The following is a 68,176-nucleotide window of genomic DNA, read 5'->3' as shown; positions in this document are numbered from 1 at the left end:
GCACCCTCAGGCCTGTTGTCTTAAACGTTGTACCGGGTGAGAGCCTTCAGCGCTCCCCATTTGTCCGGCCAAGTAGTTAATGCCATCTGCGGCAAATCTACAATAAGTCACGTCAAAAAAAAATGTACAGCGCCATCTATATTTTTAGAGGGACGTAGTCTGAAAAGTCCCTTATAGCTTCAATGCGCAGTTAGTGTTGTGACGTTCATTTGTATAGTGACGTATCAGTCGAGATTAGGCAGATCGATTCTGTTCTATGTAACAATAGTCACCTACTTACTACGTCTTTTTTAATCCATTTTTCTCAGGACAAACGTCATGTCCAATCAAAAGACCATATAGGAAGTCCGATTTGTTTTCGTCACTTATGTTCTTTGAGGAAGTGACGTCCATGGTACAGATTAAATGAAGCTGGACTTGAATAAAATATAACGACACTTATTCAATTGTTGTATTATATAAAAATAACTTTGAGGTTAGGGTCGTGCCCTAGACCCAGTGCCGTGGTAATATTTATCAAACGTGTTTTATAAGTACCATTCTATTTGTATGTTTTGTTTTTTTACAATACCACACCTGGACACTTCATACAAAAAAAAAACATCGTTTTACACAGACAGTACACATTGACCTTATAGTATACGCGCTTCTGTGTGTGTGACGTCTGACGCCTTACGATTGAAGACTAAAGTAAGACCGAGGGGAGTGAGGTAAACCTAGCTCAGCCGCTGGTAGGCAGCGGAGAGTTGCCGTTCAATTTGTAGTGTTATTCCTTATTCTATGCCAATACTTAAACCTTTAATGCACAAAAAAATATTATTTTTGAATGACGCAAAGTTTAGATACTTACTTAATAGAATACTTTTATTAATACTTATGTATTTATTATTATGTTTCTAGATTGGTGAGTAGGTAAGAACGTCCTAAGTACCTAACACCGAACGTTCAATTCAAAGTTTTTATATCTGTCCCTGATGTATGGAACGTGCAACTGTACTACAATGTAAAATGACACCCATTAATTGTTTCAATGGAATGGATTGCGCAACCTTCATAAATTATAACGTAATGCATGATGATACCTACATATAGTTAGTACCTATTTACCAAATGCAGAAGTGTCCACCGAAACCCTTCTTGGACAGCTGTGGACAGCTATTCTGCCTCCAATGTGACCGGGCATTTAAAACAAAATTTGGCTTTGCACATTCGAGTGCCCGAGAGAAGAGACTGAGGGCTTAGGCCGGGTTTCCACTGACGCGGAGATGGGCGGAGATATGCGGCTTTGACCAATCACAGCGTTCGAGAGAGCGAAAAACGAAGACGCTCTGTCACTCTTTCCCTCACGGTGATTGGTCGATTCCTGCACATCTCCGCACAGCTTCGCGTCAATGGAAACGCAGCCTTACACGACGTTGCCAGACTTCTTCCGACGACCACTTCTCTCTCCAACTTTATGGCAAAGTCGCGAAATCAGATGACGTGCGATGTGGGGCGACATCGCACGACGTCGGGGACATGTGTCGCTCGACAAATGTTCCCTAGCGGGGACTTGGCATTAGTTTATACTTAGTACCAACTTAGTCTGTACCTAACTGTCCTTGATTAATTGTTATGTGCCTAGAATAAAGTGGCTGAGTCAGTCTGAGTCAGCCAGCGCATGACAACAGTAATTCAATGTGTATTTGTAAGGTATCTAATACATATTATGCTGCACAGTGTTACATCATATCAAGGATTATGCATTGCAGTAAGTTTGATTTCACGTCGGTACAATTTTGTTACCTAATATTCCGGCCAAGTAGTTAATGCCATTTGCGGTAAATCTACAATAAGTCACGTCAAAAAAAGTTATTGTAAAGTATAATGTAAACGGATTTGGAAATAGGTAAATGGTTCGCCCTTACCCAGGGATACGGGTGAAGATCTCAACGGTTGCAGAGGCGGAGATGGGAGCCATCGGTACGGCAATGCAGAACGGAAGAAACGAGTCACAGGGACTGTAACCTGGAACCTGACAGAGGGCAACAGAAATTGTCAGTACTATTCAGAGACGGAGAACAAGAGTCCTAGTACGGCTTTGACATTTATTTATTTATTTGACATAGACTACTCTGGGCGCAATCTGTCTCGCGTCAGACAGCACTGCGGGGCGGAAAGCAAAAGGAAAACCACTGCCCTATTTTTCCCTAAAAAGTAGCATGGACGAGAGCAACAAGACACGGACAAGAGCCTGGCTCTTAAATTAGTGATGAAACACATTATCACCTACAAAATACAATTTTTATAAGAATGAACGAGGATCATGCAAATCAATTTACAATCAAATTCGTCAAATAAGATCCTTCGTTCGTAAATACTATGTCTAAGTGGTTTACAATTACACGGTTTTTAGTAATTATTATACTTACGAGCAATAATCCGACAAAAAGAAGAACGAAATAAAGAGACAAATGTTTATTCAGCTAAAAACATAATTAATTAACAATGTTTTAGATGGTTGAATCAGCCTCCCGGATCCCGGTATCGGATGCAAAACAGGACGTGTGTTGTGGCTGTAAAGCCCAAAGCGTGCTCAAGTACATTATGTATGTGCATATACATACCTAAACATCCATATTATTCACTTAAAGGTCACGTAGAACACGTGGCTTTACACAAATGGAATCCGTATACCACAGAGCACAGAATATAATAAGTTGTGCTTACTTAAGCAGAGGCGGCATGCGGCAGTCGTAATAACTGTCCGGCTAACTTCGCGAGTAGCGCTTAGACGACGTCAAGTGATCTGAAAAATAATTCTCTGCTGTGTAATGGTACATGACCTCTGACAAGAAGTATTTTTTGGTGTAATGTTCCAGTTTATATGCATACGTGGTTTCTCCAGCCAAATAGTTAATTCCATATGCGGAAAATGTACATTACTTAAGTCATGTTAAAAAAATGTAAGACGCCCTTGGGCTAGAAGGAGTGACGACATCCATAAGTCTGGCAAAGCTCAGCAGCGGACGAGCGTTAGCTGTTGATGATGATGATTGAGTTCTGTCTGTGCAATAAAGTATATTGGATTACAAGAAAAAAGTAATAAATCATCCATCCACGCTATCCGAGGCCAACGCGTTCTTACCGCTTTCCTATCCCAAAACGCTCACGGTACCTATCGTCTCTGAATGTGAGAGGCCTCTAGAAGAGATCGAACGCGATTTTCTTCTGTGGTCTGTGACATTACGGTCTCCTTGGGCACAGCTGGTCACTAAGTTAATATTTTGAATTAATTACAATAATATTTAGCACCTCGTGCGTCAGTCGTGTTCTATATATATTCTGTAAAACACTGTTATTTCCAGATTTTAATATTAATGTAGCAATGTAGCATTGCATTGTTATGAATGGGTGGACATGTTGTGAATGGAGGCAACAAATGTGAACATGTGTTTTGCATTTTTGATCTGTTCATTTTAGACTTTTATTTAATTAGTGACGCGAATTACGACGAAAAAAGAAGCAAAATGAACTTTTTTTGTCTTTTACTTTCATCCTCTTGTTATCATAACGCAAGCTCACGACTACATCCATCATCCATCCATCTATCAGAGGTACATTCATCGCAAGATGAACTACGTAACCACACCTCATCGAGTTTTCTCTTAGACCAACGTGTGAGGTGTGGGGTGTGTGTGGGTGTGAGGTGTGGACGTCTATAATGGTCGAACCAACTCTGTTAGTGAAAACTGCACTTAAGATGAAATAATAACTCATTGGTGCAAGTCCGGTACCCTTGTTTAACATTTTAGGGAATGTAACCATCCCATCACTAATATAAGAGCCACACTCTTGTCGGTGTAGCATTCTCAAAGCTATTGTTTTAGGGAGACATAGGGCAATGGTTTCCGTCTTGCCTTCCGCCTTTAGGGATTGTAATGAACCAAAAAATCATTGCTTGCGCCGCTTAAAGTAAAAGCCGCTTACGTCGCTTAAAGTAAAAAGCCGCTTACGCCGCTTAAAGTAAAAGCCGCTTACGCCGCTTAAAGTAAAAAGCCTCTTACGCCGCTTAAAGTAAAAGCCGCTTACGTTGGTTAAAGTAAAAGCCGCTTACGCCGCTTAAAGTAAAAAGCCGCTTACGCCGCTTAAAGTAAAAAGCCGCTTACGCTGCTTTTTAAAGAATCTTTGTATAAAATTTCATGTTCCTGGAGTTGTGTATTCGTGCGTGCGCTATGTTGGTCGATTAATCAGCCAGTCATCAAAGCATTATTTTTTAACTTGCTGATGGCACTAGTTAATAAATCAAAATAAACCGTAATATGTCAAGTTTAGAGTACACCTTATCTGTATCAATATAAACATATCACTTCAAATTCGCACTCCAACATGCTCCAAGTGGTCTTATCAGACATTTGCTGCTAAATCTTGAAACAAGTAGTTGATGAATTTGTTCTATTTCAGGACTAAAGTCATGTAACTCAAAAATAACTCTTAAAAGTTATGTAACTTTAGAAAATCGCATTTATAAAAATGAGAATGTTCCTAAAGTGGGAGACATGGGAGAATAATTAAAGCACATAATAACGGGTTCTTCCCGGGTTCCCTGACACCAGGGTTGATGAGGCTGGTATTCCCCCTCACAACGGACACGATAAGAAGAAGAAGACGGGTTCTTGATAATAACCGCGTAAACTTAAAACATGGGAGAATGTTCCCAAAGTGAGAACATTCCCGCGAACAGCAAATCACTGGACACCTCTAGGTCCAGTACCATCTAGGTCCGGCCTCCGTGGTCCAGTGGTTGAGCGCTGGGCTCACGATCCGGAGGCCCCAGGATCGAATCCCGGTGGGGACATGTCACAAAAATCACTTTGTGATTTCACAACCCACACGATAAGAAGACCACCTAGGTGACCTTAAACCCCATAGATAGGTCAATTTTTATCACTGTCACTGACCTTTGTCAATATCGTTTGCAACTTGGGAGATCACCTGAGCGTCCATTTATACTACGTCTATATCTACCATTTTGGAGATAAATTTTGTCTACAACCTTTTCCACCAAAAACCACTCTTCTTATTTTTCTTTTGTATCCTTTCTTTTGTTTTGTAATTTGTATTTCCTGTGTGGGTAATAAAGTATAATGTTACGTTATGTTAACCTTTACGTTCACATAACAGCCTAACATTTACGCTAAATAGGTTCATCATCATCAGCCCATTAACGACCCCACTGCTCGGGCACGGGCCTTCCCTATGGACGGATAGGGAGATCGGGCCTTAAACCACCACGCGGGCCCAGTGCGGATTAGTTGTTATTAACGACTGCTAATGCAGCCGGGACCAACGGCTTAACGTGCCTTCCGAAGCACGGAGGAGCTCGAGATGAAAACTTTTTTTTTTGTGGTCACCCATCCTATGACCGGCCATTGCGAAAGTTGCTTAACTTCAACAATCGCAGACCAAGCGCGTTAACTGCTGCGCCACCGAGCTCCTAAATAGGTTACTACCCGCAAATTGACCAATCTCCTAAATAGGTCGGTAAAGAAGAGCTACTGACAAATGTCAAGTGCGGACTCAAGTACTTACCCAATTATTTACAGAGTACTTCAAAACGTCCAGTATCCTTTTGTTATTCAAAATTGTCTTTCTCCTTTTTGTGAAAAAGTCAAGTGAGCTTTTGTTTATAAAAAAACTAACACTGCTCAAAATTACCTTGTAAAGATAGCTGTTAGTGTTAATATTTCTAAAGGAGAAATGAACTCAGTCGTTGACCATACATTAACATACATAATCTCACGCCTATTTCCCACCCGGGTAAGCAGAGATTATGGAGTTTCATAACCGTCTCCGTGGTCCAGTGGTTGAGCGTTGGACTCACGATCCGGAGGCCCCGGGTTCGAATCTCGAGGGGGACATATCACAAAAAGCACTTCGTGATCCCTACTTTGGTTAGGACATTACAGGCTGATCGCCTGATTGTCCGAAAGTAAGATGATCCGTGCTCGGAAGTCACGTTAAGCCGTTGGTCCCAGTTTCTACTTACTGACGTAAGTAAGTAGTCGTTACATGAGCTTGCTTTGTCTAAGGTTGCAAATTCTCTTGTGATGACTTGTGGTTCTGTCTACCCCGTTAGGAGTACGTAGCGTTTGTCTATCTATCTAAATACATACATACATAAGATCTCCCAAACACCGTACGTTGTCACGTAAGGCCGCCTTTGCCCACCTTAGAATAAGTGTGCTATAGTGTTTTATACGTCTATTTCCCGTTGGGGTATGCAAAGACTCTGTGACCCTGACACATCAGTTTCACTTCTTCCACTCTCATCAAACTCTTCATGCGTGCTCGTCGGTACAGAGTACTCTTAACCCGGCCTTTCTTAACTACAATAAATAAATAAACAAAGCAGTCCATAGACTGAGACGCAACAGTGTTGTTCAACCCTGGTATCAGAGTTGCGAACGGCAGATAACTAATGTGATTTAAATTTAGCTTTTTGCGCGTGAGTTTGCAAACTGCCTTGTTCCGTGGGCGTGGTAGACGTTGATATTTATAGTCTGTTTGTTATTGTGCGAATTGTTTGGAGACAAGAAATACAGTGGAATGCACAAAGCTGCTTGTCACACCGACTAAAGATATATCACAATGCATCACCATAGTGCATACCTAATCTACCTAATCTAAACCCCGATACCGACCCCGCCGGCGTCGATGATTACCTTTATTCAGCCCTTATTGCTATCAATCCACTAGGGTCGATTAATTCTTTCAAATATTTTCCTCTCAGACGACGCCCTGAGCCGAGGTTCGCGCCCAACTAGGCACCCTCAGGCCTGTTGTCTTAAATTTTGTACCGGGTGAGAGCCCTCAGCGCTTCCGGTCAAGTAGTTAATGCCATTTGCGGCAAACCTACAAAAACTCACGTATGAAACATGACCATTTCATGAAATGGTCGAACACATCTTGAAATTATCAATTCTAAGATCTGGCCACGACAGATATATAATTCCATACAAAAGGAAAATGCTGAGAGCGTGTAAGATTCGGAATTTGTATATATACTTTTAGCATACAAGTTGTTTAAGAACGACTTCTTTTTTGACTTGTGGGTTGTTTACCATATAACATGCTTGCTGATCACAGTAGGTACCGGGATACCGAGACAATTGGACAAGGGATAGAGATACAAAATCTAAAACGTATGCGGTGTACATAAAAGTCGTGAGGAAACCCACATTCCCGAGAAATGAGTTTCGGAAGTGATATAACATGTATTGCGCTGGTTTTCACTGCGCTTCTGTAACCTTAGGTGACTGTTTTATTTTTATTTCAAAAGATTTAACAATATATTATTGGTAAATACAAGAACAAAGACACGCAAATGTATTGTTATTTAACAGTCTAGACTTATTGTAAGCGTAATTAATGTTAAGAGTTTGACTTTGTTGAAGGAATTCTCTTTGAGGTCATAATATCTAAAGAACTGTAAAGAATGAATGATTGAATTTTCGAATGAATGAGTTGTACCAAATTAGTTCTTTGTCTTGAGGACCAATTGGCAATCCTCGAATAGATTATCTCTATGCCCGGTGAGAAAATATGATAGCTTTAGGTAATTATCTAATCTATCGAGGGACTTTCCAATCGGCGTTCCCCAAAAACACGACAGGTGGCGTTGTTAAGTTTTTTCTTCGATTAAACTTCTACTTTCATGGAATACAGTACAACTCATTCATTCGAAAATTCAATCATTCATTCTTTACAGTTCTTTAGATATTATGACCTCAAAGAGAATTCCTTCAACAAAGTCAAACTCTTAACATTACGCTTACAATAAGTCTAGACTGTTAAATAACAATACATTTGCGTGTCTTTGTTCTTATATTTACCAATAATATAAGTATTGTTAAATCTTTTGAAATAAAAATAAAACAGTCACCTAAGGTTACAGAAGCGCAGTGAAAACCAGCCCAATACATGTTATATCACTTCCGAAACTCATTTGTCGGGAATGTGGGTTTCCTCACGACTTTTATGTACACCGCATACGTTTTAGATTTTGTATCTCTATCCCTTGTCCAATTGTCTCGCATATTTTATTTGTTTTTGGGTATAAATGATGACCCTTTTTATTACACCCAGGTACAATTACGACTTCCATCCATTATTATTATGATCAAAATAAAGAGAAGCAATGTAGGTAGCAACATCATTCTATACCTAAGTACATAATGTGATCCAAATATCAAGCAACAATTAGTTTTATACATGCTTCTGCTATTACATTTCATTTTTGAATAATTATCTACTCCAGCAATGAGTAAATAGGTAAGTTTATCTCTTTAAAAGTGAACAACGCCTGTGTTTGGGGGACGTCGTTTGCAAAGTCCCTCATTGAGTGCCAATAATAACCCTGAAATGACACCGCGGGTGAGGTCAGTCATTGACTTTACACCGACATGAATAGAAGAAATAGTTAAGCGAACTTTCCCGCCTCCAATCTTAAGCAAACCACTGTGAAACTGTGGACTAGGCAAGAGGACAATCCAGTCAAATGAGTTACTTCTACATAACGCCAAAACGATACATTTATATGGAAGTAGCTGCATGAAAATTGAGATGGAAACCATAGTAGTGTTGGCAATTTCAAAAAAGGAACGTTACGTCACTTTTTAAGAGAAAAACGTTTTAGCGGGTGTTCCGTCTGCGACTACGAGGAAAGAAAAACAAGTGAAGACGATTATTGTCGAGAGAAGCGAAAACTGAAAGACTATTTGTTGTATTCTTTTGTATTAGTATTTCTTATTATAATTTGTAGTAATAATATTTGGTTTCCGTAATAAGAGTGATATTTAAGCTACTTAACATTTACTGATTAAATCTGGGTATGTTACTAATATTTACGTTTTATTGTAGAGTTTGCTAACAGTAGGTATTAAGATTGTACAAGTTTCATATAAAAAGTTAAGTTACAAGTTTCTCCTAGCACTTGTAGTTTCTGTTTGTCGATGAGTGAGTTCATTGTGTCATAATTATGGTACTATAAAGTAACTTGAGTCAGTCAGTCAGTAACTGACCCCTCACTTTTATTTTTATATGGAATTTGTGTATAAATGCAGGTGTATATAATTAATATAATATGTTACTGGCAACACAAGCATAAAATAATTAATAATATTTTTGCATGACAATATTGGACGGAATTGAATGGCCGACGCCTCTCGCGAAAGTGTATTTTAACGATTACAAAAACATAATTAAATAGTGACAAGGAACAAAATGGTGTTTTGCAATTGGAACTAGAATCCTCGACCTCTCACCATCTACTACACCTACAGTCCACAAACACCAAGAACCCAACAATATATGTGATCAAACGTCGTGAATATTTGTTACATAATCATTAATTAAAATTCGTAAATCAGTCAAAAAAGTCAAAATGAGAAGAGTCGCTTCTGTAAAAAACCATGTAGGTCCGTGTTGCTCTATGAAAAAACCGGACCTGTCAAATTTTCAGGTTATGAAAGCGGACTGCGTGAAAACGGAACAACCCTAGGGAGATAGTGATGCGTCAAAGGAAAATGAGATTCAGACTGGCTTCTATTTCTGTATAAGCATTTTTTAATTTATCTTGGACCCAGTATTCTCATCTAAACTACTGGTTTTTGTATATGTGGTAATAAACCACCGGCTTTTGAATAGGTAGAATATGGATTTTCTAAAAGGACTAGACGTGAGCTTGCATTTCGTATAGACCGTGATACAATTCCCCTTTTCCTTCCTCTTTTCTTTCAAAGAAAAGCTAAATCGACTTTAGTATTATTGCAAAGTTCTTGCAAAAGATATTCTTTCTTCGAAAGGAAAATACATTAATTTTGACAAATTATGTGTAATTCTCAAAAGCCGGCCAAGGTTTCGCTCTAAAACTGACTAGATTGACATGTTTTGACAGAAATTTGGCAAAGCGAAACGTACAAAATATTGTTACAATACAATATTCTCAATAGTCTTTAGGTTGAAATAGATAACATTAACAGCCTATCTACACACGTCCCACTGCTGGGCACAGGGCTCCCCTCAATCAACCGGAGGGGGTATGGAGCATACACCACCATTCTGCTCCAGTACGGGTTGGTGGAGCTGTTTCACGGCTAACAGCAGGGACCAACTGCCAACAGTCTTCGTAGTCTAGTAGTTAGAGTGTTGGGATCACGAACTGGAGGTCTGGCTTCGATTTCCGATTTTTCTGCAGTGGGACGTTTATATTCAAACGTACGGGAATCAAACCCGAAACCTGGGGGTAAGGAGCATACTCCACTATACTTAGGTATTGTACGACTAAAAAAAAATATTCGGGGTCGGGAATAATATGGTGAAGTGAAAAGTCGTACACCACTTTTCTGTGGAAATCTACATTGTGTACAGATATACTTATAACATGTTTTTTTTATAATAACACTAGTTGTTCTTATAAGTAGGTATTTTTTGTGAAGTTCATTGTACCATCAGAATGACGTGGCGTAAAACTTCATAGCAACAAGCGAGGAATAAACATGTAGGAGACACTTGCGAAAACAATACAGTCTGCAAAAGAAACATCTTAGTACGCTGGTACAACCATCCATGAAAAATAAAAAAAAATCTCTTTTTATTAGCGAGATAGAAAGTTAGGCGCTCGAGGAAAAAACTGCCTTTTTCTCCCATCAGGGGGGTTAAAAAAGACGCGTCGAAGCAAATCATTTAAAAACGCAATATTAAAAGTGAAATGAGTGAGTGAGTTATTCACACTTCTAGTGTGTCAGGATCGAAGCAAATGGAAAGCAAGTATACATATGTATTTATTCACTAAATATCGGAAAAAAGATCACTAAACTTAGATTTTTTTGACGTGATTTATTGTAGATTTGCCGCTGGTGGCATTAACTACTTGGCCGGACAAATGGGGAGCGCTGAAGGCCCTCACGCTCTAAACTTAGAAAAACTTATTAAAACCAGTCAAAAATGCCCTTTTCCTACTGGCTGCTTTTCTTTTTCGTAACTCATTCTTCATATACACTCCACGTTGCTCCACATTTTATAGCAATTTATCACGAATTTTAGCTGGACATGGAGAACTGTAAAAATTTAGGAACACTCAACAGTGCTGCCGACTTCAGTTGAGCTTCTAATTTTTATCCTCAACCTGTATACCTTCGGTATGTCCGTCACACGATATGTTTGCGCCAGCTCGTCTCACACGGCTGTCATGTAAACAGCTCAAATGGTTTCATAGCAACACATTGAAAGTATTCGTACGTATTACACGCTTCCTTGAGTACTCACTCGGTCGGTAACAGAACTCTGTTACTAAGGTGAGGATACTGGTGCTAATTCCTGTAAACACCATCTAATTTTATTTTTGAGTTATATCTGTCATTTTCTTATCCGCCAAAAAGGAAAGGGAAGGAAGGGGAAGTTCTGTGCAATAAAGTATATTCGATTTGATTTGAAAGGGACAGGCAATCGACAAGCATAAAATTTATGGAACACACGTCGAACCTAAAACAACCGTCTAAAAATGTTACATTGGCCAATAACCCGACAGAATTAAGTTGACAGCACACGTCAAATGGTTTTCATACCAGCGAGATACCTTTTTGATTCGCCCGGGTTATTCATTCATTTACTCATTCTTCCTAAAATTAAGAGCTGTAAATCATCCGTCCCTTTTCTTTTCGGCGGATAAGAAAATGACAGGTATAACTTTAAGTAAAATTAGGAGGTGTCTGCAGGAATCGGCGCCATTATAATATACGTAAACGAACTCACGCCCGTAAGCCCTAATGAGGTGGGCAGTGTTGTAGTCACTGTTGGTACGAAGTCCTAAGATACAATGCAATAAAAATATACTTTATTGCACCAAAATAAAAAGAAATAATTACAAAAAGACTCTTAACTAGGTACATGGCAAAGGGCGGCTTTATCGCTTAAAGCGATTTCTTCCAGACAACCATAAGTGAGGAAAAAAATAAGATAATAAATAATAATAAATAAAATAATCTTTATTTTCCTATCACAAAGGTAACACAAATTATGTAAACTTAACTAAGAAGTAATGATACACACTATAGTGCCTTTGTGAGAGACTGGTGGTGTCGATACTAGGTGTGACCCTGTGTGACAGATCACCAGGCCCCCAACCTCTTACGGAACTCCTAATTTATAACCTTAGAACTATAGAAAAGTGAAGCCAAAACAAAACATAAAATATAAAAATTGAGTGGTACACAAAAGAAGTATGTAAAGTAAACGTAAAGATTCTGTGTGCGTTTGAGTGCGTGTGTGTGTGAATGTGAGATGTGATGAACGTATGGCATACTTCGGACACTATACAATTTAATATTTTTTTTGAAGAATATGTTGGGTTTTGTTTCGAGGCTTTTCTAGCAGCTTCTTTTGCGCAGGTTGTGAGAACCCGCAGTAGTTTTTGGCGGACACGTTAGTCGTGTAAAAAATAATTCAGATTCAAAGAGTAATGAATCAAGATATTTTTGAATTTGAATTAAATTATCCAAAGTTCAGTTCATGTTTTCATTGCGCAAGCATACAATTAGTTGATCGATAACAGATCTGTTTGTCTGTCGGATTATCACCCACATTCCTGCGGGTCATCGGTTGATGTACAGACCAATAATGATTACTTACCGTTGATGATAAGATGGTGCCTTGTTTACCAAGAGATGCTGTCAACAAGTCGTTTGAGCAAACTGTTTTTAAATTGCAGTTCCTTGCATTAAATTTTAAGTGGCAACGCTCGTCCCGGCTTGACAGACCTGCGGGTTCAAGACCCGTCCAAGTCAGACATTTTCGATTTATTACTTCTTCTATCGTGTGGGTTGTGAGGTGGATTACCGACCCCATCAACCCTGGTGTCACGGTTATTATTGAGCCGCCATAGGCCCCTGACATGACTCATGTAACGACTACGTACTTACATCTGTAAGTAATAACCGGGACCAACGGCTTAACGTGTGTTCCGAAACACGGATTATCTTACTTTTGGACAATCAGGTGATCAGCCTCCTGTAATGTCCTAACCAAACTAGGGATCACGAAGTGATTTTTTTGTAGATTTGTCCCCACCGGGATTGGAACCCGGGACCTCCGGATCGTGAGCACAACGCTCAACCACTGGACCACCGAGGCCGTAATACTCTCTAACTGAGTTTTCCTAATCACATGTGAATGATTTATTTATTTATTTATTTTTACAGTTTTACATTCAGCCATTACAGTAAAAACCAATTCGACTGAAACAAACACATATAAGACATAATAATTATTATTATTTAACTAGAACAATAGCGAAATGCCACATCTGTGAATTTGGCCACCGAACAGCCGAACCTAGTGAATTGGTTTTGTATTTTCTCCACCATAAGACAATATTTATTCTCATGGGGAGACCAAATGATTGCACTCATTTCTAGCTTACTCCTCACTAACGCGTTATATAACGTTTTAACTATCGTTATACTATCGTTATAATATCGTTATCGTTATAACTCATCCCTCGATTGACGCAAGATAAATCCTAAATTTCGAAAAGCATGTTTACACGAGTCGATAATAAATTATAAATTATTATTATTTATTATATGATATTAAATTATAAATCATTTCTTATGTACTCTAGACCAAATCGTCACTTACCAGCAGGTGAGATTGTGGTCAAACGCGAGCCTATTATATTAAAAAAAAGCATACCTAATATAGAAAATGTCTGACTTGGACGGGTCTTGAACCCGCAGCTCTGTCAAGCCGGGACGACCGTTGCCACTTAAACTTTAATGCAAGGAACTGCAATTTAAAAACAGTTTTCTCAAACGTTATATTAATATTAGTGACATTCATTATGTAATGAATGTCATTAACGAACGCAAATTTCTCACCAGTGTAAGAAGAGAGTTATGGAATTCAATTTGTTTCTATCTTATGGGCTCCATACGAATTTATATCGAGGGTTTCGACTAATAGACGCAGTAGGTAAATACTATCTACGTGGATTTTTTTTTTTTTTTTTAATTTATTTACTTAATTAAACTTTGAGTATACAGTTTTGACGCATAGCATCGCTAAACCAGGAATGGTTTGTTTCGATGCTAAGTTTCCTGTCGTCAATCAATTTATACAACGTTCAAAAACATTATATACATCAAGAACAATTAAAGTACAGAACATAATAAAATAAAAATAATGTTGTCGATATAAGTCGCGCCGCGTGCGGGGCGGTTGTCATTCAGCGAGGACTGTCATGCTGATCTTGCTTCGTCCTCAATCATCGATCGTTTCAGTACACGCCAGTTCAAAGTAGATCGTACGAAAGCATTTTTAAGGACTTTTTCGATTTAATTTTCTCATTGTTATAAGAAATTGCCTCCCTATAACAGTGGTAAGAGTTTGTACGAAGCTGTACAAATAGAACAATTTGTAACCAAATACAGGGTGTTAGAGACATCGTAATGAATACTGAGGGAGATGGTTCAGAACATGATTCTCAGTTGATATCATGAGTCATGTCAGGGGCCTTTGGCGGCTCAATAGTAACCCTGACACCAGGGTTGATGAGGTTGGTAATTCACCTCACTATCCACACGATAAAAGAAGAAGTTGATATCATGTGTAATTTCCCGTCGCAAAATTCATAATCTATTTTGTATTTTCTAAAATAATTTTCTCTTCTATGCGTTTGCGGTGGAAAATTTGAATTGATATTGCTCAGAATATAGAACTGAGTCGTCTCCTTTAGTATTCGTTACGGTGTCACTTACACCCCGTACAAGTACTTATAGGTACTTATACAAGTACGTATGTGTATTAGCGACACCGTAACGAATACTGGGGGGGATGATTCAATTGAGTTGATGAACTCAAAATCAGTCATGAATCATCCCCCCCAGTATTATAACAGTAGTATTATCACATACGTACTTGTATAAGTACCTATAAGTACTTGTACGGGGTGTAAGTGACAAATATTAAAAAAATATCAAGTGGAATTTCCTGTCGGAAAATTTATGGCTTTTTTAATTTTTTTTTTACATTAAGTTCAGGTCCTTACTTCTGCTACGGAATTCCACTTGATATCAACTCAGAATAATGAGCTGTATCATCGCCCTCAGTATTCGTTACGGTGTCACTTACACCATGTACAAGTACGTACAGGTAGCCATACAAGTACGTATGGGTGTTAGTGGTACTCAGAATCATGGTCTTAATAAATCATCATCATCACCAGCCCATTAACGTCCCCACTGCTGGGGCACGGGCCTTCCCTATGGATGGATAGGGAGATCGGGCCTTAAACCATCACGCGGGCCCAGTGCGGATTGATGGTTGTTAACGACTGCTATTCTTAGCTTAGCGTGCCTTCCGAAGCACGGAGGAGCTCGAGATGAAAACTTTTTTTTTGTGGTCACCCATCCTATGACCGGCCTTTGCGAAAGTTGCTTAACTTGAACAATCGCAGACCGAGCGCGTTAACCGCTGCGCCACCGAGCTCCTCCGCCACCGAGCTAAATAAATCATTCCTTAGTTTTCGTTACGATGTCACTAACACTCCGTATAAACAACGTGCCTTAGGAAACGTGAGCGGAAATTGAAGCCGCGGGCTATAACATGCTAAGCAATACTAGTATTCAAGTTTCATTTGTTGAAATTGGTAATTATAAATCACGTTACTTACTTCACATTATTTATTTCGGATTCTGAGGTCCCGGGTTCGAATCTCGTTGGAGACATACAATAATCACTTTGTTATCCTTAGTTTGGTTAAGTTAAGACATTGCAGGTTGATCACCCGATTGTCCAACAGTAAGATGATCCGTGCTTCAGAGGGCACGTTAAAAGTCGGTTATTTAGTCCTATCATACTTACATAGTCTTCAAAAATAGTGGTATTGTATTCGATCATCGCCGAGCCGTTGTTATTGCTAGTTAGAACGCTTACCTCTCAGTTTGAGGTCGCAGGTTCGAATCCAGCACAGGCCTAAACCTATAATGTTAGGATAAATGATTATCACGTGCTCAGCGGTGAAGGGAAACATCGTGAGGAAACCCACATTCCCGAGAAATGCAATTTTCGGAGGTATGTGACATAACCTGTATTGGGCTGGTTTTAGACAGGCAGTCGCTTCTGTAAAAAACCGGACCTGTAAAATGTTTAGGTTAGGTAAGCGGACCCTGTGAAAAACGGGATAATGCTAGGTAGACAATGATATTGTCGATCATCGCCTTGGGATAAATAATCCAAAAACCTAATACATTGATCGAATAACCTTTACCATTGTATGACGGTAATACGCCACACGTGCGTAGTTTCCCACGCAATGAATATAAAATAAAGGTTGTACTACGCATGTTCGCGGGCATTTATATTAAAATTGTGTTCTATACTATTTATTCATTTGTATATAAAAAAAAACAAAAGGAACATACAAAGAAAACAGACAGTACCGATAAGCTTATCTCGCTCACTCGCTTTTACGGCCGAATAAAAACATAACTGGGTTAATAAAGGATAAATAAGGACAAATAACCAGAAAACAACTTACAACTTTATAAATTGTTTTAAGTTTACGCGGTTATTATCATAATTAAAACACATAATAACGGGTTCTTACCGCTTTTAAGTAGGAATATGAGACTCCCGATATTTCGACACTGTTGCAAGTACCATGATGAGTCATAGTCGCGGTAAGAACCCGTTATTATGTGTTTTAACTTACAACTTTGATATGAAGTTATAAGGTGGATAATAATATTGATAGTTCGTCATGTGTCGACGTAATCCTTTAATCGATTATACGTCATACCGCGCGACAGCGATAACTACTGCGATTTCTTTTTCACGTCACTTATTACTTTAGTAGATTTTCCGCATATGACATTAGCTACTTGGCCGGAGATTACTCGGCCGGCGACTATTTGGCCGGAGACTTCTTGGCCGGAGACTACTTGGCCAGAGACTACTTGACCGGCGACTACTTGGCTTGAAACTATTTGGCCGGAGACTTCTTGGCTGGAGACTACATGGCCAGAGACTGCTTGGCCAAAGACTACATAGCCAGAGACTACTTGGTCGGCGACTACTTGGCTTGAAACTATTTGGCCGGAGACTTCTTGGCTGGAGACTTCTTGGCCAGAGACTACTTGGCCAGAGACTACTTGGCCAGATACTACTTGGCCAGAGACTACTTGGCCAGAGACTACTTGGCCAGAGACTACTTGGCCAGAGACTGCTTGGCCAGAGACTACTTGGCCAGACACTACTTGGCCGGAGACTACTCGACCGGAGACTTCTTGCCTGGAGTCTAATTGACCGGTGACTATTTGGCCGGAAACTACTAAGACAGAGACTACTTGGTCAGAGACTACTTGACCGGAGACTACTTGGCTTGAAACTATTCGGCCGGAGACTTCTTGGCTGGAGACTACTTGGCCAGAGACTACTTGACCGGATCAACGACAGCGGCAAACGCATAGATTTGTATTGAAAACGCGTGAAGTGAACACGATGATGAGCGTGCATGCTACGATCTTGCAGTGACGTCGCCGCGGAGCTGCGTTGTCGCTGATATGTTGTTTACGGCGTCAATGCGAGTTTATACTGCGGATAACAAGTGTGGTTCAACCTTTAAGCTCTTTCATTGGTACACGTTTTGATGAACTCTATTACTTACCTGTTACATTATTATTAGCACGTGTTGGAGTTGTATAGGTACCTATTTGTTTAGTATTAAGTATAGTGATTGGAGTTATACTAGCGAGTGGGGAAGTGATAGGTAATTGGGTGAATATAAATGATAGTTAAGTATATAGTAAATCAGTGTAAGTAATAACATAAATAGCATGATTCTGAGTTGATGTCAAGTGGATTTTTCCGTCGCAAAAGTATGGAACTGAAAATAATTACTAACACCCATACGTACTCGTATGGCTACCTGTACGTACTTGTACGAGGTGTAAGTGACAACAGGCCTGAGGGTACCCAGTTGGGCGCGAACCTCGGCTCAGGGCGTCTTCTGAGAGGAAAAATATTTGAAAGAATTAATCGACCCTAGTGGGTCGATAGCGATAAGCGCTGAATGAGGGAAATCGTCGACCACGCTGGCGTGGTCGGTATCGGGGTCCTGATTGGAAGGTCAGACAGGCAGTCGCTATTATGAAAAACCGGATCTGTCAAATCTTCAGGTTAGGTAAGCGGACCCTGTGAAAATCGGGATAATGCTATGATGATGGTGTTTTGGGTTTAAAATTGTAAAAGGTATTTGTTCTCGCGCCTCGTGTAAAACAAGAAATTGCGCAATTTTCAATTTTGATAATTGCATTAAGTATGTTTATTTTATGGCCATACACGTGTGACACGGTCAAAGTATTTGCCTCGCGTAGCGTTGCGCAAGATTGACATTTAGTTTACGTAGCAATATATTATTATTATGATTGTACCTACTCTATGTGCTTACGTTATGCTATTGTCATCATTTGGACACCTGCTGCACTCGTGTATAATTTACCCCATTTTAAATTAGAAGGGATGAGAGAGTCACTCTCCGGGGGTGAAGTAAACCTAGCCTAGACGCTGGTGGGGAGCGGAGAATTGCAGTTCTATACGTAGTATTATTCCTTATTCAATGCTCATACGTAACAATAGTTGAATGGTGTCCTTTCCAACAGGTGCGCGTGCACGATAATGCCAATGTGTAGTATCTATGTAAAACGAGGTTGTTTGTATGAAGTGTCCGAGGTGTGGTATGGGTAAAGGAAAGAAGATTGTTGTTAGATTCAATGCGTCATCAATCAGCAGTTTCTATTTAGTACGTGTTTAAGTATTATACACGTACTTAAATGGAAATGATTCAACCCGAATATTGCATACTAATGCGTATAGCTACCTAAGAATTTTCAATTCACTCGATCACTGCGTGACTTAAATACTTTAAAGTAGGTTACCCGCGACGTCGTTGGAAAACTATATCGAATCAAAATGAAATATACTTTATTGCAAACAAGCAAAACATACACAAATTTTGCAACAGTACAAATGAACTAACTAACTATAGAAGTTTCACACAGACTTTGCCACCCCTGTTTGCCCCCTTAGGAGTTGAATTTCACATAATCCCGTTTCAGTAAGCACCTACACTACTTGACAAATTTGAGACTCCTATCAGTTGTAGTTTCTGAGATTTGAGAATGACGTGAATTCATGCGAAGCTTAACCTCTCATCTGCTGAGATACCAGATACCTACAATACATTTTACATTGTGTCAGGTCGAGATCGGCGTTCCGGCATTCGAAAGGTTAATACAAGTACACGTGCGTAACCTGTCCGTGCATCGCGGTGGGCCCGCGCCTTTATCCTGTAACATAACTCCAGTTATGTGCTCGGCTTTCATTCTAAATATTTCCAGTGGGACGTATGGACCCACGTGATTTTATTTTTAGTGGCACGTGCCATTTCGGTATGAAAAGCGTGCACTGTTATGTAATCAATGTTACGGTTACGGTTTGCACACGTGACTCGTGATAGTGATAGCTCAGTTTAAAGTGTAACCGGCTGTCATTCCACGATCGAATGCCCGTGGTATAATAAGTGATAAGTGGTAACACGGATTGTACAATAAATGGTGTGTCTTCCGTAAGTATTCTGTATGTAACATAACATTTATACAAACAGCTTATATACGTGCCACTGCTGGGCACATGCCTCCCCTCAATCAACCAGAGGGGGATTTATGTGTATGTGTGTGAGGGTTTGCGTATGTATGTATGTGTATTCTGTATGTACAATGATTTATTTATTCAACAGTTTGTACACAGGATAAAATATAAAGACATATTATACACAAAACCACGGATTGGAAGAAATATCTATTCTTTGCACAAGACAGACAAACGGTTCAGCTTATTATGATCCTCAGGTATAGGTAACAATTTGAATTGAATTGACTGTCATTTGTTTGGCTAGAATATTACGGACTGAATCACTTGATTGTCGATTATCTTCCTGCTTTTGAATGGAGATTCCGGGCTTTTAGCCCAAACAACTCAACGAACTCGTACTGGAGCAACTTGGTGATTGAGAGGAGGTCCTATGCTCAGCAGTGGGACATATTTAGGCAGTTTATGTTGCCATGGCCAGCCACTCTTTACAAAACGAAGACATCAGGTGTTTTCAGGTCAATTAGCAATATTCGAATTTGCACATACCTACGTAGAACCGTTTAGAGAACGCCAGCACATAGAATTGCTTTTTGACTACTCTGTGCTACCCAGAGAATATTACGACCTTGAGTTTAGTAGGCCAAGAACACCGTTTTTGTAGATATGGCATAAACTGCTTCGCCGGACAAATGGGGAGCGCTCTCACCCGGTAACCATGAACACCGTAATCCCGTAATTCCACGATGTGACGAAGATCACGTCCACACATACGTATTATGTTTGATGGAAATCTGGTATTTATTCAGCGTTGACCTATTTGGCGTGTAAATTTAAATATGTCATTGAGCTACTGTTATACTGGACGTCCTCAAACGGGAATTGGACCGTTACCTGGACTGAAAAACTGTAAACAAGTGACCCAGTATAACGGAACGTATACGGTTTCGCATTTGCTTGAATAAGCAAATGCCTGCCTTATCAACTGAATACTAGATAAGGCTTCGTTTATGGAAACGTGGCCCGTTGTCGTCGAGCGCAGTGATGTGGGAATGTTCCCGTTATAAAAACTCTTTAATAGTAAGGACACTGGTTGCTTTTCTTTTTTTGAATTATTGAAATATGAAATTCAAATTGTTCTTACTTGGACTCTTGTCTTATCGATGGTATAAGAAAACCAGGAGTGTTAAAATGGCCACATCGAAGCAATTCATCTAAGAAAGCAATATTGCAATTTGACATTTGCGCATATAGAAGTAAGTTCGCAATGCATACACATGTCAAATAGCAATATTGCTTTCTTAGATGAATTGCTTCGATGTGGCCATTTTAACCCCCTAGGTATGTTCAAAAGTGACAGCTGGCATTTCAAGGTTAGCAGTCGTCAACCCTACGTTGCCATTTCGTAAAAAATAAATTACCCACGTTCAAAGTTTCTAATTAACCTTGCAAGGTTTGAACTTTTAGTAAAAGATTTACGTAAGTACATTTTTGTTGATTTTATATATGTGTCAGCAATTCGCTTAATTTTCAATAATAAAATTTACGTCCTTGGAATGTTGGAGAGATACAAATTTAGTGGTAACACTTACGTCATCAAGGGCTAGCAATGGCGGCTTGTCATAGGATTGAGCATACCTTGGTCTTCTTATATACCACGGTCTTATCGGCTTTCGTCGCAAAAACCTTTAATATTAAGGACACCGGCTGACTTTTTTTTCAAATTGTTCTTTTTTGGACCCTTGTGTCTTAACTGTTTAGTGATAAAGCTATTTTTACAGAAGTTTTGTGCCTTTTTACTAACAGGAAGGTTCCCAAAGCGGGAGCATTCCCTGGAACGGCACATCAGGTATCAAGGTATATTTTTGAAAAGATGTCTATGTAATTCCAAAATATAACCTACTTAAATATGAACCATGATAAACGCAATTTAGATTTAGAATGTAACAAACGTTTCGTAGAAGTCATAAAAATGTTGTAAACGGCAATAAACAGAATTTCAGTGGAAATCATTTAATTTATTTGATATTACTTATAATATATTTCATCCCAGAATTTCCGATGTCAAATAACCTATTTTCATCAAACATGCAGTCGTGTTATTGACCTCGCGATTTCGCGCCAATTTCACAGAAAGTGTTAACCTCAAAACACAATTCTATGTTTTGAGAATCCCGTTCGTTTCATCGTTTCAGCTTGTGACATAATTTCTTGTTATGTTGAGTAGATAACTACAAACAAGTCGCTAATTACTTGTCCGACAAACAGTATTTTTGGCATGACTATTTAAATATAGTCTTGACGAGATTACACAAATGACAATGGGCACTTTTGTATGAAACTTGGTCCAAGAACCTCCACTGATGAGACTTATATGTAATGAAAGCTTATGCTTTCCCTATGATTCTGGCAAAGTTCTATCAGATTCTGTCCCGGGGTTCTTTTTTTACGGCCATGTTTGTCCTGGCTAAAAATGTGATAAAATACAATGGGAGCTAAAATCGACTCAAGATTTGTTGCTGGATAACTAAGTCTACATAAATAATTATGTATCATATTGTATATCATTTTAAAGAGGATCTTTTCCAAAATCCGAAACATAAAAAAAAAACAAAAAAAAACTTTTTGTAAGCGAATTATAGTCAATTTATATCTGCAGCGCCATTGTTTCTCGGTAGCTAAGTTCAAGTTTCATGCCTTTCACCCCTTCCAAAAGTATCTTACCGATTTTTTTTATATTGCTTCCGGAATTTGATCTGAGTGATAATAACAAGAAAAATAAACACCTCTCCGATAGAGACCGGCTAAGCTATTGCCTATTGCAAGAAATCGTCATCATTAGCAAGTCATTACGGTATTGCATATAAGCTTATCAGCAACTTGGAACTTGGTCCAAGAACCTCCACTGGTGAGACTTGCATGTAATGATAGCTTATACTTGTCCTATGATTCTGGCAAAGTTCTATCAAACTCTGTCCTAGGGTATTTTACGGCCATGTTTGTCCTGAGTGTACAGTAGTGGACTGCAAAATCACCTCAGGATTTGTTGTCGAAAAACTATTTAACTAAGTCTATATACATAATTATATATCATAATGTATATCAATTTTAAAGGGGAAGGTTATCAGAATCAGAAACACAAATAAAAAAAATGCATTAAGTATTTAACGACTTTTAGCCAACTCACGTCCGTAGCACCATTTTTCTCAGCAGCTACGTACGAGTTTCGCGCCTTCCAACCTTTCCAAAGGAGCCCAATCATTTTTTCCTTCTTCTGATATTGCATTCTTAACCTGACAAGTGACAATAAAGAAAAAAAAATATAAAAAATAAGAAGAAATAAAATAGATACCATTCCGATAGAGGCCGCGTAAGCTATGGACCTATTGCAAGATAACGTACTCAAATGCTAGTCATTATAATCCAACAGACGTAACATGATTAGAATGCGGCGGGACGGAAATGTAGTACATCGCTTTATGCGAAAGAGACGAAATATGTGTCTCTTTAACACTAACAGTATACAGCTTAGTACGAGAGAAACAAGAAATAAGTCATTCTAATCAAGATGAAATACAATGACTCTATTGTATACAAAAGAAACACATTTATTAAACAAGTTCAGGCAATAACTGGTGCAAAAGGCGGCTTTATTGCCAAGGTAGCAATTACTACCAGGCAACCTTACGTTTACGATACGTTTGTTGTACCATTCGGCATTGTTTATAAGACAAGATATAAGCCTGGATTAATAAAACAAGATTGTGGTGAAAGAAAACATACTACATTTGCGTCCTCCCGCATTCTAATCATGTTACGTCTGTTGGATTATAATGACTAGCCTTTGAGTACGTTATCTTGCAATAGGTCCATAGCTTACGCGGCCTCTATCGGAATGGTATCTATTTTATTTCTTGTTGTTGTCACTTGTCAGGTTAAGAATGCAATATCAGAAGAAGGAAAAAATGATTGGGCTTCTTTGGAAAGGTTGGAAGGCGCGAAACTCGTACGTAGCTGCTGAGAAAAATGGTGCTACGGACGTGAGTTGGCTAAAAGTCGTTAAATACTTAATGCATTTTTTTTTATTTGTGTTTCTGATTCTGATAACCTTCCCCTTTAAAATTGATATACATTATGATATATAATTATGTATTATAGACTTAGTTAAATAGTTTTTCGATAACAAATCCTGAGGTGATTTTGCAGTCCACTACTGTACACTCAGGACAAACATGGCCGTAAAAAAACCCTAGGACAGTGTTTGATAGAACTTTGCCAGAATCATAAGACGAGTATAAGCTATCATTACATGCAAGTCTCACCAGTGGAGGTTCTTGGACCAAGTTCCAAGTTGCTGATAAGCTTATAATATGCAATACCGTAATGACTTGCTAATGATGACGATTTCTTGCAATAGGCAATAGCTTAGGCGGTCTCTATCGGAGAGGAGTCTATTTATTTTTCTTGTTATTATCACTCAGATCAAATTCCGGAAGCAATATTAAAAAAATCGGTAAGATACTTTTGGAAGGGGTAAAAGGCATGAAACTTAAACTTAGCTACCGAGAAACAATGGCGCTGCAGATGCAAATTGACTATAATTCGCTTACATAAAGACTTTTTTTGTTTTTTTTTTTATGTTTCGGATTTTGGAAAAGATCCTCTTTAAAATGATATACAATATGATACATAATTATTTATGTAGACTTAGTTATCCAGCAACAAATCTTGAGCCGATTTTAGCTCCCACTGTATTTTATCACATTTTTAGCCAGGACAAACATGGCCGTAAAAAAAGAACCCCGGGACAGAATCTGATAGAACTTTGCCAGATTCATAGAGAAAGCATAAGCTTTCATTACATATAAGTCTCATCAGTGGAGGTTCTTGGACCAGATTCGCCCATTCTCCTTTGCTTTGCCAGTTTCAAGGTTTTGAATTTTCTGATAAGTACATAAATAAATATTTTTCAAATGTTAAAAAGGTTTTATTTCAAGTCTGATTTATTCAAACTTTTTGGAAATATATTCTGTTTTATAGTATACTGGCCGGAATGGGTGAAATAATAATTTGTTTAGCCATTTAAATAAAAAAAAAAACACTTATTTTTTATTTCACTTTAATGGCTTCCATTAATAGATTTCGCGATAAAATCAGCCAGTGAGTGATGAAGAGCAAAATTTATTTTGTTAAAAAGAAAATTAAAAAGAATCCTGGTAGCGTAAATAAAAGTACAGGAATGTTCATGGAATAAATCCGAAATAAACTAAGTCTCGTTATAGTTATTTATATTTCGGCCAAGGCAACATATTAAGGTTAAGGGGGAGGATGTTGTATGTCAACAAAATTATATCAAAGTCTTGGAAGAAATTGGCTGTCAAGGGTACTGGGTATCCACATGGCCAGTTCAATAAAATTATGATTGACGAGGTTAAACAAACTAGTGTTTGGATTGGGAATCTGGAAATGTTTTCAAAATTCGTGACGTATAATTTTGCAATCTAGAGTCTCTCCTATTTTTTATTTTTGGTGGATTATCGCAAGTCACACTTATGATATGAATCTTTTGAAACTCATAATCACTTAGAGGAGGATTATGTGAAAAGGCCAGCAAATGTTCTCCATTCATTGTAAGTCATGTGTGCAAAAGCGCCTAGAGATTTTCTATGAAGCAAAATATGCCTTAACATCTACAAAAATACCACTTTACATTTATTTATGTCGTGACCTAATGTGACACCATGTGTGAAAGGTGTTGTGTATCGTCTCTTCCATGGTAACGCGCCATCGTGCACCACTGATGCATGATGGGTCATGTTATCTGATCTTCTTTTACCGAGTGGGTTGTTAGGTGGATTACCAATGTCGTCAACCGTGCGGTATCAGAGTTGTTACCTTCTAGTAATTCGAATCCCGGTAGGGACATATCATAAAAATCACTTTGTGAGCCCTGGTTTGGTTAGGACATTACAGGCTGATCACTTGATCGTCCGAAAGCAAGATGATCCGTGCTTCGGAAGGTACGTTACGCCGTTGGTCCCGGTTACTCCTTATTGATGTAAGTACGTAGTCGTTACATGAGTCATGTCAGGGGCCTTTGGCGGCTCAATAATAACCCTGGTGGGTTGATGAGGTTGATACACCTCACAATCCACACGTTAGAAGAAGACTACTAGTAGTATACCAGTTTTCAAGGAAACCCGATATAATTGCTTCTAAAAGTGAGTATCAATCAATCCGCTTGACAAATCTCTTGGCACGGCTCGCTTCCTTCTTCCCTGTAGGTAAAGTCAGCGATGCAATAAATTCATTTTTTCTTCACTCCCGACAGTTGACATTACGCCCCCACAAATTGACAAGGATTTACAGATTTGCGTCATAGCCGCAGACACCCGGGTACAGGGTGTTGGTTACTTATTTACTTCATTTGATTCCAGAGGGGTTTTCATTAAAAAAAAACATCTCAAAAAGCAAAATTGCTTTTTGACATTTGTTTGAGGAGCTCGGTGGCGCAGCGGTTAATGCGCTCGGTCTGCGATTGTTGAAGTAAAGCAAGTTTCTCAAAGGCCGGTCATAGTATGGGTGACCACAAAAAAAAAAGTTTTCATCTCGAGCTATTCCGTGCTTCGGAAGGCACGTTAAGCCGTTGGTCCCGGCTGCATTAGCAGTCGTTAATAACCATCAATCCGCACTAGGCCCGCGTGATGGTTTAAGGACCGATCTCCCTATCCATCCATAGGGAAGGCCCGTACCCCAGCAGTGGGGACGTTAATGGGCTGATGATGATGATGACATTTGTTTGCATTGCGGACTTACTTTTATATGCGCAAATGTCAAATTGCAATATTGTTTCTTTAGATGAATTGCTTCGATGTGATCTTTTTAACCTGTTTTATATCACTTTGATTCATCATCATTATCTAAATAAAAATATAAGGACTTGGTATCAAAAGTGGCTGCAGTTGTCTGCTAATCACTTGATACCCTTTGGTTCCGCGGCGAATCGTGTCCCTTGGGGTTCTTAACCCCGTTCATTTCTTCCAGAGTCTACTTACCACTATGAATTAAAGTATGTACTGTCACGAGTACTAATATGTATACACTTTGAAACCATATCACATTAACGTTTTTGACAAATTAAACCGTAAGTCTCATTAAATGTCAAATGTGATAGTGCGACAGGGTTCTAAAGTACATGATATTGCTCATGACTGTACGTACTACTATTTTACCAGTTTTTGCTTTTAGTAAAACACCTGACGCGACTTACCTCTTCCCTACAGAACAGTTAGTACCTAAGTAATACTTATGGGGTTAGCAGGTACCTATATAAAAATACCCAATTGAATCTTACCCAATCCAACGATGCAATAACTGTTCCCATTAGAAGTCCGACTTACTCGCAAGTTAGGTCATAGCGGACATAAATAACCCCCTGTATAATAATACCCACAGAGGTCGCCGCCGCCGCCGCGCCGTCTCATGGCATTTCTTTAGGCCTCCTCTCTAGACGTATATACATAAAAACTCACGTTTAATATATATTAGAGATATAATAGCAATGGCAAAGCCTCAAGTACAGTCATGAGCAATATCATGTACCCACTTGAGAACCCTGTCGCACTATCATATTTGACATTAAATGAGACTCACGGTTTAATTTGTAAAAAAAGTTAATGTGACATGGTTTCAAAGTGTATACATATTAGTACTCGTGACCGTACTAAGACGCATATTATGCTGAACCGCATGGTTTTTGATGTAACTTTCTGTAGATTTGCGGAAGGTATTCGGTACTTCATCGGCCACTTGCCCGGTGCTTAAACAGGCGACAGGCTTGTGAGAAGGCGAGTCCATGAGTTCAAGCAACAGCGTACAGCAGACCTCCACTAAACATGACGAGATGAAGGCCCGTCCCCTGCCGCTATTCATTCCTGTCGTGTCCTCACTGTACGCGGGAGTTCACTTTGAAGATAGGCTACTTAAGCCATCTTCTGGCGTATCAGCGTCGTGCCGACTAGGAGTCTAAGTGGTCGCCATTGCCAAAATCGGTCGGGGATCATCATCATCACTTAAACAGAGCGCTGATGGATCTCATGTAGCAATAGCACAATCCTTCAATTCTTCCGACATGCTCGAGATGATAATTTATTGACCCAAAACTTGTCGTTTGTCGCCGCGCCGTCTCTGGCAGACTATACTTTTATCGACTGCTAATTCTGTCTCGATCATTCGACGCTATCCAGATCAACACTTGAAGTATGAAATGAACAGCTATATTGGTAGCCAGTGACGCAAACGAAATCGAGGGCTTGGCCTGTTTTAGACTAACGCGAGAGTTCTCGAAGGGTTTATAGTATAAACCGAATTTTGCCGGTATGTGTGGAGAACAGACGAAAAAAGTACTTAGAATATTTAATGCGGAGAAGCCTGGTAAAGCGTGATTAAAATTAATATTCTAGATTAATTGTGCGTATCGGCTTTAAGACCCTACAACAACATTACATGCTTAGTAGTGTTAGCCTATTCTTCTTCTACTGCTCCTATTTTTTTAATTTTTTTTTTGACGTGACTTATTGTAAATTTGCCGCAGATGGCATTCACTACTTGGCCGGACAAAACTCCTACTAATTTATTGAAAGAAACAAAGATATACCAATCTCGTATTTTCGTATTCTCTTTGTCTTTTTTTGGTCTTTTATAATTATTTCTTTTTATTTTGCCGCAATAAAGTATATAATTTGCATATCTCCAGTCACTTGTAATATGCTTTCAATTATCTCAATTCCAACATATTTTTCTTTGTCTAAGTAGTACCAACTTCATTAACTTGACATTGTACTAGCCCGTTATCACTATGTGTGTATATTCACATATTCACATTACTAATTTAAGAGCCACGCTCTTGTCGGTGTAGCATTCTCCATTTTTGTCTATCAAAGGCCAATTCTTTCACTTCCTTATAAGACGTTCGCCTTCTCTTTAACCTGTTCCATGTAAGCTCTTCTTGTTGCTATTCTTTTCTTCTTTTATTCTCACATTACATAAAAATAAATATTTAAATCAATAACAGTTGCCGCCGCGCTGTCTACAAGTTAATTTTGGAAGACTTCCCGTCTGGCAAATCGAAGATGTTGACCACATCACCCCACTTCAGATTAAATCGACCAATGACGTAAGAAGGATTGGTCGGTTTGTTTCTATGTGAAAAGATTATAAAGAAGAATAATATAAGGGGCAATGTCAGGGGCCTTTGGCGGGTCAATAGTAACCCTGACACCAGGGTTGAGGGGGTTGGTAATCCACCTCACAACCCACACGATAGAAGAAGACATCTATTTGAAAGAAATGTTAGGTACTATAATATGAGAATTGCGGATGAAATACATTACTTACTTATAATTTTGAGGAAAATGAAATAAGGTTAATATACGAACAACTTTAGATACGACAGCAACTGAGATCGAGTTTAAATCAAGTTAGGAAGCTTATCCCAGCAATGATATTGTTGAAGGGCTGAGCCGCTTCAATCTGATTGTGAGGGAAATTTCCAGTAATCGTGAAATCGCGTAATGCTATAAGTACGTATTACTCCTTTCGCCTTAAGAGTTGACTTTAGAAGAATCATTTCTATGCCTGCCTGTACCTATTGTAAAAGAAGCTTTGTACAAAATAATAATTTGATTGTTAATCCTTCTCAAAACCCATATTATAGAAAAACAGCAGCGTTTTGGGATGCATTGACATGTTCAATGGTTCTCTTTTTATTAATTATTTTATTTTATTTGGGAAGCTTACAGCTAAATTTAAAATGTTACATACTAACTTAAATATCTAAAAGCCATTAACAAACTTCTACAGATTGTAATAAACCCGTTATTGAAAACCGCATCAAAATAGGATCATTAGTTTAGAAGATAGGTGGGAACATTACTTTTGCACAAACGCACACACAAACAAACATTTCTCACCCTAAACGCATATACCTGCTCCGTTCCGTCGTGGGTAAAAAAAGAAAAAAAAACACAAAATTTTATGATAATATGGTTCTAAGACCTTATGCAAATGGAAAACATCCTTAAAAAATAAGAGTATCTAAACAATAGAGGAAACGAAGTCTCTAACAAGTGCTTTTTAGCACCTTGAGCATTTTATACATTTAAATCCACCGATTATATTTTTACATATTATGCCTCATCAGACTCACTGTCTCCAGTTTTCTGGAAAATCGCCAGTTTATAAAATACGGTACATTCGTACATACATCAACACACACTTAATCACGACAACCTATCGTTTGATCTTCCACAAGTGACATTGATAAATGCCCGGGAAAAATAAACAGATTACGTCTGTTGGCTTTCAAATCTTGTCTTCTTTTATACTTTTCTGGGAATATTGGGGAATAAGGATTTTTTTTTGTGTAAAACAGATCTTAGCAGTCATTTGTTTGATAAAAGTGATGTAAAGAAGATTTCTTGTGATGTAAGTGGGTCAATCGTGGCTCAGTTAGTTTTGATATTCCGTGAAATTTTGTGTTGTGTGTTGGTGTTTGCCAAGTCGTGCGTATTTAAGAGGATGTTGAACTTGGAGAAATCAGAGGAAAGTGAGAATAAATTATATTTCCCCAAGTACTAAAGGAGGTAGGTGCATGTTATTAGATTAGAATCTAGAAATAGAAGCCAGTGCCAGACGATGATAAGACGACGAAGATTAGAAAATCAATCTTAGCTTTTTGACGTTTAAGCATTTTAATTTTGATTTTTGTAATTGAAATTGTTTTGTAATTCAGGGAGGGCCTGTGCCCAGTAGTGGGTCTTTTGTTATTTAACTTTGAATTAAGTAGTGAATGTGTGAATCCAATAAGTAACAATGAGTGATGGTAAGAATGGCTCATCGCTTTTTTTTTAATTATAGGCCACTAACGGCAAGTACGGTCACGAGCATTAATATGTATACACTTTGGTACCATGTCACATTAACTTTTTTGACAAATTGAACTGTGTAAATGTCACTAAATGTCAAATATGTTAGTGCGACAGAGTTCTAAAGTGGGTACATCATATTGCTCATGACTGTACACCGATACAGCTATTGTTTTAAAATAAACTTTTACTTTTACGAACAGTATATCGATACAATTTTCGTTTTACCGTTCCTTGAAAAGGCATCTCATTTTTCAAAATTACGTCGCAACAAAATAATATTAAGGAAAGCTTTTATCGGTGAATTGGGAACGAAAAAGGTCTTTTAGGCAAAACGCAAATACGTTTCAACCTTACTATCTCCAGGAGTACGTTGAACCTCATTGTGTCGTATCGTAAACTGATCCTAATTACACAGGTTCAAATGAAAATCGAAGTCAAACAACGCAATACCTTGCCTGAAGGGTATTCAACCTTAAACTTTCAAACTCTCCACGTATTTGAAGCGAAACAGGACCGGACTAAGGAGTTCCTACTGATCCTGGAAACATAAACATATTTTTATATGTACACACACACACACACATACCCAAACTCACGCCCGTAATCCCTAATAAGGGTGGGCAGAGCCACAAGTATTCAAAGACAACTTGCAGCCACTGTTGATACGATGTCGTAAGCTGGATATGATGAACCTTATGGTGATAAGGGATGAGCCTATCGCCCATAACATTAGTCCATCATGTTAGAGGACACAATCCCTCTGTCGGTTTTTACGACATGCTCGGGAAGACAAGCAGCTGAACGTTTTCTATGTTTTTTATTTGCTCCCAGAACAGCATAGAAGCAAAAATAAATTAAAATTTTATATAAATAAGCTCACGACTAAATCCCAATTGGGGTAGTCAAAGGTACATCCATCGCAAGATGAACTAAGGACCCATAGCTCACCGAGCTTTCTGTTAGACCTACGTGATAGGTGGTGAGCCGTTTCTCCTTCTATAATGGTCGAGCCAACTGAACCTGGAATATACTTATTGTAGTTTTCTCTTCTTCTCTTCTTCTAATCCTTTTATCCCTTGTTGTAGGGCTCGAATTACAGATTTCCACTCCTCGCGATCTTTTGCAGCCTCTGTAGCTTGCTCCCATGACATGCCGAGAGTTTTAAGTCAACCGTCAACCGAGCGTCGCCAGGTATATTTGGGCCGCCCCCTTTTACGTTTTCCACGCGCACACCACTAGTTTTCCCATAGATGGTATTAATTAATTGCTACTTGGCCAGAGAAATGGGAAGCGCTGGAAATTGTTACCAAGAAGTTGTAATGGCAGACGAGACGAACTTATTGGATAAATTACTACACACTCCTTTGTCTTTGACGTCGACGCGTCGGCGTCGTATCGATAACAATGTAATGTTATTATTAACTTTAATTATCGTGAAGAACGCATTTGCCAAATTGCGTGGGTTGTTTTCGCAGACTGCCAGGACATAGGAAATGCTCCCAATGAACGGACACAAGAAGATTAATGTACTTATTAGATAGTCGGAAATAGAAAACTCACGCAAACATTTAATACTTATTGTGATCAAATTGAGGATGCTTTATATAAATACTGGTTCTAGATTGGTATGAAAAGTTTGGTAAGAGCAGTTAAGCAAGTTCAATTCCTCTTCTCAGACGATGCCTTGAGCCGAGGTTCGCGCCCATATGGGCACTTGTTGTCTTAAATTTTGTACCGGGTGAGAGCCCTCAGCGCTTCTCATTTATCCGGCCAAGTACTTAATGCCATTTGCGGCAAATCTACAATAAATCTCGTCAAAAAGAAAATTGGAAATTTCATTGCAGCACTGTTGAATGTTCCTAAATTTTGAGAGTTTGAAACTGCTATAAGATGTGGAGCAACGTAGAGTGTATTCTGTCTGAAGGATGAGTTACGAGAAAGAGAAGCTATCATAAGGAAAAAGGCAGTTTTCATTGAAAATAAGTTTTTCTAAGTTAAATAAGTTTCCGATCTTGAGGAAATAAATATGTCGGCGTTAGTTATGAATTAAGAAGAGAAATTGATCAAATCGGAAAATAAAATGAAGTTACATCACTTCCGTTATGAAGTTGCAACGCTCCGACGAAAGGTGGCGTACGGCCAGAGCTGCGTGAAGTCGAGGGAGTCACTACACAGTCGTCGTGTCGAGCGGACGTGTACTGCCGTTCTAGTCGGGCAGTCTACCGCGAACCATCGTCATGAGCGGACGTGTCGAATGTCGAATTACGAGGAGTGCTATAGTCGCTCACCTATAACTTGTAGGGACATCAAGAAAGTGTGATCGGAAAAGAGCACATGTCCCGATGATTCGGTCCGAATATAGGAACCATGGGTGGTGGAGGGCAAGTAGAGGGCGAGTAGCCCCTTCGCGCTAACGTCCTTATGCGCGCTAGATAACGAGAGACTGTGTAACCGTTACGAATACCGTGACGTTGCCGTGAGTGTGTACCTTATGCTGTGACTTTATTTAATCGTGATACAAAAACTATGTGGAAGTAAATAAAATGATTGTGATACTGATGACGGCCATTATTGTCTTCTAACGCCCACCCTCCATTCTGATGATGATGTTACGACACCGACCGACCCCCCACTGTTACGACATCAGAAGCGGGATTAGTGGACTTGGATGAAGACAACGTGATGCGACGTCCACAACAAGACAATGCAAGTTTCGATTATCACTATCAGAAGAAGATTATGATGATTATCACATTCGTGTGACCACGTGATGAAGATGTAGTGTCATGCCTGAATTTGGAGATGGACCTGAATTTGAAGTGACCTGGACCTTGTTAATGATCGACATCACTACATCACTACATGCCGTAAGATATGATGGCGTGAACATCACAATATTTCCATACTGTGTGCAGTCGTGTTTGAAAATTATGGTACCTCAACTTGGAAACTGTTATTACGGTGAGTCGTTTTCATACTGGAACCTTATTGTTATTGACTTCATTGCTATGTGAATTTTCGTTTCTAATAATGAGGAAATTAATTTAAAATTAACTTGGAAATTACTATTTCCCTTTGTTTAAAAATAAAATTGACGAGACATATTGTGACAATCCATGTCAATCACACCGCGTTTTCCAATCTGTTTTCATCATCGTCAAATCTTTGTATTTTGGTCTAAAAATATTTCGAATTGGTGTAGACACGCTTGACCTGCGTGGTTAAAGTTGTATTTTCTCACTCCAAGCGGGTGGAGGTTAGTCATGACATGATAATTGAGTCTCGTTAAATAACGTGTTTTGTAACCTACCGTCATTAATCAAATGTTTGAATATTCAACATTCTTTATTGTAATCTTTTTAAACTGATTGAAAGAAAGTCATGTGAATACGATAATACAGTGAATTCTTTTGTTTCATGTCATAACTTGGTTCGGCAATTGGTGGATTGCAAGCGGGGAAGAAAATGGCGCGGGATGAGCCGTAGCCGTGTAAAGTGACGACATCATGGCAGCGCGTTGTATACCAGCCGGACTTGCTGCGCTGGTGCTGTTGAAGACCTAAACCATGTCACAAGACCAGTGGTTGATCTTTTATCGGAAATTCTTATAAGTCCCGGTGAGTCGTATCTGTTTTACCTGATTTGAAAGATGGGAAGTTTTAATAGGATACAAACGAATATAGTGCAGAAAGTTCTCTTTTGTTAACTTTAGTTAAATTAGAAATCGTAATGAAGTGAAGTAAACATTGCGAAGTAAAATGATTTGGATTATGATTAAGTGAAATAGACTTGAAAAAAATGCCTCGAAGCGAATTGCCTTCTGAGTTAAATCTTACTGATTTAGAGAGTGAATAAGATGTTACACGGCACACATACTTTGGTATTGTTATTTTCTCTTTTGTTGTTGTGCTGCATTTCCAGCGTAGTCGTAACTGCAGTCCCGTTAGAGGCTGTTCAGGGCGCGGTGTGCGACTGGAGGTGTGGTGAGTGTGTAGGTCCATGGGGACCTGGTTTTAGTGGTATATGATTACCTTGTGGAAATGACCAATGATGGTCTGTTATGAAAGTGGCAAATGGTTGCCAATGTTATCACCGAGTATTAAGGTGCACTGTGGCTCCAGCGTAGTCGTAACTGCAGTCCCGTTAGAGGCTGTTCAGGGCGCGGTGTGCGACTGGAGGTGTGGTGATTGTTTAGGTCCATGGGGACCTGGTTTTAGTGGTATATGATTACCTTGTTGAGTTGACCAATGATGGTCTGTTATGAAAGTGGCAAATGGTTGCCAATGTTGACTTATAACCGAGTATTTATGTGCCCTTGTATGTGTGTGTATAATGAACAGTCTAAGATACTTTTGTTTTTTTTTATCATTAGTTGTTGATTGAGGCATTCTTTCAAATTGTTTACTCTGTGTGGTGATGCACTCTGGAAATCCACTTGATGGATATGCGTACTGAAGTCTTATGTAGAGTCACAAGTAGAGCTCATGTAGAGTCACAAGTAGAGCTCATGTAGAGTCACAAGTAGAGCTCATGTAGAGTCACAAGTAGAGCTCATGTAGAGTCACAAGTAGAGCTCATGTAGAGTCACAAGTAGAGCTCATGTAGAGTCACAAGTAGAGCTCATGTAGAGTCACAAGTAGAGCTCATGTAGAGTCACAAGTAGAGCTCATGTAGAGTCACAAGTAGAGCTCATGTAGAGTCACAAATAGAGCTCGGACGAGTCCTTTATAGAGTCTCATGTCAGGTCAGGAATGACCGAGCGAACTTGGATACTGTGCTGTGGTATATTGTTTCAGATTAACACACGAGGACGTGTGTCACGCAGGATGGCCGTGTCGGCGTTAGTTATGAATTAAGAAGAGAAATTGATCAAATCGGAAAATAAAATGAAGTTACATCACTTCCGTTATGAAGTTGCAACGCTCCGACGAAAGGTGGCGTACGGCCAGAGCTGCGTGAAGTCGAGGGAGTCACTACACAGTCGTCGTGTCGAGCGGACGTGTACTGCCGTTCTAGTCGGGCAGTCTACCGCGAACCATCGTCATGAGCGGACGTGTCGAATGTCGAATTACGAGGAGTGCTATAGTCGCTCACCTATAACTTGTAGGGACATCAAGAAAGTGTGATCGGAAAAGAGCACATGTCCCGATGATTCGGTCCGAATATAGGAACCATGGGTGGTGGAGGGCAAGTAGAGGGCGAGTAGCCCCTTCGCGCTAACGTCCTTATGCGCGCTAGATAACGAGAGACTGTGTAACCGTTACGAATACCGTGACGTTGCCGTGAGTGTGTACCTTATGCTGTGACTTTATTTAATCGTGATACAAAAACTATGTGGAAGTAAATAAAATGATTGTGATACTGATGACGGCCATTATTGTCTTCTAACGCCCACCCTCCATTCTGATGATGATGTTACGACACCGACCGACCCCCCACTGTTACGACAAATATAATACTATTTTCATTTTGCAGTTAAACGCTGCGTATAAGGTTATAGTGTAAAAATATAACCAAAACAAATGTTTGTTTAATCAAATAGTATGGCGAGCTGTCAAAATTTACGAACACTCGACAGTAGCGACACCTGATGGGAGAAATAGGCAGTTTTTAACCTCGAAATTTATGTATGACCTCCAAATCCGTACCAGTCCAAGTGCAAAGGACCGAAGCTATTGAACTCGCGTCTAGTGTCTAGAGCCACTAATTTATTTGTTTAATTTGACGACGGCTCTACGTCGTTAATAATTTATTACGTTAACTTTAAAATTGGCGAGAATTTAATGGGCATCTTCACACTAGACGCTACGCCACGATATGTTGTTTTCAACATTTTCGGCGTTCTATCAAACTGTCAAATCCAAATTCAAATTCAAAAATATCTTACTCTTTGGATTGTATTTTTTAACATAACGAAAGTCTGATCCGCCTAAAACTACTGCTGCAGCTTCTCACAACCTGTATAGCCGGGAAAAGAAGCTGCAAGAAACTCTCTGTCTGTCTGTTTGTTGTTTGTAATAAAATAATAAAATGACTGCATTGCTAATTGATATAATCAGCGCACAACCCGAACTACTTTGACTAGTATAAAAAAGTTGAAACATTGCTAAGAGCTTCTTTTTATAAATATAAAATATTTACACAAAATAACAAAAAAATATTTAATTATTTATTTATTTTATAAATATCAGTTTTAGTATACTTCGCACAAAGCGCTTCGGATCGTCCTTCATTATGGGCACTGCTAGGGAGTGGAATTCTCTGCCGTCTTCTGTATTTCCGAATGCATATAACCCGGGTGCTTTCAAGGCCAGAGTGAACAGACACCTTCTGGGCAAGATCGCTCCATCTTAGGCCTCGTCAATGACTTCGGGCAAGTCTGGGGCCAAGAGCAAACCTATCAAAGGTAAAAAAAACTTAAATTAATTAATGTCCGTGCTAGGGACTTTTGGAAATTTAATATCTAAGAGGAATAGGGTCGTGTACTAGGTTCAAGATAAATTATGAAATTCTGATTACTAAATAAAGACACATCTAAAACTAACGAAAAACATTTTCTTTTTTCTATTAAACTTATTTATGAATTTTAATCAAGAAAAACGTAATAATAAGTCCGACATTTTGTCACGTTTTTCTATGACGTCACAGAGTGCTTTTTCATACAAATTCCATAGTAATTTCGTGTTTTGACGTTTAGTAAAAAGTAACTGATTTGACTAGTTGGAAACTAGCCTATTGCCCTGAATTTGTTTAGTATCAAATGCTGTTTATGTATATTGTATACATTAACGTCACCTAGTGTAGTAAAGATTATATGTCCAACGGAAATTTTAAACGAAATAGTTGTAAATTAGCTTCTATTGATGTGGTTAGTTGTTGACAACCGACTCGGTGGTATGACGTGTCTGTATCTCTATCGACAAGTATCGCGTAGGTGCTATAAACGATCTCTTTATTGCTAGTTATCTTGTAGAAAATATTCCACTAACATTGTGTCTAGTTCCGCGAGTAAATAGTGATGTTATGTTTACAAAATATTCATGATGAGCGATTGCACAGGACCAAAATAAAATTTTTCTCATTAAAAAAAAATACGTGGGCGTGGAATACGATTACACAGACAAAAAATAAACCTTCTGTTGAAAGAGATTTTTACTAGAAATAAGCCTGTATATCAAAACAGGGTGAAAATAAAAACAATAAAGTAAAGTTCTGAATTCAAATTCTGGTATACAATAAATCAAAATAATTGATGAACGGATTTTTTTACAATGAATACCGAAGGACATTTTGAAAATAGAATCACTGTTATGCTTGTGAAAGAATTAGTTTTTTTTAGCAAGAAAGTTGTTTCACTTATAAGTACTTACGTTGTTCACAAACTTCTCTGAAAATTAGTCTTATAACACGTTGAGTTACTTTACCAGTATAATTTTAAATGACGAGTTCTTTAAACTTACATGCTTTATAAACTGTACTGTAATGTTGATATAACATCATAAGTAGCCTGTGTCCAACAGTGGGACCAGCCATAGGCCGCCATTTGCCATGTACCTAGTTAAAAGTCTTTTGGAATTATTTCTTTTTATTTTGGTGCAATAAAGTACGTATATTTGTATTTGTGGGACATATCCCACTGTTGGGCACAAGCCTGCCTTCACTTCGGAGGGGGTTTGGATCGTTATTCCACCACGTTGACACGCTGGGTTGGTGCATTTTAAACAAAGTTTAAAATGTCTTTTAAATAAGAACAAGGAAAAAAGAACAGTTCCGATTGGGATCTTAGAATTATTTTGGCACGGATTATTTTGTGTAATAATAAAATAACTACCTACATACGCGCGAAGAATATAAAACGATTCTTTGAAGACATGCTCTTTATAATGTAAACGTCAATGAACTGAGAAATGTTGAGGAAAACGCCGCTTTATTTCACGCCTTGCCCCAGGTTGCTTCAGGGTGGGCAGAACCATAGATTTAAAATGAGTTACTTAAATAAAAATTCAATACATCAAGACACCCCTCCGGTTAATAGAGGGGAGGCCTGTGCCAGCAGTGGGACGTATATAAGCTGTTTATGTTATGTGTGTACATCAAGACAAGCCCCTTTTACACTCTACTTGAAAAATTATTGTCATAAAGGCACTTTATTGTCTGTCACTATCTCTCTTAAACTCGCCTCCGTGGTCCAGTGGTTTGAGTGTTGGGCTCACGATCCGGGTTCAAATCCCGGTGGGGACACGTCACAAAAATCACTTTGTGATCCCTAGTTTGGTTAGGGCATTACAGGTTGATCCGAAAGTATTATGAGCCGTGCTTTGGAAGGCACGATAAGCCGTTGTTACGAGTGGCATCGTGAAATCTCCCGCATTTTTCATTTGGAGCCGATATCGTTTTTATTTTTCAATTTCAAATACCTTCTATCGTTTTATTAAAAAATGATATTTTCCAATATATCTTGCATTCTTTGAGAGTTTTCCTGGAAGCATGCCTGCGTAGGAGTCGCTACATCAGAGATTGGATTTGCGACAGTTGTTCGTCAGTTCTAACATTTTATAAAATGTCCGCTTCTTAGAAACTACAACAATACCAGAGAATGCTATTTACTTTCGGAGACTATGTTAGTTATTGTGACAGTTCCTTGCCATTGTGTCGTGACGTCAGTGTACAAACAAAGTCATAGGTATAAGTATATTTTTAAAGTATTTCCATGGTTTGCCCACCCCAATGGGAAATAGGCGTGATCCTATGTATGTGTGTACTAGTGATGTGCCGGATCGTTAAAAATGTATATCCGCGGATACGGACCTGAATACGGATATTTAGTGTAAAGATCCGCGGATACGGATACGGATACGGATCTTTATTTTCTTAAAAAAAGATTAAAGTTTTAGTTATTTCATTGTTATAAAAGTGATATTTTATCTTGCTTTCATTATAAAGATCTATCTATCTAAATGTTTGCAATATAAAGGTGCCAAATATTTGATTTTAGGAAATAAAAACAATCTGAATGGAATTTTATAGTTTTTTATTTAATAATTCTACTTAATCACCTGAAAAAGATCCGTAAAAGATCCGCGTGAAAAGTAACGGACACGGATACGGATACGGATTTTTCTTTTATCTCGGATATCCGCGGATACGGATACGGATATTCGGAACATCACTAGTGTGTACCTATGTGAATTGCCTACTTTACTCAACTATACATTCTAGTAAGTTTTCTACGATAAGCTGCAAAAGTCCAATCAATCTCTTGAAAATTAATAAATTAACTGGTTGCACGTAAGACTTCTAGGTTATAATGTCGTATCTGTAATAGACCAAAAACACCTAAAAAAACATAAATTTTATAATTATGACAACTAATGGTTCATAATTTCACCACTGCTTACAAATAATTCGCTGGGCTCAGTGACTGAACTTTTGCTCTTTGATTGTATCTATATCATCATCCTCCTAGCGTTATTATGTTTGTCCCGCTTACCTAACCTGAAGATTTGCCAGGTCATTTTTTTTACAGAAGCTGCCTGTCTGACCTTCCAACCCGCGAAGGGAAAACCAGCCCAATACAGGTTAGGTAACATACCTCCGAAAGACATTTCTTGTTAATGTGGATTTCCTCAAGATGTTTTCTTTCACCGCTGAGCACGTGATAATCATTTATAGAATAGGTGCCTAGATAAAAATCCAATATTGCAGATAGGTACATAGACACAATCCAATCCGCTTTAAAAGTCAGTCCTCAGTACCTACGAACAAAGATGACTAATTCAAAATAAAAAAGTAAACGTTTAAACCTTGGAACATCAGTATTAATTGTAAAGCAAATGAAATATTTACACCAAGGATTCGCAAAAACGTTTGACTTCTGACTAATAATATACAAACAGACAGAGTCCATTGCATTTGCTGTATTTATTTATATTTTTTTAAAGCTTAGTGATGTGTTTATGATCTGCAGCTGAAAAAATACTAGTAGCAAGTTTCATGGGTACCTAGTTATACTTCTTCTATCGTGTGGGTTGTGAGGTGAATTACCAACCATCAGTAAGTATTACCGGGACCAACCGCTTATACTACAAATATAAATAATTACTCTAACTTACTTTGTGATCCCTAGTTTGATTAGGACATTGCAAGCTGATCACCTGATTGTCCAGAAGTAAGCCGTTAGTCCCGGTTACTACTTACTGATGTAAGTACTTAGTCGTTACATGAGTCACGTCAGGGGCCTTTAGCGGCTAAATAATAACCCTGACACCAGGGTTGACGAGGTTGGTAATACACCTCACAACCTACACGATAGAAGAAGATTACTCTAACTTGTTTGGACGTTTGATGTGTCTGCCAATGTTACGTTTAGAAAAAGAGCTTGTACTTACTAGCGCTAGGTCTGATTCGAAAAAGACCACCAGAAAAGCGACACCTAACGACACTTCCCTGCAAAGCACTGGAGACAGAGATAATGGCGGTCTATTAGAGGGAGAGAGAGAGAAGCGAAAGAGGGCTTAGCAATAGCATAAGTACTTGACACTTCAGTCAGGCGGAAACGGCTATACTACATTCTAAACCACTACCATAGCTCTACCCTTCTTTTTTCGTTTTATGTGACTTATTGTAGCTACTTGACCAGACATGGGGAACGCTAAGGGTTTTGTCCCGGTACAAAATTAAAAAGAATTGAAACCACAACCAATAACACAAGTAGTATTTGTAACTAAAAATACTTCTACAAATCTACAACTCTATCTCGAGTCAAAGCTCAACAGAACGTTTGGCGGTCAGCCAAACACGGTTCATGTGACCGCTTTAGCTGCGTAGTAGTAAGTACAGTATATAGTGTGTGTAGTGTATATAGTGTACCTACTATATAGTGGTAGGTTTATAGTAATGTGTATTTATAGTGTTTAGAGTAAACCGAGGGCGTGGAGGCGTGTCAGTCACGTGGCGCCAAGGTTTGTGGCTTCTGATATTCTCTTTACATATAAATACGAAGTTGTCATCTAAATGAATTGTTCATTTAATTTATCTTAAAGAATGTGATCAATCTCTAGGAAATAACAGGTATTTTTAAATTATATTTGGGATTACAGCTAAAACAATTCGTATGATTATTATAATTAATTAAATAAGGAAGGAATTATATTTATTTATTTTATAGTTCACTAGCCCCGGCTTCGCTCGGGTGCTATGCTGAGGAAAAAATGAAATTATTTACGACATCACATTAAAAACCTCAAAAATAACAGTATTTCTCCACTACTTAATGGATGTTATTATACATATAAACCGTCCTCTTGAATCACTCTATCCATTAAAAAAACCGCATCAAAATCTGTTGCGGAGTTTTAAAGATTTAAGCGTACATAGGGATATAGGGACAGAAAAAGCGACTTTGTTTTATATTACATAAACATAAACTGCCTATATACGTCCCATTGCCTCCCCTCAATCAACCGGAGGGGGTATGGAGCATACTCCACCACGCTGCTCCACTGCGGGGCTGTTGTTTTATACTATGTAGTGATATTACATTTTGTGCACAGAATCAATAAACTACTTGTAAGAAAGGCGTCAGTCTCATAATAAACGGGAGTCAGTATGGAAAATTAAACCTTACAACTATGACGTTAAGGAAATATTAAATGTGATCTATTAAATTGACCCTACTATTTTCTGTTCTGTAGCTTGCTCTATATTTTTGTGTCTGCGAATTGTAGTTTTGACTACTATAGAAATTTAAAAAGTTAATTATATAATCGTGCCAGTACACACTATTTAATTTTATTTTAAGTTATACCTGTCTTATACTTACCTGTATTTTCTTATCCGCCGAAAAGAAAAGGAACAGTCGACAGGCATAACATTTATGGAACACATCAATTTTAGGCAAAAATTTAAAAAACCCTCCCAAAATTTTATACTTGCCAATAACCCGACAGAATTAAGGTGACACACGTCCATCAGGTTGCATATCAGCGAGATGCCCATTTTATTCGCCCAGGTTATTCATTCGTTTTAAAATTAACAGTTGTCAATCTTTCGTCCCTTTCCTTTTCGGAAGATAAGAAAACTTAAAAGTTTTTTTTTTGTTTGGGGAGCTTACAGGTTAATTCACACAATGTTACACTTAAAAGTAAGTAAAGGTCAATTACAAGCTACCACAAATTAGGAAGTGTCTGCAGGAATCGAGGCTGATTATACCTACCTATACCTATAGGTAAGGGTTTAGTAACGTAATTCAAAGAGCACTAAGTACTTAGCAACAGACTCGGAGTTGAATGTACTTAATGGGGTTGCAATAAAGAAGCCTTTCTGAGTGACGGACTGTTAAACCTGCCTTAATTTATTCGTCTAGACACACACTTATCTACTCAGGAAGAAAGGAGGACCTGAGATCTCAATTTCACCGCGTTGACATGTCCAACTATAAAGGATCTTTTCATTTACGAAATCTTTTCCGATTTACTTTGCCATTTTTTAACATGCAAATGTATCATTCAGGACCATTAGTTATGGCTATAAAACGTACCTGATCGTAACGAATACTGAGGGGGATGATTCAGAGTTAATATCAAGTGGAATTTTTCGTCGCAAAATTTCTGTTTTTGTGTTCTTTTTAGTTATTTTAAATTGTATACTTTTGTGATGGAAATTTACACTTGATATTGAGTTGGTAACATGCGGAATTTCCTGTCGGAAAATTCATGAAATGTTTGAAGATTTTTTAAATTATTTTCAGTTCCATACTTTTGCGACGGAATATTCCTCTTGATACCAACTCAGAATCATGGTCTGAATCACCCCTCAAAGTTTTCGTTACGATGTCACTAACACCCTGTATAATAAAGGCCCCAAACATCAATAGCCACAGAAGAATATATGAAAATATAGGTACTTCATACAAAAGAGCTATTATTAAATACAAGATTATTTTAATGATACGTTTGAATAGGAAATTTGATTGATGGGAGCTTTTTGAACACATATGAAATTATTGCCTCATTACCAAATTAATAATGAATGAATAATTATTAACTTATTGCACGATAAATGTTATTATAATATAAACGGTATTTTTATGTGATTGTGACTTAAATTGCTTACTTGACCTTTTCCATTACTTAATAATTGTATTTTCGTATAAACTTTTTTATTATTATTGTATTACTTGACTGCTTTTACCATGCATGCTAGGTTAATGACATTTCTCTTTTTTAGGTTATACTTATAAAATTACGATGTCAATTTGCGATGCCCTGTTAGGGTTATGTACTGATACTGTTATTCAATTTAAGACCTTTTATATAATGTAGATACATGATGCAAATAAATAAATGAAAATACAATAAGTACTTATCTAACAAATTTAAATTTCACCTGTATTATGATCGCGATCATTGTCCAAAAATAATATGAGTTTTGTTTACGTGAATGTGAACTCCTTGACCTAGTTCAATTTGTTTTTATCTACAATACACAGTTATGACGTAGTTCACGTATTGTCTGGTAATGGCCCCGATTCTTGCAGACACCTCCTAATTTTACTTTAACTTATACCTGTCATTCTCTTATCCGCCGAAAAGGAAAGAGATAGACATTTGACAGATGTTAATTTTAAAATGAATAAATAGCCCGGGCAAATCAAATAGGCATCTCGCTGATATGCAAGTTACGAGTATGCTACCCGTGACGTGTGCGGTCAACTTAATTCTATCTGTGTTAATTGTGCCAATGTAAAATTTTTAGAGATTCGTTTAAAATTGCTAAAATTGACGTGTGTTCCATAAATTTTATGCCTAGCGATTACCCGTCCCCTTCCTTTTCGGGGGATAAGAGCCAAGAAAAAGAAATAACAGATACTTATTTTCATAACCAAAGTTGGTTTTTGTTGCACCGTCAATTGTAAAAAAATTTATTAAGTACTGTAAGTACCTATTTTTAATAATTAATAATAATAAGACATGAGAAAATTGATAGTTTTTAACATCATTTGTGTGAAATTCAAAATTATGAAAATAACAGCCTCCGTGGTTTAGTGGTTAGAGCGTTAAGCTCACGATCTGGAGGTCCGGGTTCGATTCCCGATGGGGACATTGTCGAGATCACTTTGTGAGACTGTCCTTTGTTTGGTAAGGACTTTTCAGACTTGAATCACCTGATTGTCCGAAAAAGTACACAGGCACGTTCAGCCGTTGGTCCCGGCTATTAGCCGTAAAACACCTCCACCAACCCGCAACGTGGTGGAGTATGCTCCATACTCCCTCCGGTTGATTGAGGGGAGGCCTGTGCCCAGCATTGGGACGTTTATAGGCTGTTTATGTTATGTATGTTGTGTGAAATTGTGTGACACACTTTTCATCTTAAAGTCGATGCGTGAACATGTAAAGTGGCGATGCGTGAACGAGGAACCTTAACTCATCTGTCAAATTTGACCACTCGCGCTTTGACATTTACTCGCTCTACTCGCGCCGTTAGCGTGTTAGAGCTGGTGGCTCTACCCTTCAGTAGGTATTATCATCGTTTATGTATACTCATCATCACCAGCCCATTAACGTCCCCACTGCTGGGGCACGGGCCTTCCCTATGGATAGATAAGGAGATCGGGCCTTAAACCATCACGCGGGCCCAGTGCGGATTGGTGGTTATTAACGACTGCTAATGCAGCCGGGACCAACGGCTTAACGTGCCGTCCGAAGCACGGAGGAGCTCGAGATGAAAACTTTTTTTTCGTGTTCATCCATCCTATGACCGGCCTTTGCGAAAGTTGCTTAACTTCAACAATCGCAGACCGGGCGCGTTTACCGCTGCGCCACCGAGCTCCTCATGTTTATGTATACATGTCTGTTCATATTTAGGTACTACCCCCCCCCCCCTGCCGGAGTTGGAACGTGGATTGGACCATTAAAAATTAAGTGGGAATGCGCATCCGCTTACGCTGGAGGGTAGCTTTAATGCACCTAAGTGACTATAAAGGTCAGGGCAAGTTAGCTCTTAGTTAATTACATAGTAAAGTACTAAACGAATAGAATTAAAACTGTCGACATGTCATGGGAGCAAGCTACAGAGGCTGTAAAAGATCGCGAGGAGTGGAAATCTGTTGTTTGAGCCCTAAATCCCAATAGGGGACATCACAATTATCCCCTATTGGGAATAGAAGGGAAGGGAGAAGAAATGAATCGATGTACTTACGCTAACGTGTCTAACGCACAAGTATCCCCCGAATGTCCGAAATAAAGATGATCCGTTCTTCGGAGGGCACGTTAAGTTGTACCTAAGTACTATTTACTCAAGTAAGTATGTAGTCGTTACCAGAAAACCAAGCTTGATAAGGTCGGTCATTGATCTCACCACTACTTTACTTAAGTAAATAGTACCCGAAACTGACTGCTTAACGTGCCGTCCGAAACACGGATCATCTTACTTTCGGACAATGGGGTGATCAGTCTTCTATGTCCTAAACAGACTAGGGATCATAAAGTGATGTTTGTGATATGTCCCCACTGGGATTAGAACCCAGGACCTCCGGATCGTGAGCCCAACGCTTAATCACTGAGCTGATTGGCCGCCTCACGAACGATCGATAGTGTGTCTTATTTTGTGAATAAATTGAACCTACCGTTTTCTCTCTACTATGTATGACACCGTACTAAGTATGCTAAGTAATATGTTTCCACTTTCCCCCAGAGAAGGCTGTTCCAAGAATGAATGAGCGAATGAATGAATGAAGTAATGAATGGAAATGACCACTATGAAGTTTTATTGGGAAAAGGAGGGGGCGTCCACGCGATTCCATTATCAAATAAAGTGGTGTTAGGTTAGTAAAGTAGCGAAATAGCTTGACCGCGATACATTATGACGCTTAACTTTTCTACTGGGAGCGGTGAAGGAAAACATCGTGAGGAAACCCACATTCCCCAGAAATGCATTTTCGGAGGTATGTGACCTAACCTGTATTGGGCTGGTTTTCCTTTCGCGGGTTGGAAGTTCAGACAGGCAGTTACTTCTGTAAAAAAACCAGACCTGTCAAATCTTCAGGTTAGGTAAGCGGACCCTGTGAAAAACGGGATAATGCTAGGGAGATGATGAACTTTTCTACTGAGAGCTTCGCTGGAAGCAACCAAAGTAGGTAGGTAATGAAGTAGGTACCTATATAATGTACGTTAGGTAAACATTATTTTAGCAGACTGACATGATCTAATACATAAAACCAGATTTTGGTTTGTTATCAATTCCTAGAATTGTGTTTGACACTTGTTTTTCTTTGTATTTATTTTATTTATTTATTTCATCACTTACAGCTATGCATATTATAACATTTAATTAAGACACAATTAAACAAAGTAAAACAGTACTTATGTGTAAGCCAATTACAAGTGAACACAACATTCGTCATAAAAACAACATCTAGTCTGTTGAGACTAACTTCTCACTATTAATAAGAGTACTATATCATAATACTTATATAATTATTGCACAAGTTGGTATAAAAAAAACAACTAACTATTTTGTAGTAAGAATATCTAAGTTTTACTAACTTAATTTATTTATTTATAAAAAGTTACACCAACAGCTTATATAATAAAACATTAAATAAAATAAAAGTTACATTAGACATTAGACTGGTTATATAAGCCAATTATAGATGCACACAACATTTGCAGTGTAAGACAACGTAATCGTTTAGGTAGATAAATAAATTATACAGATAATTAAAAAAATATATGTGCTGGAGGACATAAATATTTATAAATTTTGATCGTCCGAAAAAGTAAGCCATCTTAAGCCTTATACTAGCCCAAATGCCTCCATCAACCTGCGAACTCCAAAACTTGACACGTTGACAGTCCAGTGAACCATACAAGGGTCATGATGGACTAGCTCCATACGTCCGTGACCCATGCATGGGTCTCTAAGAGACGACCAGGTACGCACTAAGGGCGGGTGCTCCACTTGGATCCCGGGTAACTTAGCAAAGGTTTGTATTACAGTATGTTTGATGTATGCTACTGTCCACCTGTTTGAAGGCTTAGTAAAAAACTATCTGTTTATATCAGCTTTACTTTTTCAATAAACTAAATATATATCAGTTGACAAGAATTGAAGTAATATGCGGGACTTACGAGGAAGTCAAACCATTTTGTATGGGGATGGTCAACGTGTTAACAACGCCATCTATCGTGTGTTTGGGTAACGTTCCTAAAACCTAAAACTAGTATATCGATTCCAAGGAGGCATTTATATTTCACAACGAGGTTTAAACCATTATGACTCACTAACCAACCTATAGTATTTTTACAAGGAAAACCTATTAGTTAACGGTTATTCCTAGGAAAATATCAGTTTATCATGGGCAATGATTAGTAGGAAAACTTCGAATTCGTGCGATTGTGCGATTATAAAGATAAATCCACTGATATACCTAGCTTAAAAAGTTGTATCTTTCCTAACACGGAAATTCAAATATATCAGTACTTAAGTAAGTCATCACCAGCCCATTAACGTCCCCACTGCTGGGGCACGGGCCTTCCCTATGGATGGATAGGGAGATCGGGCCTTAAACCATCACGCGGGCCCAGTGCGGATTGGTGGTTATTAACGACTGCTAATGCAGCCGCAACCAATGGCTTAACGTGCCTTCCGAAGCACGGAGGAGCTCGAGATGAAAACTTTTCTTTTTTTTTGTGGTCACCCATCCTATGACTGGCCTTTGCGAAAGTTGCTTAACTTCAACAATCGCAGACCGAGCGCGTTTACCGCTGCGCCACCGAGCTCCTCAACTGCTGTAAAAATCACATAGAATGAGGGACTTTCCAGATCAAGAGGGCGCCAGATTGTGCTTCTCTTTCGTCCATTTGTGTAATTTTTTTTGTATGTTTGATATTTGATTTTGATTTGATCAAGACATACTTAGATGGTGTTGTAGAGTTTTGAATGCTGACAATATGGTTAGCGGACTAAAGTAAAAAAAATGTTAAAAAAAACTATAAATGTTGATATTCTCTTTGGCCGTAAAGTATTTAATTTATGCAATCGGGACCAACGGCTTAACGTGCCTTCCGAAGCACGGATCATCTTACTTTCGGACAATCAGGTGATCAGCCTGTAATGTTCTAACCGTGCTAGGGATCACAAAGTGATTTTTGTGATGTCTCCACAGGGATTCGAACCCGGGGCCTCCGCATCGTGAGTCCAGCGCTCAACCACTGGACCACAGAGGCCGTTTAATCTACAGTAAGAACGTTACTTATACGTGTTTTATCACCCTGAAACCAGCCTATTAAGACGAATCAAAGTATAATAATACATTTATTATAATACCTATTAGCAATGTGTGATACAATTGTAACACGCAACATTATCGTGGCGGCCAAATGCGCATACCGACCGATCAATGTCAGCGCAGGTCGATGAATTTGCAACGATGCATCGCTGAAAAGTGTGAAGTCATCATTGAAAATGATGTAACAACGATTATCTATAACATACCTAATTCCGAAACCAAACCTGCTTAGAGTTACTTTTTTATGATGTGACTTATTGTAGATTTTCCACAGATGGCATTAACTACTTGGCCGGACAAATGGGGAGCTAAGTGCTCTCACCCGGTACAACATTTAAGACAACAGGCCTGAGGGTGCCCAGTTGTGCGCGAACCCCGGCTCAGGGCGTCGTCTGAAAGGAAGAATATTTGAAAGAATTAATCGACCTTAGTGGGTCGATAGCGATAAGCGCTGAACGAGAGAAATCGTCGACCACTCCTGTGGGGTCGGAAAGGGGTTTCTGAAGTGTTTGGTGTCGCGAGCTGATTGGCCGCCTCTATGGCTAGAGCAGTAGGGTTTTTGATGAGCATCTATCTTCAATACCTTATCTTTACTACATCCTTATCACAGTACCATATAAACAAACAATATAAATAACCACAAGTCTAAGTAAACGCACAACTACAAAAATATCCGTTTAATCGTTTTCCTCCTTAAGATGCCGAATAACCCGTTTCACCGTGACCCAAAAACCGTATTAAGTCCACTAAATAACGCTTAAACCCCACTAAATTACGTGTAAACTCCACAAAATTACAGCGTAATACTGAAAATTACACTTCAACACGAACCAATGCTAAAATCATGAACATTTCTTCGATAAATAACGAGTTATTTAGTCTGGCAACAAAAATAAACTTTAGGTCAGGATATGTGCGTATTATTGGATCAGAAACGGGGATTGCATAATGCAAATGTTTTTCAACTGTTCATCAATAAATGTTCGTGACCGTAGCCATGTACTAATACATGGTTTTAGTGACAACGTAACGAAAACTTGATTCAGACCATGATTCTGAGTTAATATCAAGTGGAATTTTCCGTCGCAAAAGTATGAAATTGAAAATTATTAAAAAACACAATTTTTTTATGAATTTCCGACAGGAAATTCCACTTGATATCAACTCAGAATCATGATTTGAATCATCCCCTCATTATTCGTTACGGTGTCACTAACACTCTGTATGTATACACTTTAAAACCATGTCACATTAACTTTTTTGACAAATTAAACCGTAAGTCTCATTAAATGTCAAGTATGATAGTGCGACAGGGTTTTAAAGTGGGTACTTACATGATTGCTCATAACTGTAGCTATGCTTTTTCATAATTATTATGCCACACACATATTACCTATACGGATGTTAGTGAAACCGTACCGAATTCTGAGGGTGATGATTCAGCTCATAATTCAATATGTGTATTGACAAGGGTATGTTTCCTGATTTGATGAAGCAAAGTAAAATTGTACCGTTATATAAATCCGGTGACAAAAAAGATCCTGGAAATTATAGACCTGTTGCTATATTACCCGTTTTTAGTAAAATTTTCGAAAAAATTGTACTGCATCAATTGCTCTTACATTTTAACCAAACTAAGGTGCTACACGAGCAACAGTTTGGTTTCACAAAGGGTCGTTCGACAAGTGACGCGGGAGTTGCTCTCATGAGACATATCTTCGCAGCCTGGGAGCAACGCCAAGATGCTATAGGAGTTTTTTGCGACCTCTCAAAAGCTTTTGACTGTGTGGATCATGAAACTTTGCTTCTCAAATTAGAACACTACGGTATTAAAAGTAAAGAATTGGAATTTATGCGATCTTATTTGTCTGGTAGATCACAAAAGGTTCAAATAAATAATACAGAATCTTTCGGCTCTGAAGTCAAGATAGGTGTTCCGCAGGGCTCCATTCTCGGGCCATTTTTGTTTTTAGTTTATGTTAATGACTTGGCCCACATGGTGGAGGGTCAGAACTTGTCAAATATCGTACTTTTTGCGGACGATACTTCCCTTATTTTTAAAACAGACAGACGAAAGCCCAACAATGACCATATAAATCACGACCTTTGCCAGATCCACCACTGGTTTACAATAAATAACCTAGTTTTGAATGGAAAGAAAACAAAATGTATTAAATTCAGTTTACCTAACGTAAATTCTGCTGATTGTGATATACTTCTAAATAACCAGAAACTAGACTTTGTTAAAAATACAGTTTTTCTGGGATTAAATATTGATGATAGACTCAAATGGGACACACATATTAAATCATTATCAGGTAGACTTAGCTCAGCTGCATTTGCAGTCAAAAGGATTAGAGAACTGACTGACGTGACGACTGCAAGATTGGTATATTTTAGCTACTTCCATAGTATTATGTCGTATGGTATTTTGCTTTGGGGTAGAGCAGCTGATATTGAAACCGTTTTTATTCTACAAAAAAGGGCAATCAGATCTATCTACAAACTGATATGCCGCGATTCTCTCAGAGAATTTTTTAAAGAGATTTCCATTATGACTGTACCTTGTCAATACATATATATGAACATTATGTATGTTAGGAAAAATTTACACTTATATTTAAGAAACTGTGATAAGCACAAATACAACCTAAGGAATAAGAACAAATTAGCAGTTCCTAGTTCCAGACTATCCAAAATTAGCACATCATTTGTAGCGCTGTGTGTGCGATACTATAATAAGATACCAGAAGATGTACTAGGCCTTTCGGGAAACATGTTTAAGAATGTTATAAAAACTACTTTAATCAGTAAAGCTTATTATAAAGTAGGAGACTATCTTAAAGATAATAATATTAAATGGATTACTTCAGCTCAACACAAGAAAGACAAGAATGTTTGCAATAAAAACTTGGCCCTAAAATACTGAATTTGAAATAACTTTGTAAGTGGATTAAAAAGGATTGTGAAACACTTGATGATATTTGAACAGTAGAGTACTTTTTTTTTTATATCCAGGCGGAGGATTTTTGAGCTTCTTTATATAAGTGGTGCATGCTCGCCTCGAAATGTTCGTGTACGCGGTGGCGTCCGGAAGTCGGGTCGCACCTTTCCCTCAAAAATGTGCGAAGGGAGCGATGGCTGGCTTTCGCGTCAACTCGTGATCGGGTGCTGCGTATGTGGACAGGCCTGCTTCTGTCAGGGAGCTCATAAAACACTGTTTCTGTGATAAAGTCACATAAACTCTTTATGTTTCACTTTCCTTCCACCGACTGTAATTGGAATACCATTGTATTTAAGTCTATAAATTATGTAATACAAACTGGATTAAAAGAAAAGAAAGGAAAACATGAAACAGTAGGACTAGGGCCCTGTGCTGGGAGGTTTTCTGGCCACGTCTTTCCCTCAGCGTTACAGATTCCGATGTGGTAGTAGTTTTACAGCTAGTTACATAATATGTAATTTAATTATGTTTGACGTTCAAAAAGCGCTAACTTTGTAAGCCAATTTTGAAAAATAAATATTTTTGAATTTTGAATTTTTGAATTCTGTCTTTTTTCCGTCGCAAAATTCATGTTTTTTTTATGATCGATGATAATTTGTTCCATGAGTCACCTCCTCAGTATTCGGTACGGTGTCTCTAACACCCTATACACTTACTAACTTTATCGATTTTATTTAATGGAGTATTCATTTATTGAGAGTAGGTAGTGTTAGAATAGAATCGATCGACCTAATCTCCACTGTTACATCACTATGTTAAGAAACATCACAATCAACACTATCTGACTTACTTTGACAGATCTTAATTCTCACCGCGGATTCAGACTATTGTAAAATGTTATTATTGTTATGTTATGTTATTAAAATATAATAACGGTCTCCGTGGTCCAGTGGTTGAGCGTTGGGCTCACAATCTGGAGGCCCCTGGTTCGAACCTGATTGTCCGAAAGTAAGACGATCCGTGCTTCGGAAGGCATGTTAAGCCGTGGGTCCCGGTTGCCGGCTGATGTAAGTGAGTAATCGTTAAGTACATAAGCCATGTGGGACGCCTTTGGCGGCTCAATAATAACCCTGACACTAGGGTTGATGAGACTGGTATTCCACCTCACAACCTATACGATAAGAAGAGAAGATTGAAATATAATCACTTATTGTACTAAATTGGATCGATCTGTTTAATAGTAGGTATGTTGATAGGTAGTTGTCTATTTTCCTTTACGTAGCAATAATTTGTTGCATAAACCACGTAATCTATTTTTGAACGTATTTTATTTGCTCAAACATGAGTAATTCTATAAATAGATTCTTAGTTTGCAATAATGATTTGCAAAATTAGCATTTAATTATTATTTTGCTGCTAACAGGTAGCTTAAACTATTTAATTAAATTATTATCACCCATTTATTCTGGTAGCGTATATTTTTAAACATGCTCTCTATTTAAGGAACGGATTAACATAATTAAATAAAACACACGATGGCGTATACACGCAGCGATCGTAGATAGAAAACTCCGAGTGAAAGCGTTCGGTTTGCCGTTTCCTATGTTTCGTTTGCAGCTTTTTTTACCAAAAAACCTAAAGATTTTTACCTAAAGAAAAAGAAAAAAAAAATAAGAAAAAAAAGAAATGGAAGAAATTGCTGCATGAGCAATAAGGCCACCTGTTGTGCTTTTCTGTATATGCTGTCCTTATATTTGTATACTTATTGTGTCCACTGTGCTCAATAAAGTCTATCTATCTATCTATCTAAAGTTACTCATGTTAGTTTTTAACATCAATCATAGCATAGAGAAAATATAATTACGTAACATAGGTACGGATTTATAATGATAACAAATAATGATTTTGATTTAGGAAGATAAAAAATATTTTTACTAACAATAACTCCAAAGATTTGATAGAGTTATTCATTTTATTATCTTGTTACGCAGTCTTCATTTTGTTGAAGTGAAATTTAATAGACACCAATTTTAATGCATATCTTATTGACAGATAAAATTGATTTAAAAGTGTGATGCGTGAATAGTTATAGTTAGTTTTATACACTTAAGTAAACAATCTAAACATCATCTCTCTAGCATTATCCCGTTTTTCACAGGGTCCGCTTACCTAACCTAAAGATTTGACAGGTCCGGTTTTATACAAAAGCGACTACCATGCATATGATAAACATTTATGATCCAAACATGAATTCTAAATCAAATTTGACAACCATTGGTTTAAGCCTGTGCTGAATTCGAACCTGCGTCCTCAAAGTGAGAGGCAGGCGTTCTACTAACTGGGCTACCACGGCTCTTCAAATAAACAATCTAATCATTAAGACAAAAACGCTATGACGTCCTCAGTAGGTAGTTGCTAACACTACAAAATGTGCTTGGTTTGCTTGTTACGTGGACTTCGTACCTAAATTAATATATACATACATATTGGCCCCGATTCCTGCAGACACCGCCTAATTTTATTTTAAGTTATATGCGTCATTTTCTTATCCGTCGAAAAGGAAAGGGACGGATGATTGTCAACAAGTTAATTTTAAAACGAATGAATAAGCCCGGATAATAAAATAGGCATCTCACTGGTATGAAATCCGTTTGACGTGCTGTCTACTTAACTCTGTCGGGTTATTGGCCAATGTAAAATTTTTAGATGGTTGTTTTAGATTTCTGCTTAAAATTGACGTGTATTCCATATTTTTTATGCCTGGCGATTACCCGTCCCTTTCTTTTTCAACGGATAAGAAAATGACAGGTATAACTTAAAATAAAATTAGATGGCGTCTGCAGGAATTTGCACCATTAATAAAGTTGTAATAAGTAGTTCATGGCTTTTGTTTTAAGCCCGAAAAATCTGAAAAACGGAAAAAAATACTTAGCTAGTTTTTTAAACTACTCACTCACTAATAATCCGATGCGTTTTACGGCCAAAGTGTGGTTGGCCTCCGAAACAGAACCATCCATTCAAAGAGTGTGGCTATTTCTGTCCAGATCCATTGTCACTTACTGTATTTCCTCATCTAAATATAGTTGCCGGATATTTTGTGCTGTCTTGTTACAGCATGCACTTCATAATAATGAACGACTGTACCGGAAAACAATTCGTAAATACGTTTTGCGAATGGAATTCTCAATAAGAGACTTTCCAGGCTGCGTTCCACAAAAACAATACCTATAGATGGCGCTGTACAGATTTTTCTTCGTTTAACATTCCAATTTCACGGATAACAGACATTATGCATCTTTTATCTTTGTTTTTGGGTATAAATGATGACCCTTTTTATTACACTCAGGCACAATTAGGTACTTCTTCGAGTCATTATTATTCTGATCAAATAAAGAGAAGCAATATAGGTAGCAACACAATTCTATCTAAAATGTGATCCAGATATCAAGCAACAATTATTTTTATATGCTTCGGTTTTTATATTGTATTTTGGAATAATTATGTACACGAGTAGGTAATTATCACGTTAGAACTGTTAAATGTAGCCTGGGAAGTCCTTCATTGGTACATATGGTATGTCTGGAAATACAATACATGCTTCTAATTTACCACATTTCATGATTCTTTATCAAATCGTTTGTTTAATATTATCCGAACAATACGCAACAGTTATCCAAGTTACACAATCAGCTTGAGCTACAAAAACATGACCCATTTAAATGATTCGCATAATAGTCGTCAACTTTTACTAAACCCTATTGTTGTTTTGTATTATTGTTTAGTTTCAATCACGACCTATTACGATGAGTTCAGTAATAGAATAGGTACCAATCAAAAGGTTTTTGGCATTGCATTTTTAGGACATTGCAGGGTGACCAGAAACTCACGATGTTAAATAGTTCGTCCCGGCTACTATTACTTAAGTAAGTATCTAGTCGTTACATTTGTTACATTAGCCGTGTTACGTTACCCGTCAGGCAGGACTGATGAGCTCGGTCATTGATCTCACAGCCCGCACGGTAGAAAAACAAGCAAAAGTTTTTTATAGTTTTAGTAAGTATGTTCTCAATTATTTATTGCATTCCATGTAGTTATAATGGGGTGTTACATAGGTATAGGAACTATAACATGGACCCTGTAGGGCACAGCAACGTTGAAGGGAAGAGAGGAAATCTATACTTATAATAAATCTGTAGAGAGGTCAATTCTGTACTTACATTAAATATATTTTCAAAATAATTATCAGGGGGTGATTAGTGATCGATACTGATGCCAAAAATGCAATCAGTAAAATTTTTGTCTGTCTGTCTGTCTGTCTGTATGTTCCTTATAGAAACAAAAACTACTGGACGGATTTTAATGAAACTTGGTACAATTATTCTTCATACTCCTGGGCAGGTTATAGTATACTTTTCATCACGCTATAATCAATAGGAGCAGAGTAGTGAAGGGAAATTTTGGGAAAACGGGAGAAGTTACTCCATTTTTTAAGCTTCCGTCGCGTGAGCAGCCTTAATGGTTAAAGTTACATAGAAATCATGTATGACGGAAATATCTTAATATATAAAAGGAGAAACTGACTGACTGACTGACTGACATATCAACGCACAGCCTAAACGGCTAAACCTAGGCACTTGAAATTTGGAAGAAACGTAGCTTAGCTACCGTAGAGGTGCACTAAGAAAGGAATTCCCGAAATTCCCACGGGAACGGGAATTAGCGGGAATATCCTTTTGTATAAAAAATCTAAACCGCTTAAGTTAGACGCTTGAAATTTGGCATGCAGGTACCATAATTAACTTAAAGCTTAGTTGCAACAGGATATTGCAAAATTCCCACGGGAACGGGAGTTAGCGGGAAAAAACATTTGTATGAAAAAATCTAAACCGCGTAAGATGAAGATGAAGATGTTTTCACCCTAAGGTTGCCTGGCAGAAATTGCTATTTAGCAATAAGGCCGCCTATTGCACTTATGTTTTTATTCGTATGTTTATGTCCTTTGTATATGTCGTTGTGCAAAAAAGTATTATTGATTGATTGATTGATAATTTCAATCTAGCATGCATGCTACGAATAAAAGCATGCATGCATACCTTAGTAAACATAAAGTTTAGTTATGGCTGTATTTTGAAAAATGGGAGTAGGCGGGTAAAAAAAAAATTATGAAAAAATCTAAACTGCATAAGTTAGATGCTTGAAATTTGACATGCATATATGTATACCTTAGTGAATGCAAAGTTAATAATTCCGCTGGGAACGGGAAGCGAGTTAGAGGCTTCAAATTTATAGCTCGCGGTAGTGGCAACCAAGAAACGTCGCGGCCGCGGCGGCGTTTGTGGGGTGGCGACAGCGGTGACGAGGCGCGGAGGGGGGGCAGATGCCCGAGTGAGCAACCGGAACGCGGCAGACGCGTGAGGGCAGACGTCGTTGATGGTCGTGTCAAATATTGAATTTTGCGGGCGAACTTTTCACTATTCTTGGATGGTTCAAATCTTTCGTAGGTAGTTTTCTGTTGAATTTTCACAAACGGACGTTTCACGGCGTTTTTCTGTTGTAATTTCTAAATTTTGTTTAAATTTTCGAAACTGATCGTATTTTCCTAAAATATCAAACCAAATCATAAACTAATAATCTAGAAATTAATAACAATTCATTATTTAACTGAGCTACTTATACTATAACCTCAATTAAAAATAATGAAATTAAGCATTTTTTAACCTTTCTCCCACACACACAAAGATCTTTCTTTTATAACACGCCACGCGGACGGAGTCGCGGGCAGAAGCTAGTGTGTATTAAAATTAAAACTTATCATTTAAAAATTCGTCTACAGTATAATAGCTCTTTTTAATTAGCATTGTTTTATAAATAAATTAGTTTTAGTTTCATCTCTTAAGTACTTGGGGAGCTTATTATATATTTTAATGGTAATTTTACTAGAATTTAGCAACATTAATCTGCCTTGTTGTCGAAGCGAATACGGTGTAGGAAAGTCACTTCGTTTTTTATAAAAGTGAGGGTATTTTTTAACAAACAACAAGTTATATTTATCTAACTGATTTTTATAGCCCTCACACACTTACCTACAAAGAGAAAATTAAATAGAAAAAAGATCTGATTTGGACGGGTCTTGAATTCGCAGCTATTGCCAAGCCGGGACGAGCGTGTTAACCATTACACCACCGGGTCCTCCTGTCCATCTCTCCTGTCATCCATGTATTGTCACTAATACATATCTTCCCACATACCCGAGCAATTCGTTTCGGAGTTATGTGAACTAACCTGTATTGAACTGGGAACAAGGAAAAAGTTATGAAAATGCGTTTTTATACCAACTGATACTTGAATATTATAAAAGTTGTTAAAATACATTTATCATGTCAACCAAAACAGCAAATGACATCATAATTAATGATAATGATAGCACCTGAAAGAGTCCTGAAATTATCAGATAAAATCGGTTTGCGCCGACAATAATTTAGTTCGAATAGACGGTACTTATCAACAATTAAAGGATGACTCACAGAATTCTCACTACTTACTCGAATTAATCGATAAGAGTATTAGTATTTTATAGATGAGTAAGTTTGTTTTGTGCGTTACGTATAAGTGGTGGTTTGGAGGAGCTCGGCGGCGTAGCGGTAAACGCGCTCGGTCTGCGATTGTTGAAGTTAAGCAACTTTCGCAAAAGCCGGTCACAGGATGGGTGACCACAAAAAAAAAGTTTTCATCTCGAGCTCCTCCGTGCTTCGGTAGGACCGTTAAGCCGTTGGTCCCGGCTACATTAGTAGTCGTTAATAACCATCAATCCGGACTGGGCCCGCGTGGTGGTTTAAGGCCCGATCTCCCTATCCATCCATAGGGAAGGACCATGCTACAGCAGTGGGGACGTTAATGGGCTGGTGATGAATGATGAATGGTGGGTATAACAACAGCCCATTGCTCTTATAGTCCGATGCTATGTTAAAAACATAATAAAAAAAGATACTATTTACGAAACGCCAAAACGAAAGTTTTCTTTGGAGTTTGTTTAGGAATACTGTATGTGACGTCATCTATAAAAGCGATCTCCGTGGTGCAGTGATTGAGCGTTGGGGTCACGATCCGGAGGTCCCGGGTTCGAATCCCAGCACAGGCCTAAACAAAAATTTTCGAATTCGTTTTTTGATTTGTTAAATGTTTATCACGCCTTCAACAGTAAAAGAAAACATCGTGAAGAAACCCACATTCCCAAGAAATGCGTTTCGGAGTGTGAACTAACATGTGTATTGGGCAGGTTTTCTCTTCGCGGGTTGGAAGGCCAGGCAAGCAGACGCTCCTGAATCTTGAATTTCACTTACTTACTTTTAACTAAACGTCAATACACGAAATTACTATATAGACTTTGTATGAAAAAGCACACTGTGACGTCATAGAAAAACGTGATAAAATGTCGGACTTATTATTACGTTTTTCATGACTAAAATTCATAAATAGGTTACTAAAATAGAAAAAAAAAGGTTTTCGTAAGTTTTAGACCTGTCTTTATTTAGTAGTTAGTACCTAATCAGAATTTTATAATTTATTTTGCACCCAGTACAAGATTTTGTCCTTTTTGTAATTGCGTATAAGTAAATAGTTTTTTTATTGTATTGTGTGTATGTACACCACCACCACCTTCACCTATCACGTTGGTCTAACATGAAGCTCGGTGATGCGTGGGTACTTAGTTCATCTTGCGATGAATGTACCTCTGAATACTCCTTAGCGATACATTCGAGCTTACGTTATGTGTTATGTTATGTATGTATATGTAGATCGTTTATAACCAAACCTAGCTATGTCATCACCCACCATGCCGTCATGCATTTCAATCTAAACAAATTCCCGTTTCTGATTCAATAGGTCAAACTATTTCATAGTAAGATGACGAATATTTCGGGAGACAATCATCACATTGAATTGTGTGATCGCATGTCAATGACACGTGACTATGGGTTGCTCTCAGACTGGCTAAGGTAGCAATATGACTACATTGAAGACATTTAATTGAAACATAATACCGGGTTCTTACCGCGTTAATCAGGGATATGAGACTCCGTTCCCTTCCCTTCTGGGAGTCTCATATCACTGATTAACGCGGTCTTCTTCTTCTATCGTGTGGGTTGTGAGGTGGATACTATTGAGCCGCCAAAGGCCCCTGACATGGCTCATATAACGACTATTTACTTACATCAGTAAGTAGTAACCGGGACTAATGGCTTAACGTGCCTTCCGAAGCACGGATCATCTTACTTTCGGACAATCTGGTGATCAATCAGTAACGTCCTAACCAAACTAGGGACCACAAAGTAATTTTTGTGATATGTCCCCACCGGGAAACGAACCCGAGACCTCCGGATCGGGAGCCCTGCGCTCAACCACTGGACCACGGAAGTCGTTACTGGCTAGATAGCAATATGACTACCTACATTAAGGGTGTCGGGACCCTCGCTCAGCAAGAATAGATGGCTTAAGTGTAACGGTGATTGAAATTATTATTTTTGTCATTGAGAAACTAAACTAAATGAGCTTTACACCTTTTTGCCACTACTTGAAGGGTTCGAGAACCTACAAACAATAAAAAATATGATAAATCCTTCCTATTTTCTTCAGGTTTACTCCTTCAAGACCTTTAAGTAGTGGCAAAAAGGTATAGAGCTCATTTCTCTAAGTTTATCTGTGACAAATGTAATAATTTCGATCATATTGCTAACTAGACAATCTGAGAGCAACCCGTGACTGTGCGGTCATACCATCTGATTGAAATACAATAGGTACCTATTACTTACATACTCACTGAATTTATTGTCGAGACAACTGATTAGACTCTATAAAAAATCTCGTGTTTCATAAAGTGGTGATGTTGACCGAGATAATTGCTCTTCAATTATTATATTACACAATATACGCCGCACAGTCACGATGGCAGTCCATATCGGTGTGGGCAGGCTGAGCTATATGCCAGCAGGTAATTTAAATTTGATTTCAGTATCTGCAATAGCCACTGAAGTCTTCATCATCTCCCCAGCATTATCTCGTTTTTCACAGGGTCTGCTGCAGCAGCTTTCCTAAACTGAAGATTTGAGAGGTCCGGTTTTTTACAGAAGCGATTGCCTGTGTGACTTTCCAACCCGCGAAGGGCAAACCAGACCAATACACGATGTTTTCCTTCACCGCTGAGCACGTGATAATCATTTATGATCCAAACATGAATTCGAATACAAATTCGACAATCATTGGTTTAGGCCTGTGCTGGATTTGAACCTGCGACCTCAAATTGAGAGGCAAGCGTTCTACCAACTGGGCTGCCACGGCTCTCCAATAGGAAATGAGGTACATTGGGGTAAAAAGTGGCTTGAAACAGTCTATATATTTCTTTTAAGGACTGCACGATTTGCGTGTGGTCAGTATTGCGGGAACTTGGTCTCAGCGCACGGTAGTTGTAGATAGTTTCCATCTCCTTAGCGTTATTCAGTCTTCAGAGGGTCCGCTTATCTAACCCTAAGATTTGAGAGGTGCAGTTTTCTACAGAAGCTACTGTCTGTCTGACCTTCCAACCCGCAAACCGACGCATGTGGTGAAATGTAAATAAACTAACTAAAACCGTTCGCCACCTACACTCCCTATATATTTTTTAAATTAACTTGTCGAATAACACGCCAGCCAGCAACATGTGCTTCAAAAAGACATCATAGTACCTCATCATCACTAATTTAAGAGCCACGCTCTTGTCAGTGTAGGATCCTCCATACTACTTTTTAGGGAAAAATAGAGCAGTGGTTTCCCTCTTGAATTCCTCTCCTGCCTACAACCTACCCTTCTGCCCTTCTTTTGTTTTTCTGTTCTTCTTTTAAGGGGCTTCTGCTTACCTACCTATCTTACATTAAATTCTTATCTATATTTATACATCAATAAAGTGTCATGGTTTTCATGGTGGTGTGCTGGTGTGATAGGTATTTGTTTTAGGACTTCATATCAACAGTGACTGCAAGTTGTCTTTGATTACTTGTGATTGTACCCACCCCGAGTTTATGTACGGTCACGAGCATTAATATGTATACACTTTGGTACCATGTCACATTAACTTTTTTGACTCACTAAATGTTAAATATGTTAGTGCGACAGAGTCCTAAAGTGGGTACATTATACTGCTCAGGGCTGTAATTATCTATATCTATATATCAATAAATGCAGCTGGCGTTCATTACATGCAATTGTATTTTTCCAGAGTGTCAATGCGCACTCATAAAACGTGTATAAAATTGAACCAATACATAAATAAATTGTTACTTGTTGTAAAGATTGGTAAAATTGCGCGTGATCACTTCTGTCCCGTGATCTGCAACCGCATGACCTTTTTTGATTTGATCATTGTACTTAGTATTGCTTCAGATGACATTCAGTTACATCAAAATCAATGTTTTGTCTTTGACGTGACTTATTGTGGATTTGCCGCAGATGGCATTAACTACATGGTCGGACAAACGGGAAGCGCTGGGGGCTCTCACCCGGTCAAAATCAATGGAATGAAATACCTAGCAAACCTATCGAAATATATTTTACAGAACCGAATATTTTTTTGTTTTACGTGATTTATTGAGATTTGATTGTTGAGACAAACCCCATCTGAGAATGGGCAGAGCACAAAACAGATAAACTGTAGCATCCATAGATTCGATATTTCCCAAAAATCTGCAACCCCTAATTTACAGATAAGGTAAGTTGAGTTGAGATAGGTATAAGAATAATATCTTTATTTTCCATAAGTGTAGTGTAAAATTTATAAGGTAAAAAACATTGATCGTGTAATCAAATTATAAAAAATATGTATTAATAATCATTACAAAAAAGAAATTAAATAAATACGATGTCAATAATTAAATATGTCTTTTCCGAAGCAATACCCAGTACTTACCAATACAAAAACACGCATAAACACAGACACGGAAAGCTCGGTGAGCTGTGGGTACTCAGTTCATCTTGCTGTTCCTAACGAGGGATTTTCCAAGGTACGTTCTTCAAAATCAATATAGATGACGCTGTACAGTTTTTTCTTCGTTTAACCTTTTAATTTGATGGACAACAGACATGACATGTGCATCTTTCACCTTTGTTTTTGGTTATAAATGATGACCCCTTTTTATTGCAGCCAGGCACAGTTACATCTGCCACCCGTTGTTATTCTGATCAGCATAAAGAGAAGCAATACAGGTAGCAACATAAATCTTAACATAATGTGATCTAAATATCAAGCAACAATTACTTTTTATACAGGGTGTTAGTGACATCGTAACGAAAACTTTGAGGGATGATTCAGACCATGATTCTGAGTTGATATCAAGTGGAATTTTCCGTCGCAAAAGTATGGATAGGAAAATAATTAAAAAAAAAATACAAAAAATTCATGAATTTTTGACAGGAAATTCCACTTGATATCAACATCAGAATCATGGTCTGAATCATCCCCCTCAATATTCGTTACGGTGTCACTAACACCCATACCTACTTGTATGGCTACTGTATGTACTTGTACGGGGTGTAAGTGATCATCAGAATAATCAGCTGATTATTCTGAGTTAATATCAAGTGGAATTTTCCATCGCAAAAGTATAGAATTGAAAATAATTTAAAAAAACTAAAAAAAATACATGATTTTTGCGACGGAAAAATCCACTTGATATCGACTCAGAATCATGGTCTGAATCATCCCTCAAAGTTTTCGTTACGATGTCACTAACACCCTGTATATGCTTCTGCCGTTACAATGTATTTTGGAATTATTATGTACCCGAGTGATGAGAAAATAGGTAATTGTCACGTTGAATCTGAACAGCGCTATCTATATTGTTTTTGGTGAAGGCCTGGAAAGTCCCTCATTCGGATATAGTAGTTACCTTATTAAATGTTATAATACCATACAAACAAATCCGCTATTATTTTCAGTGTATCATCATCACCAGCCCATTAACGTCCCCACTGCTGGCGCACGGGCCTTCCCTATGGATGGATAGGGAGATCGGGCCTTAAACCACCACGCGAGCCCATTGCGGATTGGTGGTTATTAACGACTGCTAATGCAGCCGGGACCAACGGCTTAACGTGCCTTCCGAAGCACGGAGGAGCTCGAGATGAAAACTTTTTTTGTGGTCACCCATCCTATGACCGGCCTATGCGAAAGTGCGCAATATATTTAGCCCTAAACATCAAACCACCCACGCTTCCGATTTCTCACTACCCGTTACCTTACATCACCCATAACATCGGTTATGCGTTTTCGGATAAATAGGCGAGATGGGCTTTAACCCCGTTTGTCGAAATGAGATTTAGGACAAGCGTACGCGCAACAAACGGATTGACGTAAGCAACGCAGATGCTGCATGTATTCCTTGGATATGAGAAATACTATAGGTTGTCGACAGAACTGTTTATCTCCACGCTAAAATATCCTCAATATTTGTGTACAAAATTTACATAACTTAAGCTCACGACTATATCCCAATTGGGGTAATCAGAGGTACATCCATCGCAAGATGAAATAAGTACCCACGCCTCCGAGCTCTCTGTTAGACCAACGTGATAGGTGGTGAGCCGTATCGCCGTCTATAATGGTCGAGCGAACTGTGTTAGTGAAAACTGCACTTAAGATAAATTAGTAACTCATTGGTGCAAGTCCTGTACCGGGTTTCGAATCAGCGCTCCCCGTTTGAGAAGTAAACCGGTGAACCACCGTCAGCCATAGTGACTTCCTTTCCTTCGATAGAAAATGGTTTGTGAATATGATCTTCAATATAAGTAAGTAAGCGTATAAAGTAAACACTAAATAGCCTTAAGGCCCTATCTCACTCATCTTCCTAGCATTATCCCGTTTTTCACAGGGTCCGCATACCTAACCTGAAGATTTGAATGAAGGTTTGACAGAAGCGACTGCATGGCCGACCTTCCAACTCACGATGGGAAAACCAGCCTAATACAGGTTAACTCATATACGTCAGAAAATGCATTTCTCGGGAATGTGGGTTTCCTCACGATGTTTTCCTTCACCGCTGAGCACGGGATAATCATTTATGATCCGAACATGAATTCGAAGACAAATTCGCCAATCATTACTTTAGGCCTGTCTTACTAGGACACCATAATGGACACTGTCGGGCCACCACTTGTATAAAAACTACCGTATCTCCATGGAGTCTTGTTGGTTGCGGACCCTGGTCTTCTAGAGCGATATGCCCCTTATATGCACCCTTATGCCCACTGGTAGGTACAGATATCCCCACCCCAATAAGAGACTCGCCGTAGCGAACCGCCGTTCGGAAAGTCGCTGTCAGCGCTACAATTCGTTCGGAGGGGCAGAAAAATACACAAATTCAAATTGAAAAATATCTTTATTCAGCAATTTTTACATAACGAACGTCTCATCCGCCTAAAACTACTGCAGCTTCTCACAACCTGTATAGCCGGGGAAAAGAAGCTGCAAGAAAAACCTCGGCACAGGGCCCTAGTTCTTTAAAAAAATAAACATACATACATTTATGTCTATTTTCCGTTGGTTTGGGGTATAGTAGGCAGAGACCCACTTATTACGATCCTGACACATCATTTTCTCTTCTCCACTTTTATCAAAGTTTCAGTCAACAGATAAACACCCATCCTTTTTAATATGGACGAACTGGGGCTTAAAAAGGGCCCATGGAGGCAATGCGTCAAAGCAATATTACAATTTGACCATTTGGGCATGTAAAAAGTAAGTGCGCAATGACAATATCAGGAGAAAATAGGACAGACATGACAACACAAACAACTAAGATTATCCCATTAGATAAACATAATTCTGCGAAAATGTAAAGAAACAAGGACGGAGGAAAATTGTGGGATGCGAAGGAAATGAGAAAATGTCGCCGAGGAGTGATAATCAGGTCGATAACTTTGGTTACCGTAGGATGAGGGCAGACTTAGCCCTTACTAAGTATGCCTATTACCACACCCCGGACACTTCATACAAAACACCTCGTTTCACAGAGACACTATAAATTGACGTTATCGTACACGCGCATCTGTGTGTGTGACGCCTGACGCCCATACGATTGAAGACTAATATAAAACCGAAGTGAGGTAAACCTAGTTCAACCGCTGGTGGGGAGCGGAGAGATGCCGTTCTATCTTCGTAAGTAGTATTATTCCTTTTTATAATGCTATTAATAAAATAATTTTCATTGATGGACTGAGAGTAAACTGAGGGTATAAATAAAATACCTCTGTGGCGATGGGATGACAGTCTATCTGTCTGTTAAAGAAAAACATGTGTTTAAATCATGCGACTTCTACTAGACATGATAAAGTGACTTTCAATCGGGAACTTATAGTAACGCCTGTGAAGATGAGTTTTATGTGTCATCCTTGGACTGCTGAAGGTTCGTTCACATCGTTACTATTTCCATTAGCACCCCCAACCACAACGGTATTACATACAGCTAGAAACAAATCGGCTGGCCTAGAATCATTGGCCTAAAACTCAGAACTGTGAAAATTGACTGGGTAAAATGTTGTGGAGGCTGATATCAGCGCACGCAAATGGCGGTAGTTAGGTCATGTCCTTAGATGACCTGTGGACCACCCGTCCCGACGAGCTCTGACCTGGGGGGTTAAAAACGCCACATCGAAGAAATTCATCTAAGGAAGCAATCCGTAACGAATACGTGCGCGGCAGTCTCGGCGTACGCGATATCTCCGAAAAGCTACAAGAGAGCAGGCTTTGTTGGTTTGGTCACGTAAAAAGAAGACCTCCAAATTATGTGGGTAACGTTACAGCCAATCTAAATATACCAGGACTTACACCAAGAGGACGACCAAAAACAAGATGGGCGGATGTGGTCAAAAAGGACCTGTGCATGTGCAATGTCTCCGAGAACGACACGTCCGATAGAGCGAAGTGGAAGAGAAGTACGAAGAAGGCAGACCCCACCATCAGATGGGAATAATACTTAAATGCCAAGGAGAGAGAGAGAGAGAGATCTAAGGAAGCAATATTGCAATTCTCTGCCCTCCACTGGGGTAATTCCTGTTCGGCGCATCCTTACCGCGGGCGCCTCTTACTTCATTAGGCTGGAGTGAGACTTGCGCAGAGATACGGGTGAAGACCTCAACGGTTGCAAAGTCGGAGATAGGTGCCATCGGTACGGCAATGCAGGACGGGGAGTTGGAACCTGACAGGGCAGTAGTAATTTTCAGTACTATTCAAACAGGAGTCCTAGTACGGTTTTGAAATAGGCTACTCTGGGCGTCATCTCACTCGCGTCAGGCAGAGTACTCAGGGGCGAAAAGCAAGAGGAAAACTGCCCTATTTTTCCCTAAAAAAGTAGCATGGAGATTGCTACGCCGACAAGAGCGTGGCTCTTAAATACTTAATATAGTACTCATATAGTACCCCCTCCGGTTGATTGAGGGGAGGCCTGTGCCCAGCAGTGGGACGTACATAGGCAGTTTATGTTTATAGTACTCATCCATCTCCTTAACGTTATCCTGTTTTCAAAGTGTCCGCTCAATAGCAACCCTGACACCAGGGTTGATGAGGTCGATTATTGGTCACACAACTTACACAAGAGAGGAAGAAAGGTTCGCTTATATCTGTCTTGTAAATTTTATAGGTATGGTTTTTCACAGAAGTGACTTTAAATGTGCGTGTATTTATGAATAATGTGCTTCTTCTATTGGATTTATGTGTACAACCGCGCAAAATTAGCGGTAGTGGCGTTAGTTTATACGCAATCGTATTTCCTGATCCTCAAAATAATTTTATCGACAATTGACCACAGTATATAGTGGAGAGTTTACGAGCATATGCGCGGGAGTGCGTCAATCGTCTACAACGCGCTATATCCCGGCTTTGATCGTCTCACTGACGTCACGATAAAGGAAACGTAATGAAAATCACGCCTTACTGCAGACGGTTATTAATCTGCTAATACCTACACACAATACATCGATTTGTATTGTACATATAAGTATGTATAAGCTCTAAGTCAACCCTATTTCAATGGCAGACGTACAATCAAAGATCAAAAGTGCAGTCACTGAGCCCAGCGAATTATTTGTAAACACTGGTGAAATTATAAAACATTAGTTGTCATAATTATTAAAATTTATATTTTTGTAGTGGTCTATTACAGAAACGACATGTAACCAGGAGATCTTAAGTGTAACCAGTTAATTTGCAAGAAACATGATTGGACTTTTGCACCTTATCGTACATAGCGATGAAGATTTCAGACACTTTTGGCATTGACTCATGACGTTTTAAGATTTTTGCCACTA

The 68,176-nt window shown here is 38.5% G+C and overlaps 1 long non-coding RNA gene across 1 annotated transcript; it reads left to right on the top strand.

The window, feature by feature from the left end:
* Positions 1-34,485: 34,485 nt before the first annotated feature.
* On the top strand, positions 34,486-35,979 carry LOC126375438 (uncharacterized). Its single transcript, XR_007567592.1, has 2 exons — positions 34,486-34,592; positions 34,793-35,979. It is a non-coding gene; the product is annotated as an uncharacterized LOC126375438 (long non-coding RNA).
* Positions 35,980-68,176: the final 32,197 nt, after the last annotated feature.

Source organism: Pectinophora gossypiella, chromosome 19, assembly GCF_024362695.1.
Source record: "Pectinophora gossypiella chromosome 19, ilPecGoss1.1, whole genome shotgun sequence".
Lineage (NCBI taxonomy): Eukaryota > Metazoa > Arthropoda > Insecta > Lepidoptera > Gelechiidae > Pectinophora > Pectinophora gossypiella.
This window is presented reverse-complemented; position numbering and strand designations above follow the sequence as displayed.